The 60,948-nt window shown below is 39.9% G+C and overlaps 1 protein-coding gene across 2 annotated transcripts; it reads left to right on the top strand.

Annotated features, from left to right (window-relative positions):
- The first annotated feature begins 430 nt into the window (after nt 1-430).
- Nucleotides 431-55,374, top strand: LOC127662458 (CREB-regulated transcription coactivator 3-like). 2 transcript variants are annotated; one of them, XM_052153637.1, is made up of 15 exons: nt 431-1,731; nt 20,130-20,240; nt 20,860-20,988; nt 26,370-26,431; nt 35,495-35,557; nt 36,190-36,293; nt 44,937-44,975; nt 45,409-45,494; nt 45,786-45,835; nt 48,210-48,427; nt 49,146-49,411; nt 49,792-50,052; nt 50,890-50,973; nt 51,079-51,271; nt 53,581-55,374. In XM_052153637.1, the coding sequence occupies exons 1-15, from the start codon at nt 1,600-1,602 to the stop codon at nt 53,784-53,786; spliced, it is 2,004 nt and encodes a 667-aa protein (XP_052009597.1). In that variant the 5' UTR covers nt 431-1,599; the 3' UTR covers nt 53,787-55,374. The 2 variants fall into 2 exon arrangements, with proteins under 2 accessions (XP_052009597.1, XP_052009604.1); XM_052153644.1 differs by lacking the exon at nt 35,495-35,557.
- The last annotated feature ends 5,574 nt before the right edge of the window (nt 55,375-60,948 follow it).

The following is a 60,948-nucleotide window of genomic DNA, read 5'->3' as shown; positions in this document are numbered from 1 at the left end:
TTTGTACTTATTTTTATTTGTTTATTATTATCATTATTATTCATTTATTGTATATACATGTTGTTGTTTTTTTTATGTTTGTAATGTGTTTATTACTGCTTTGGCAACATTGTACACTGTATACAGTCATGCCAATAAAGCTCATTTGAATTGAATTGAATTGAATTGAATTGAGAGAGAGAGAGAGAGAGAGAGAGAGAGAGAGAGAGACCTGCGTACACCTAAACCTCATGGGAGAAGAGCCCTTCAATATGTCCTTCTTACTGTTTCAATAAGAAATACATCACAGGAAAAGACAATGGAGTTCATCAATCGATTTCATGGGGTCTTTAAAATAAATTTAATGGCTGTGTGTCCCTTTAAGAGAACGCCACTGCCGCCTCGTGGACACTACTTGAAAAAATTGGCATTCAGTTTTGAGGCAGGCTTTTCCCCCGGCTTGTTTTCACTCGGAGTGAGCGATCGGAGTTGACAAAACAAATGTGTACCGTGGATTGAAGAGTCGGTGTGTCACAGTTCAGGTGGATCTAGATGATGGACACGGAGAAGAGAGTCCAAGGGAATACATGCGGACTACTCGATCAAATTTCACGAATAAGTAATTTCTAAACATTTTCTCAGACTCGTATGACAACAGTGGCCGCTGATTGTCCTCGCGCAGGACATTGAGTGTCTGGTGCCGAGTTGTATTTGCTACCTTGCTGCGAAGTTCGTGTTGCGCTTACTTGATTAAGTGAGTTTTGAACGCGTAATGAGGTTTACATTCGCGAGGCCACTTGTTGAAATCGCACCCAACTAAGTTCAGTATTGTGGTCAATAGCATTGTTTTGACTCATTGAACATTAATTTGGCTGTTCAATGAGTCATTCTGTTGTTTTAATGTTGGATTATGTCACGGCTGACTCTACCTATCTCACCAAGCATTGTCAATCAAGTACACACATTTAGACAGTTAAACGTCGGCCAAGTGTCTACTTCAAATAATAACAATAATGGTAGACAGTTAAAATAGTTCTGTAATCATATAAAAACGAAGTAAACGTTTTTCTTGTCAGATTTACAGTATTTAGCTCGCTAGCTGGAGGACTTGATGGTTTTGTGACTCTAAGCGAAATATTTTAGCTTTTCTGTTTGGGAATTGCACAGTATTCATAATCTTGTCGTTGTTTCTTCCCACGATACAATAATATAACATTTAAAGAGCTGGTTTGATAAAACCAAATAAATCAGTCTTAGCTAAACTCTTGAATATTTAGCGATGTCCAGTTTCCTGACAAACTTTTAGCAAACAGAAAGTCGATATACATACAAACATTGGCGCTTCAGGGAAAAACAGTTTCAGCACACCATCGTTATTTTTCAAATTTGTTCAATTAAGTCAGTTAAGTTGTTAATGCGACTGTTTCACCACGTTTTCCTGCTCATTTACTGTGTGGTAGAGCGCTTGTCATTTAACTGACCTCCTCAAACCCATCTAAAGCATCTGGACTGCGCTCTTACATGCGTTTCAGACATGGGGGGACAATTTAGATACATTTGATTCTCATATCGCGAAAGATCGACACTCATTTCCCTGACAAGTTGATCTGTGGCCCAACTATGTCGGGATCCCCGGGCTCGAGTGGCTCCAACCCGCGGAAGTTCAGCGAGAAGATCGCGCTGCACAACCAGAAACAGGCGGAGGAGACGCGGGCCTTTGAGCAGCTCATGACAGACCTCACCGTCTCAAGGGTAAGCACTGGATCTCACTGTCTCCTTCCCTCGATTTAATAGAGCTAATGCCTACGTTTGTGTTCAAGTTTGTACTCTACGCACTTGAATCAGTGTATGAATGTAAAATCGAGCTCACTAGGAGGGGACGAGTGCTTCAGTGAGTCACTTCACTGCTGTCATTCACAGAATATATCTAATATAATTCCCCAGTTACCACTTTAACCCTTGTGCGACCTTAGGGACATTTTTGTCTTTTAAATTGTTTCGATCATTTTGGCTGTTCATGCCAACGGCATACATTTGGTCAACGGTGTGTATTATTTGGGGAATATTTATATTTCAACATCAGTTCCTATAAAACATCTGTTATACACTGTGTACACAAAATAGTTACACTCTGGACCATAATGACAAAAAAGTCCCCCATTGAAACCTATTAAAACGACACAATTTGAGCCCAGTGTCATTAAAACATAAAATCATGAATTCTATGATATTATGCTTTCATTCTGGAGCCCTGGCTTCCAAATGTAAATTCTAAACATTTTCCACCAGATGGTGCCATTTTTCTCATGCTTAGCCTATGGAGCAAATACATACTTTTTTCCTGTTTGCTGTATTATAGAGCACTGCAGGCCAACTGAATAAATGTAGCTAAAAGTGTGTGGCTGTGTTTGTATGGCTGTCAGAGTGTGTTTTGTATGTGTGTGTGTAAAAAAAAAAAAACAACAGTGGCACTATATAAACAAACTGACATTTAAAGGGTTAAATTCCTGAAAATTAATGACTATTTTGTAGTTATGATCAGGACTGATGTTGGTTAAAAAAAATTTTACTCATTGAAAGTTATATTAATATATAATATTTTTATGGCAGTTTTTGACACACTTTTGTCTGCTAAGGAACTCTGAGTAAATATTTTTATTGATGCACAAGGGTTAATCAATCATTCGGTCTTCGATATAGATGGCAGACATAATTTTGTTCTTTGACTGTAGTTGTTTTTGATAGTCATGCACCTTTACAAATTCACAAAGGCAAACAGAGTTTTAATCAAAATACCATAGTTATTACATTTATTGTTATTACTTCAAAATGGTGTGAACTTCATTCTAGCCACTATTGTCATCAAAAAAAGTAACAAAATGAGAGACTCTGAAAGCATCTTGCAATGTTTCAAGGACATTTCTTATTAATTTGCCAAGTTTTTCCAGTAACAATAATTCAGGTTATTATTGAGAGAGAGCGAGAGAGAGAGAGAGAGAGAGAGATGCCATGCCATTCAGGTAAAGAGCAATAGGGATTTGCCAGATTTAACAGAATGAAAATAATAATAGAGTTGCAACTAGCGATTATTTTGATAATCGATTAGTCTTTGATTATTTCTTCAATTAATCTGATAAATAACTGGAAAATCATTCCTGTATTTTATTAAAATGTGCTTTTTTAAAAGCATAAATGATAAAGGGAGTAAGGATTTGGTTTGATTTGATTTACTATACTGAATTCACATTTCTATACTCTCACAAAACTTTGAACAAAACCTGAATTATGAATAGTTAAGTTTGTATTTCTAATGATACATTTCTAATTATTATGATTACTTTCAGGACATATGCAAAACAGTTCCTTTACTTGTAAAATTTTAAAGTACTGTTCATCAAGAGTAAAATGATTAATCGGGGATGGAGTGGGACAAAAAATCAGCCCAGCAGAGGGAAATAGTGACACCAGAATTGAAATATTAATAATTCTGCCCAGCTGAAAAATCATAATTATGTTATATACATAGACTGATGGCCAAAAGTTTGGAATAATGTACAGATTTTGCTCTTATGGAAAGAAATTGGTAATTTTATTCCCCAAAGTGGCATTCAACTGATCATAATGTATAATCAGGACATTAATTAAGTGAAAAATTACTTTTACAATTTGGAAAAAAATTCAGACCTTCTTAAACTATTTCAAAGAGTTCTCATCAGAAAATCCTCCACGTGCAACAATGACATCTTTGCAGATCCTTTGCATTCTAGCTGTCAGTTTGTCCAGATACTCAGGTGACATTTCACCCCACACTTCCTGTAGCACTTGCCATAGATGTGACTGTCTTGTCAGGAACTTCTCACACACCTCACAGTCTAGCTGATCCCACAAAAGCTCACTGGTGTTAAGATCCATAACACTCTTTTCCAATTATCTGTTTGTCCAATGTCTGTGTTTCTTTGCCCACTCTAAACTTTCTTTTAGTTTTTCTGTTTCAAAAGTGTCTTTTCTTTGCAATTCTTCCCATAAGGCCTGCACCCCTGAGTCTTCTCTTCACTGTTGTACATGAAACTGGTGTTGAGCGGGTAGAATTCAATGAAGCTGTCAGCTGAGGACATGTGAGGCGTCTATTTCTCAAACTATTGACTCTTGTTTAGTTTTACATCTGAACTTCAACATCTCTTTCTGTACTTATTAGAGCCAGTTGTCCTTTTGTCTTTGAAGACTGTAGTGTACACATTTGTATGAAATCTTTTTTGGGGGGGCAATTTCAACCATCGAATAGCCTTCATTCCTTAAAACAATGATTGACTGAGGAGTTTCTAGAGAAAGCGGTTTATTTTTTGCAATTTTTGACCTTAAGACATGCCAGTCTATTTTATACTGTGGCAACTCAAAAACAAACACAAAGACAATGTTAAGCTTCATTTAACAAACCAAATAGCTTTCAACTGTGTTTGATATAATGGCAAGTGATTTTCTTGTACCAAATTAGTAATTTAACATGATTACTCAAGGATAAGGTGTTGGAGTGATGCTGCAGGAAATGGGGCCTGTCTAGATTTGATAAAAAATGACTTTTTTTCAAATAGTGATAATGTCCTGACTCTAATTTGATCAGTTGTGTCACTTTGGTGAATTAAAGTACCAATTTCCTTCAGAAACCGCAAAATCTGTACATTATTCCAAACATTTGGCCGCCAATGTATGTAATCAGTGACAATACTATTTTAAAACTTCCAATATTCATTTAAAATACTTAAAATGCATGTAATCAGTGACCGTGTGCAATCGTGTTTCTAAAGTATTGTTTATTTATTTTTTTATGGTAGTGTATACTTATCCTGTAACCATGTTTGCCATAGTGTATCCTGGTGAAACCACTCTTTACATTTTGCATTATCAGGACTATCAAATATCAGGACCCTAAGCATTATTATACATTTTATTAGGCCTTGTTTAATATAGTACAATCACTTATAAATGCAGTTCAGATTCACTCTGGTGCTGAAAAGACTCATCCTGGCAGCTCGTTGTATTACATGCATTTACATGATGAGAAACCATCTATAACACTTCAAAACTGGGGACATTTTGACCTTGAGATATCAGTGTGACACCCATGAATGTTGCACGATTGAGTACATTGAAATCAAGTATATAAAATCGAGGTATGATGTTACACGAGTTTGATCAAAAATATTATTGTTTATCTTGGCATGGCTGAACTTAGAGTTTGTTGATGTCTATGGAGCTTTTTTAGTTTTTGAAGTATGTTTCAGGCTATAGTTTCGGTCAGGTAGTGATTAACTAGGATTTTCACCAATGGGAAATGTTTTACCAGAAAGTAGAGCCCCACCTCATAGAGCACTCTTGTCTCTGTGAAGTCTGTAGGCGGGAATGAATGAATGAACATGATCAGTTTCATTCATTCAATTCACAATTTGTAAGGCTTTACTTTTAGTGCACAATAACATGTGGTTGTGTCGTAGTAAGTGTCATAGTTTGGAGCCATACTCATCTACAAAGGATCTATGTTACGCTGACTTACCACATCGGCCACTGGATTGAGCCCTGGAGGAAAATGCTTGCATGTAAAGGATGTTAAAACTCTTCTTTCATTTTAGACATTTTATTTGATATTTTAAAGCAATTTTTCAGGTTCAGTACAAGTTATGCTCAATCAACAGCATTTGTGGCATAATGTTGATTACCACAAAAATTTACCTAATTTCGACATGTACTGTGAGGTAATCGCAATGGAAGCGATCGGGGCCAATCTGAAAATGTGTCAAAAGTATAGCTACAAGACGTAAAATTCTAACGTTATGTCCAATTTTACAACTTTGTTGCCATGACAATGATACACTGCAAACCCTACAGTTTAAATACATGAGTTTTAACAGAAGAATTAGTGTTTTTTTTATTTTTTATTATAAGCTTCACATTTCTGCCTTTTTAAACCCTCCAAAATTGGCCACATTCACTTCCAACTGTATCCTCGATTTATGCTTTTTTTAAAGAAAAGGAGGGATGAGTTGAAATTAGTATTAATGTAATTTTCTTTGTGGTAATAAACATTATGCCACCAACACTGTCAATTGAGCTTAATTTGTATTGAACCCGGAATATTCCTATGTGATCTCAGTGATTTCGGCCGCACAGCATGCACAACAGTCTCTAAAGTTTGCTCAGAATGGTGCCAAAAACAAAAACCATTCAGTAAGTGCCAGTTCTGCGGACAAAAACGTCATGTTAATGAGAGAGGTCATGGAGAATGGGCAGACTGGTTCGAGCTGACAGAAAGGCAACAGTAACTCAGATAACCACTCTGTACAATTTTGAATTAATGAGAAGAATAGCGTTTCAGAATGCACATCATGTTGAACCTTGAGGCAGATCTATGGGCTTCAACTAGGGCTGCAACTAACGATTATTTTGATAATCGACTAATCTAACAATTATTAGAGCAATTATTCCACCATTTGTGCGATTATTGCAAGGATTAATCATTAGCTCTTAACCGATTATTCAGCTTATGCCCGACTGAAAAGGTTGTATTAAACGTGTAGGCTAACAATAAAGAGGACAAAATCATCTTTTAAAAATACCTCTAAATAACATTCACTGAAATACTTTTGTTTTATTCAGTAAAAAATTCACTCCAATAAACCCTTTTGTTATCAAGTGCTTTTGTCTAAAAATCCTTAAAACATAATACATTTACTTGAGAAGCAACATACACCGATCAGCCAAAACATTATTAGGCAGGTGGTTTTAATGTTTTGGCTGATCGGTGTATAAGATATTTAGACTTACTGTAAGAGGATTTATCTTAAATATAAGTGTATTTTGTATAGTTGTATTTTTTCCACGTTGTTATACTTCTGCGAGTGCAGTAAAGACCTGTTAAAGATCTGTTCTCTAAAAGCAAGTCTAAACATCTTATATGCTGCTTCTCGGGTGAATGCATCTTTAAAAATTTTTAAAGGATTTTTAGATATTTTACAATATTTGTATCTTTAATATTATATTCAACATTCTCTTGATAGCCATTTTTTCTTCTGCAGTATAGCTGCTAAAGAAAATGTAATTTGTTTTCGATATTTATATTGGAAAACAAGCCAAAACAAATCATAAACGTATTTTGTTGCAGTGAAAGACTTCCCTCTCACCTTTTTGTTTACTTCAGTCTATCCGTAACTCACATAAACACAAACTCCCTCTTATTAATAAAGCTGCATATTGCCAATATTCTTTACGATAAGAAATACACAGTGACGCATTATGATTCAATAAGTAACGCCGGGGTGTTTCCTATAAAGACGCTCGACATGCAAGTTTTGCTTCAGCGGATCGGCTGAAGTATTTACTTAAGTATTTTTGTATAATTCAAATGGATAATCCCTCATATTTTGCGATCAACATCACCTGTAGCTGTTTGGAAAGTTTAAAGTGCATCTGGACTGTGAGCGTTGTTTTCTTCCTCTCCTCTGTCAGGCGTGAACTGCAGCGCTGCTCTCACGCGGTATCAGTCAAGTTTAATGTGATCTCGTGTTATGTTGACCTGTTGATACGCACCACCTTTTTGATTACAAACCATGAAAATGACATACCTGAACTTAAATGGTTGTATTTACTGGACCCTTTGGCGTATGGACACAGTTGTAGTATCTTTTGAAAGAAGACACTTTGCGCTTTATTTCCCAAGTTTCAGAATTAATATATGTTTTTAAAAGTTAGAGAAGCTGAAGTTTATAGTAATGGAAATATTTTGTGATGAACATGTTTTTATAATCTAAAAAACAATAATAAAAGTGCCAAGACAACCCAGAAATACAATGTTCTCAAAACCACAAGTCTAAAGAAGATATGTTTCAAATTTGAAGATCATCTAACAAAAAATGAGGTTCCTCCAAGCTTTTTTCTCTGTAAAATCACTGCCGGTGTACTGAGTAAAATTAAGGCTCCGCCCTTCAAGACGACAGCAAATCTGACTGCACGGCTTTGCTATTATGAATAAAACTACACCCCATTTTTAAAAATAGACTTTGGAGACAGGCTCATTTTGTTTATGAGACTCTAATATACAGTTCTCTTACGAGAGGTTCTCTCGTATTGCGTAAGCTAGCTTACGCTACGGGAAAGATTCATCTTTTCTGAGATATTGAAGCCAAAAAATTATCCTTAATTTTTGTATCCATTGTCAACGCAGTGCGGCAGCTGCAGACCTTGAGCGGGCTAGCTAGCGAGCTCATAGGTTGCTCTGCGGCAACTGCTGCAGCCTATAGACGAGCTTGGGCGAACTCGCATCCAATGAGAGGCGTCCAGCGCTCACTGCATCAAAGCCCGCCAAAAAGGGCGTGACTAGAGTGCATATAAGCGTAGTTCGTAGGCTGGAACCCTGGTTTTCATTTTTCATCTCTTCAGCGAAGCTCTCCGCATCGCTGACCTGGAAGCCGCGTCGCCGTTTGAGGGGCATCTAGCAAGCGTGGACAGCGCTAGAAGAAGCCGGCCGTCTCAGCCACCTTCAGCCATCCTGCGAGCTACGCCATCCGACGACGTATCCTTTTATTAAGCAAGCTAGTTCTCAAGAACTATTCACAAAAGAGTACGAGCGTCTTTTTCAAGATGCCTCGCTCCACTTGCGCCTCATGTCGCGCCCTTCTCAGCACAGGAGACCGCCACATCATCTGCGCTCTCTGCCTGGGACTGGGGCACGCAGAGCTCGCCCTCACTGAGGGCGGATGCGATTTCTGCGAGGAGCTACCGATGTCGACCCTGCGGGCTCGACTCGAAGCGATCAAAGCAGAAACCGCCGCGCCGCCTACCCTCAGCCGCGCAGGAAGAAGCGCCGCTCACAAAGGCTGCCGGAAACTGTGGTTGAAGCGACTGCCTCGCCGGAGCCTCTCCCTCGAGCATCGCTTTCACCCTCCCCGCCCCGGGACGCGCAGTTGCCGCCGGCGGCCGCACTGCTGCCATCTCGGATGACGAGCCGGAGGATAAGGGCTGCTGTTCCATCATGGCTTCGGACAGCGAGGAGTGGACAGGCTCCCAAGCCTCCTCCTCAGCCCAGGAATCCAGCAGGACCAGCGCCCGAGTCGAAGGGGAGTTAACACGCCTCCTCACACAGGCCGTCGACCGCCTCGGGCTCGAGTGGTCACCGCCCCTGAGCAGGCACCCAACAGACTCGGCGGCTGCTTTCTTCAAAGCCATCGCCGCTCTACACCCGCGGCCGGGCCGCTCCCTTCCTGCCGGAATTACATACGGAGCTTGCAAAGTCGTGGAACGCTCCGTTTTCAGCCAGGACCCGTTCACACGTCTCCACCTCTCTCGCGATCGGTGGGCGGCGCCACTGAGAGAGGCTACTCCTCCATCCCCCGGTCGAGGACTTCGGTAGCAGCACACCTTTGTCCGCCCTCCGCGAGATGGCGTTCCAAGCCTGTGCTCCGTCTAAGGCCTGCAGAGCGACTTCCGCCTATGTTGGCCGCGCCTATTCCGCCGCCCGGCCAAGCCGCATCTGCTCTGCACTCAATGGCCGCTTTACAGATCCTACAAGCAGACCTTCTTCGGAGTGGGATGAGAAAGGCAGGCACCCAGAGGCTGTTACTGATCTACTGGCGCGACAGACCTCGCCCTTCGGCTACCAAAGCTGCAGCCCAAGCTTTAGGGAAGTGCATGGCCTCGCTGACTGTGACCGAGAGACACTTATGGCTAACACTAGCCGACATGGGAGAAGCAGAGCGCTCCACGTTCCTCAACGCACCGCTCTCTCCAACCGGTCTCTTCGGCTCCGCGGTGAGTGGCATTGTTGACCGCTTCTCAGAAGTCCAGAAAGCCACCCAAGCCATGAACCTCTTCCTGCGGCGTCGCGCTAGCTCCTCTGCAGGCCGCTCACGTGATCAGCCTCCTGCACGAGCCTCTTCACAGCGCCCAGTTCAACAATCTCAGACTTCTCAGCGTCGACAGGGCGGCCGCCCTCGATCAGGCTCAGACAGTCGCCGCGAGACCGCCTCCCGCGGGCCTCGATCTAAGGTAACGCTGAAACCCGAGCAGCCGAAGTCTTCCTAACTGTGTTGAACAAGCGACGGCTCAGTCCGCCGCGGCCGGACCACTGTCAAAGCTTTACCCCTGTCAGTCCCCTTCTCTCAGGCTACTACAGTGGTGAATTTAGCAGCCAACAAGCCGGTGACACTGCCCGCTTGCCTGCACTCAAACGCCGTTTTCACGGCGACCCAAATAAATCTTGTAAAGAGCAAACATGTCTTATGTGTAGAAAAAGTGCCCACAACCCAGTGTTCAGCCCCTACACACAAGCATAACACATCCCGTGCCCCTATCAGAGCACGCTCTCATAAAGCGATTACTGAACCGCTCGAGCGTCAGAGTCAATGAAGGCGCCCACAAATGCGTCTGTGCGCCCATTCTCTGCCCGCTCTGTCACACGACCAGCCCTATGTGTAGAAAATGTGCCCACAATCCAGTGTTCACTTCTGCACACAAGCACTGCATGTCTCGTGTCCCCACCAGAGCACGCTCACATAAAGCGATTACGAACCGCTCGAGCGCTAGAGTCAATAAATGCGCCCGCAAATGCGTGCGCGCGCCCATTCTCTGCCCGCTCTGTTACACGGCCAGCAACCATTCCTCTGTGTGTAAGTCCCGTGCCCATGACTATGCTTACGCATCACGTAACAGATGTGACTCTTTCCCCATTCATTCCAATCGGAAGTCACTCACAAAACAGCCTGTTCATGCTGTCTGCGAGCAATCATGCATGAACACACTAAACGCGCTCACACATTTTGTTCAGCTCTGTGTGCGGCAATCAGAGCGAATTGGCCATTCACCCTCTAGCGTTACGCTTCAAAGCGTGGGAAGCTATTCCAGGGATATCCAAGTGGGTGTTAAGCACAATACAACAGGGCTATTTGCTACAGTTCGATCGCCGCCCCTCGCTTCAGAGCTGGCTCGAAACCACTGTGAACACGGAAGCAGCGTGCATGCTTCGTTCAGAAATAGCAAGCCTTCTGTGCAAAAGGGCCATAGAAAAGTGCCACCCTCTCTGAGCGAGTCGGGGCTTTACAGCCGTTATTTTCTTGTTCCCAAGAAAGACGGCGGCCTCAGACCCATATTAGATCTCAGGGTTTTGAACAAGGTGCTTGCAAAAGACCGTTCAAAATGCTTACAATCAGGAAACTCCTCGCGCATGTGCGCCAGGGGACTGGTTTATTTCTCTCGATCTGAAAGATGCATACTTTCAGATTCAGATAAATCCCCGTCACAGGCCATTCTTGAGATTCGCCTCGACGGCCAGGTTTATCAATACACCGTCCTTCCGTTCGGCCTGTCCTTAGCACCTCGTACTTTCACGAAGTGCATGGATGCGGCGCTCGCACCCCTCGCGGAGTCAGGGTTTGCGAATTCTGAACTATTTGGACGACTGGCTGATTATGGCTCAGTCACATATGGAGCTTCTGTCTCACAGAGCAGTTCTCCTCAGCCATCTGAACAGTTTGGGTCTTGCAGTCAATTGGACCAAGAGCTCACTACAGCCCAGTCAGACCATTTCCTTCCTGGGAATAGAACTAGACTCCGTGGCAATGACGGCTCGCTTATCTACACAGCGCGCGCGCCGTGTTCAGCGACTAGCCGCATCTTTTCAGATGAACAGCCTCACGCCTCTGAAGAAATTCCAGAGAGTGCTAGGTTACATGGCCTCAGCCGCAGCAGTACTTCAGCTGGGTTTACTGCACATCGCTCGCTTCAGCATTGGCTAAACACCCGCGTCTCGCCGGGCTTGGGCCACAGGCCGCCAGCCCATCAAGGTGACTCAGACCTGCATATCAGCTCTGCAGCCCTGGACAGTGGCCGAATGGTATCAGCGGGGAGTGACAATGGGAGCTGTATCTCGCCGAAAAGTCATCTCGACAGACGCGTCCAACACGGGTTGGGGCGCGGTCTCGCGAGGGCTCTCCGGTTTCGGCCTATGGTCAGTTCAGGAAAAGCTCCTTCACATAAATTGTCTGGAAATGATAGCGGTCGAGTACGCCGCCGTGCGCTTTCTCCCGGTCATTCAGGGTCACCACGTCCTGGTCCGTTCGGACAACAGATCTGTGGTATCCTACCTAAACCGTCAGGGCGGTGTCAGATCCAGGAACCTCTTCCATCTGACAAAACGCATACTGAGTTGGTCCCAGTGCCACCTGCGCTCGCTGAGGGCGACGCGACGTGCCAGGCCACCTGAACGACGGCCCGGACAGACTGTCCAGAGACAATATTCCCCAGGGAATGGTCCCTGCACGCTCAAACAGTCCAGACGTTATGGCACCTATTCGGCAGAGCAGAGATAGACCTCTTTGCGTCCAAAGAGAACTCTCACTGCCCAGTAATTTTCTCGAAGCGAGGACGCCGCTGGCCCAGGACTGGCCCAGACGCCCGCTTTACGCCTTCCCTCCCGTCTCGCTATTGCCACAGGTAATGCAGAGGATCAGGGAAACGCGTCACTCGGTGCTCCTCATAGCCCCGCGTTGGGAGAATCAGACATGGTTCCCGGAGCTTACGCAGCTGTCACTGACAGCGCGTGGCCCATCCCAGTGAGAGCAGATCTCCTCTCTCAAGCTCGCGGCACAATCTGGCATCCCCACCCAGAGCTGGGGCTGCATGCGTGGGTGATCAACGACTACCCGTCGCTCTGCCAGAAGGAGTAATAAACACCATCATACACGCTAGAGCCCCTTCCACGAGAAGACTCTATGCGTCAAAATGGTCTGTGTTCTCAAAATGGTGCACCGACAGAGACCTGGACCCACGGACATGTGGGGTGTCGTCGCTGCTCAGTATTTCTACAAGAGCTGCTGGATGAGGGCAGATCCCCATCCACGCTCAAAGTGTATGTGGCGGCCGTTGCGGCGTTCGCTGAACCCTGCACGGCCAGTCATGGGGTAAAAACGAGCTGGTCATCCGCTTCCTCAGGGGAGCTAGAAGGATGAACCCCCGCGCCTCCATCGGTTCCTATCTGGGATCTTTCTATAGTTCTCGAAACTATGAAAGCCCCCTTTCGAACCACTTCAATCCGTGGATTTGAAATACCTTTCACTCAAAACCGTTTTCTGACTGCCCTGTCATCAGTCAAGCGTGTGGGAGACCTTCACGCGCTGTCTGTCAGCGCTGCGTGTCTTGAGTTTGGACCAAGTGACTCCAAGGTCATTTTAAAGCCTAGACACGGCTATGTTCCCAAGGTGATCGGTACTCCTTTCAGAGCACAGGTCATTTCCTATCGGCGCTGCCAGCACCGGATAGCGAACGCGACGCCAATCTCCTTTGCCCGGTCAGAGCACTGAGATTGTATACTGCACGCTCCGCTGCTTTCAGACGCTCCGAGCAGCTTTTCGTTTCGCTCGGAGGGCGCACCAAAGGTCTCGCCGCCTCGAAACAGACACTATCTAGATGGATAGTGGACGCTATTGCTGCTGCATACGCGTCAAAAGACCTGCCATGCCCGTTGGGCATTAGGGCTCACTCCACTAGAGGCATGGCATCCTCGTGGGCATGGTCCAGCGGAATTTCCATTCACGACATATGTGTGGCAGCGGATGGACTTCCCCTCCACCTTTGTCAGATTTTACAATATGGAAGTGCCCGCTCTGCAGGCAAAACTACTAGCGGTTTAATACGCTACAGCTCCCCTGGTGAGCTGCACTGATGGGACACATTCCACACAGACCGGCACCGCCGCTCTGTCGTTCCCGCCCTACTATGTGCTTATGTATTACACAATCAGTGACCCGCATTCTTGCCGGCCAAATATTATTTCCCCACTCATAAGGGCTCCCCGGTCCCCCTTAATTCCCTGGGGCTTATACAGTGGATGCTTGGCGCGACGGCGTTGACAATGGGTTCCCGTAGCGTAAGCTAGCTTACATAATACGAGAGAACCTCTCGTAAGAGAACGTATCGGTTACCTAACGTAACCTCGGTTCTCTCTAGATGAGGGAACGAGTATTGCGTAGCCGGCCGTGCTTCGCGCCACGCAGCGACTTTTCGCTTCAGTCAATGAAAACCAGGGTTCCAGCCTACTGAACTACGCTTATATGCACTCTAGTCACGCCCTTTTGGCGGGCTTTGATGCAGTGAGCGCGGACGCCTCTCATTGGATGCGAGTTCGCCCAAGCTCGTCTATAGGCTGCAGCAGTTGCCGCAGAGCAACCTATGAGCTCGCTAGCTAGCCCGCTCAAGGTCTGCAGCTGCCGCACTGCGTTGACAATGGATACAAAAATTAAGGATAATTTTTTGGCTTCAATATCTCAGAAAAGATGAATCTTTCCCGTAGCGTAAGCTAGCTTACGCAATACTCGTTCCCTAATCTAGAGAGAACCGAGGTTACGTTAGGTAACCGATACGTTTTACAACATTGATGCTGCTCAGATTGCATAGTTTATTGAACGACGACAACGAAGGGTGATTCTTTCAGGCGAGATCTCATGTAAACAATGAAGAATATATTTCTCAGATTTATAACTTTTTTTGGACAAAAAGTCCCATTGGATGTTTTTCAATGAACGCTTGTCATGGACAATTGACCTAAGTGTGGCGAACTGGATTCATCTGGCGATTATGTTTTTATACAAAAGGTATGAAGTCCCGTTTTGATATTGCGTGTTTTCATTTGTACTCCTGGCACAAATAACTAAATTGCTGTTTCTGGAGCATTGCTATCGTGAAACAGAGATCGGATATCAACGTTGAACCCTTAGACCTTTTGAAAAGATGTATAATTTGTTAACATTAATTACATTTATAGATGTAAACTCTATATTAAATGTAAGCAGAGTAACGTCACTACTGCGTGTGGGCGATTGCGTATCAACAGGTTAAATGACATTAAACGACTATTTGACAGCAAATTATTATTTTATTGTCGATAACGTTGACTAATTGTTTCAGCCCTTGCTACAACAGCAGAAGATCACATCGGGCACTTTATTTGGAACATAGTGTATAAACACCTTGAACCATTAGGAAAATGCACTAGGAAAGCCTCAAATTGCTATTGCATGCATCGTCCATAATTACATATCGTTCCCTATACTTAGATCTGACAGACATCAACTGATTGTGAGAATTGCATTTACCAAGCCCCAGTAGCAATGATGCACAGAGGGTGTGAGAAGCATGGCTGTCTACATGTTGTGTGAATGTCTTCTGCCTGTGTGGCAATTATCCCAAAGTAGCCGTTAAATTTGGCTACCACTTATTGTGAAATGACTTACAATGCCAGTATCATCGCAGTTTGAACTCTTTATGTGTCCAATAATTGAATGATTCATAAGTCAGAATGTTTGGCCTTTCCACAGTTTTCTGTGTATTACTTTGTATTTAGCAGAATTATTAAGAGCTTCCAAAACAGTTAGACCTCTTAGATCTTCTGGTTGTGAACTGCTGGCTGTTCCAAGATCCAGATGAATAACTAAGGGTGTGTTTACACTTGGCAGGTTTGGTTCAATTAAAACTAAATCTGGTGCGATTGCTCTGTTAGTGCGTTTCATTTGAACAAGTGTGAACGCTGCCACCCGAACCTTGGTGCGCACCAAACAAGCGGGCCGAGACCGTCTGAATAATGGGTCTTGGTCCGCTTCCAAACGAACTCTGGTGCGGTTCGATTAGTATATGAACGCAACATGGACCAAAGACATCTAAACAGAACAAAAACGGGAAGTAATTGACCTAATACTGACCTCAAGCATTCCTCGTTTTTCCTTATCATAGGAGCTATGTTGCCTGTTACAGTTCGATACAGGCGTCGGAACCGCCGTCAGCTGTCCTTGCATCATAGTAATTCCTGGCGCTGCTTTGACTCCTTTACACATTTTATTAGCTCTTCGTTTATTCTCAGCAGGTAGAAATACCACCATATACATGTATAAATAAAACGAGTGCATTTCACCCAGCAGCCAGCATTGTTTTGGATGATCGGCAAGTTCCATAAAAAAATACGTCAAAAAATCTGTCCAATCAGGTTGTGACTTTTTCCTGATGCCTTTGTTTTTGTATCGTTCGGTTCGGTTTAAAATGTCATTGTGAACGTTAAGCGAACCAGGACTAAATGTATCATTTTCTTTTTTGGTCTGGACCAAGAGAACCGAAATACAAGTGTGAACACACCCTAAAGGTGATCGAGCTTTTGTTGTGAAGGCCCCACGATTATGCAAAAACATGCTCTGTAATATTAGATCTGCTGAATATGTGTCTGTTATTAAGGCTTGTCTTTAAGGCATATTTGTATAGACTTGCAATTGACCACTATGTGAATATGTTTTGATGTTATGTTTATGAAGAACTTTGTGCTATATTGCTAAACTATGCCTAACAAATAAAATAAATGTGTTATTTGAAAGCTGCAGAGTGTATTATCTTTGCGACTTTTGGCATCAAACAGAATTGCAATAAAAAAGTAATGACTGTATCCAAACATATTCCCTAAAACCTCCCCCGCCTTCCATTGTTCATTCATACAGATAGTCACACCATTGGTTGAGCCAGTCCTTACGTTTACATGCGCAAGTTGTAATCGAGTGGGATTTGGCGGGGTTTTGCATAGTCAAACTGCAGTCTTCATCTAAGTAAACATGACACATTGTACAATTGAATATTTCAAAGAATGATTGCAAATGCACTGAGTTAAATGCACATTGCACATCATTTCTATCTTTGTTTTGAGCATGTGCAGTAGATAGTAGATTTTGCCAATACCGATAACTAAGTTGGTGGAAACGGCAGATAACCGATAAATCGGCCGATAGTTTTTAGTTTTTAGTATGTTACAACATTTTCTTAGTTGGCATAGACATAGAGGCCAGAGTCCAAAATGAGTAAAATCCCAAATATAGTTTATTTTTCAACCAAAATCCCAATAATAATCAGAAAAAAGATTGTGTGCATAATGTGGGAATTTTAACACTAAACTAGCCTGAAACACACCAGGGACTCTTATTTTGAAATTACAGGGACTCAATTAAAATGCTCTATATTTAATATTTACCAAATCAAGCTTTTGATTGCCTATACTGTATATTATTATTTACAAAATATGAATAATAATTATTCACTCCAATATACGTTGGAGACGGGATGTGTTGACAAGGGATGTTTCTATGTAGTAAATTTTTTTTGCATGCCCTCGCGTCACTTTAAAAAACTGAATTATCAGAGGAACTATTGGTATATATTTTTGTTGATAACAGATAGTTCTAAAACGCAGCTTTCGGCACCAATTAATCGTTAAAACCGATATATCAATCTACCTCTAATGTGCAGTGCACAACGTTGAGGCCAGATTTGGTCAGATTAACATACATGCTGGACGAAGCTGAGCTACAATTGCATTATCAAGGTCTGTTAGTCCAACTTTGGAAAAATCAGACATGTACAATTTTAGTTGGACTAAAGCATTTACATGACATTAAAAATACAAATAATTATTTTAGTCCATCAGAAATTGAACTTTTAAAGTGCATGTAAACGTACAGAGTGTCGCTATGTCAGATCAATGTGCCACAGAACAACAAGGTTGCTTGCTTGTATTTATTGTCTATGCACATTAAACTGGGATATATGTACTGTAAGCTTGGAATAAGTATTTTAACATTGAAAATAATACAGGAGTTTTATCGAAAACCAGGGAATCGTTTGACAATTATTGATTTGGCCGAAGATTTGCTCTGGAGATGGCACGACTAGATCAGTTACCTTCCTAAAAACATGACACTAATAGACTTACTACTTCCTTTTGAACTTCTGTGATAAAAACATATTTGAAACAGTAACATTTTCATGGAACTGAGAGTTTTGAGTAAAACTGACAATATATTTTTAGAGCAGTATTAATTCTTGCCATTTTCAGTAGTATGTGAGGAACCGCAATATGAACACACTTGCCTGTGTGCTGTCATAGTACTTGTGAGATGAGCTGGATTGTGTATAAGTCACCTTCTAGCCGACATGTGGGGAGACTTGCAGATGCTGCAGATGTGTTATCTGTTCCTTGGCATGACCATCCTTTGTTTAAGCTTTTTGCACAACCTGAATGCTGTTGTGTATCTAAGTGTGTCTGTTATTTTGGATGTCAGCACAGGTTTTCATGCTTTTACATATTGTAGAATACATTTTACAGATTGAATTTAAAGCAATATTTCAGGTTTGTTACAAGTTAAGCTCAATTGACAGCATTTGTGGTTTAATGTTGATTACCACAAATTAGATTTTTACTTGTCTTACTTTTTATTTTTAAAAAGCAAACATTTAATGAATGTGAAAGGGGCAAATGTTTGGAGGGTTTAAAGTAGAGGTCAACTGAAAGGTTTATTTTTTTTTTTAATGGCCGATGCAGATATCCAGAGAGCAGGGTTCCCAATATAAACCTAATATATCACACAATTTAATAAAATATAAATGGGTCGTTATTGCCATGTAATTTCAAGTGCAGTAATACACTAGGAAGAAGGAATGACAACAGTACACACAGTAGTCCAGCAACCACGTATGGTACGTGCACATTAGCGATCAAATTTATTGATTTAATTATTTATTTATCCCCTTTTCTTTCAATTTTGGAATGCCCAATTCTCACTACTTACTAGGTCCTTGTGGTGGCGCGGTTACTCACCTCAATCCAGGTGGCGGAGGACAAGTCTCAGTTGCCTCCACTTCTGAAACCATCAATCCATGCAATTTATCAAACGACTCATTGTGCATGACACCACGGAGACTCCCAGCATGTGGAGGCTCATGCTACTCTCCACGATCCACGCACAACTTACCACGCACCCCACTGAGAGCAAGAACCACTAATCACTTAACAAACTTTGGAACCTTTTATTGGCCTAGCAGATAAATAAGTCGACCACTACTTTAAAGGTAGAAATGTAAAACTTATAATTGTATAAAAGCACTTACACTTTTTTCTTCTGTTAACTTGTGTATTATTTGAGCTGTAAAATTGTTTAAATAATTGTTTTTGCAGTCTTTTTAGGGTTTTAGTGTTTATGACATTATGTTGTCATGGCAACAAAGTGGTAAAATTGACTATAACTTTACACAAGCCCTTTACACATGTTTACATGCATATTGTTTGTCTTGTGGCTATACTTTTGAAACAGTGAGTATTTTAACATTTACAGATTGATCCCATTCACTTCCATTGTTGGTACCTTACTTTAGCCCAGATTTTTTTTTTTTAAAGAAAAGGAGAGATGAGTGGAAATCAATATTATGCCACAAATGCTGTAGGTTATGCTTAAAAAAAAATCAAATTGTCCATTTAATAAAAAAAGCATTCAACAGGAAAAGAGAACTCTTTTAAGAGCCTCAACCATATCTAGTTAATTTTTAATGGAAAAAGCATGCAAATATTTTTTTTTAGGTCCTGTATGATAGTAATATATATCCCTCTGCAATGTTTGTGATCTTGATGGGGGGAAAAGAATAGCATAAGCTTAAGCAAGCTGCTGCTGGGAAATCCTCTGCTTCATTAAGCGGCTTGGTTCTGCTCCACAGCTGGGGTGTCATTGTTTTGATAAATGCATACATTGAAAGGCTTGAGGTGATCCTCCATGACCCTAGAATGTGTGCTGAGATGGAGGATCTGTGCTTGTTTTTTTAAAAGCCTGTGTTTCTGAGCCGTCTGCCACAGCATTCATTTCAAAAAGTGCATTTTACAACTAAGAAATGTGCAACTAAAGTTTTATGTTTTGGCTCAATAAAATTTCTGTAAAATGTGTGTTTTGATTACAAAAAAGACTTCAGCTTATGTGTAGAAACCCATTGATATCACTAAATGAGGTCAGTCTTTGAGATTCAAATTTTGTCTTTTGGTTAGTGAGAGGAAAGTACGCCTCCTGATTTGCTTATGCCTGATTAGAATTGATAATTTTCATTGTTTACCTTTGCCAAACAACAAAATCCACATCCTCTAGTCCTCCAGCTTGAGTTTGCTTAACACCTAAAACCAAACTAATTTCCAAGAATTTCCATTTCCATCCAAGTCTTTTAAACTAGTCAAATATTTAATAAATATACACCTAATAATACAACCTTTGGCAGACTCTCTTACTCTTCTAGTAAATGCATTCACTGTGTCGTCGTCTTCTTTTTAGGTGCAGTTTCAGAAGATCCAGCAGCTCCGTTTGTCTCAGAACCGGGCACAATACTACGGTGGCTCTCTGCCCAACGTCAACCAGATTGGCAATGCCAGCTCTGATTTCCAGGTACCCGGGTTGCCCTCAATCACTTATCTTGGTCTACTAAGTCAGTCTAGCTAGCCATGTTCATTTAGGAGAAGATAAGCTTCAGCCATATACTCTGCTTTTCTTCCCTCAGATAAACAATGTCAAGAGACGGTAATTGCAAATCTTCCCTTCCCCACAAAGATTGTGTTTGTACCCCTTCTTAGTCTGCCTTTACTCTGCCTGTTCCTTAAGTACAAGGTGATTCCCACAAGAGAACATGATACAGCGGTGAACTCTAAGAGCCAAAGAACTGTATTTGTTTCTATTCCCTATGGAGAATAGTGTTGTATACCTCCAGGTGAAAGTGATCTTGTTGCCATGAATAAAGGTTCTTTGAGACATGGAGCAGTGATCCCTACATTTTGTCCATTATGAGAAACTGAACCTAGAGAGGTAAAAGCCCTTTGGAGTAACGTCAATTCACCTGGGGACACTAGGCTAATGGTTGCACTTTGTTTTGCATGCGTTATCAGTCATTAAATATGGATACACTGGTGTCTGTTTTTGTGCAAGTACTATTAAATTCATGTATGAAAAATGAACATGGCTGTTGTTCATTTGTGAGGAAAATGTTAACCAGGATGAACTTTCTCCACAGGGGACATTTCCCTCTTGCCTGGACTCTGTAAGAGGGACCAGACATCATGGTCTAGTGGAGAGAGTCCATCGAGACCGGAATCGGATCAACGCTCCGCACCGCAGACCCATTGACAAGCACGGACGGCAGATATCCTTTACATTCACTGGTGTAAAGATCTTTGTAAAGAAATAAAGTGCTTTATTTCTTTGGCACAACCACAATTGTGATTCTCACAAAACCTTTCAATACAAATCAATACTACTACTACTTTCGGCTGCTCCTGTTAGAGGTCACCACAGCAGACCATTCATGATCCGCATATTTGACTTGGCACAGGTTTGTCCTGACACAACCCCCAGTGGCTGGGGGACTCTCACTCACACCTATGGGGCAATTTAGAGTCTCCACTTCACTTAGCCTGCATGTTTTTGGACTTGTGGGGGAGTACCCGGAGGAACCCCATGCGAACACAGGGAGAAAATGTCAATACAAATTTAACAAATTAAATTTTATTAACATTTTTATTATTATGACAGTCAATTACAATCTTTAATCGCAATTAATCACATAATTTTTCATAGTTAATCGCGAATAATCGCAGAAGTGATGAAATTTGACTATATGCAGTATTCTACTTTTCCTGTCAAAATGCACTAATTTCTATCTTTTGAAAGAATAAAATACAATATACAACAATAATGCTTTATTAACATTTTCCAAACAAAGCCTTCCACAGGATAAAGATAGAAATGCACCAAAATGGCACCAATTCAAGTAACATTAAACGTCTAATTGGAAGGTTGACTAATTGAAAGAACTATGCAACCATTGCCTGAGTTCATTGAAATGTGCATTAAACTCTCATCCTCCACAGACTGTGGCTTTCTGCTTTGCTACAGCAGTCGTGAAGCCACAGTCACGATTCGCGTCAAGGCATCAATGCCAGTGTCAAGCTCAGCTTTGAACTCCACATGAAAAGCGCTTGCAAGCAATGTCTCGTTCTGCAATTTGGTGATAGTTAAGACTTTCCATGCTTCTATGGTAATAAAATTGCACTTTACAGAGGCTGCAATGTGCTTGATTTCTGTCACAAGTCCCATCTGGGATTGATTTGTACAACAAATAGCGTTAACCGGTCCTTTCCCCAGGAAACGATCAATGATACGGCTTTTGTGTGTGTTTATGGTGTGTGCGTCAGTGTAATGATTCTGGGCAGACACGTTGCAAAGGTTCCACCCTGCTCAGACCAGTGTTTATGCTAGTTTATGATGTATTAACAGCAAATGCGTTAATCACAATGAACAAAAAATATGCGTTAAGCTTTTTAATTAATTGAAAGCATTAGGGTGTTAACTTTGACAGTTCTAGTAATGATATTTTACATTAAAAAAATAGCCTACATTTATAACCATTAGGATTTTTTGCATTGTTTCAGGTCACTTTTAATGTTTAATGAGAATAACCAATCTCTGAGTTTTTTTACTCATTGTGCATGTATGTGTAGAGGCATCATTATTATGAGGGCAGAATGTTGTGTGTGTGGTCATAAATGTTGACCTTTGCTCATGTGGGCAAGCTCTCTCTCTCTCTCTCTCTGTTTTTTTTTTTTTTGAGACTCCAGGCTTAGTGATGATATAGACGGTGTCTTTATATATTGATCTTCCCACTTTACTGTGGGTGTGAATGAGTGGGTAACCTGCTTTTTTTTCTCCCCGCTCGTTTTTTTTTTTTTTTTCTGTTAAGAGATTTGAGCATCAGTACTCTGGTGTCCTCATTTGTGGGTGATTAGCAGAGCTCACCGCTGAAGATTGTACACATTTTGCCACTAGTTCTCTATTCAATCAGCACACGGATTGATGATTTCACTTTTATGGCTATGCCAGCTGGTCTTTTATGCTCCACAGTTGTGTAGTTGATGGATTTCTTTCATTAATTTTTCAGTGGTTGTCAGTAAGCTTAATCGTTTGTGGGCATAAACATAATTTCAATCTTCTGCAGATTTAGCTTAGTGTTAAAGATTAAATGAAAATAAATAAATGCCAAATGCCGTCTAAGTTACTACTCTGTTTTAAAGATGTGTTGCAAGATATGGAGTGCATGAAGAGTCCTCAATTGATTTTGCTTTGATCTAATCTTCAGTCTTTTGAAGCCATGGCGGGTTTTTGGGATTGAATTATCTATAACCAAGTTGGAAGCTTCTCCGTAGTCATTAATATTGTAGTAGTTATGGAACAGTCCACTTGCTCTGATGCCATTGCCATACAGAGAGACAAAAAAGACTGTGAGGGAGACAGAAGAATGTGTTACGAAGAGTCGTGTTACGTAAAAGCTTTGAACGACAAGTTCAAAGTAATTCCGCACGGTGAGCCACAGCTGCCCTTGTTCTTTGAGAGGGAAAAAGCATTTGTGATGGTGAACGCAGTCATGCTAAAAACTGCAAGACCTGTTTGTCAAAACTCTGGCAGCTCTGTGTTATGAATTGAGCCACTCCCTCCCTGAGGGCTGAAGATATTCCAACGTATTTTTATGGTTTTATTTAGTCTCACCTGATTTTTTTTGTTTTGTTTTTTGTATTGTTTGTTTTTGATTGTCAGCATTAATTGCTGACACTTGCTTGTAGTTGTTTTTGTAAGCTGGAAATGTTTGGCTGGGATGCTTTTCCATCTTGAAGGCCGAAACATACTCTACGCAAGTACATAAACTCAGATGTGAGCGCTTGGACACTGCATTGCCAACACATGTTCTGGCTGAACATGCTTATCATGTGTTCTTGCGTTACCGTGGTGGGATCAAACCTCAGCACTCAAGGGGGCAATAGAGTTACCTTCAAATGTCTGTGCCATTAAACTGGATATATTATTATGGTAAGTTGCTGTAAGATTGACTTAAATGTACTTGCTCCTTAATATTTTCTTCAAATTGTTGTTCAACCATGACAGTAGATGAGTTGAAAGAGAAAACTCTCTGTAGAAGCGGACAGTTCACACCAATCTCGCTATAGCGCCCCTTACTGCAATGTTGATAATACAACTCGTAGTTGCGTTGTGTTATGAATTGTGGTCTGACACGTTTCGGAACAATCGTTGAGGTTTTTCACAGGCAAGTACTACTAGTTTTCATTCTCTTAGGCTCCAAACTAAACTACAAACTAATCCTCCAAAGTATTTAATGTTCTTGCTGCTATAATTCTGCTGAGTGAGAGAATATGAGGGATAGGATTCAAAGCCCAAATTTGCTTTCACTCAGATTTTTTTTTTTCACTCTAGTGCCAGATGTCCCACACAGTGTTTTCTCAAAATGATTCGGGCACGTCTGCCAAGATTACGCACTTGCAGTCTTGCAATCCAACCACTGCTAATGCTAATCAAAGTTTTTTTAACTTGTATAGTTGCTTTTAAAACATATTTTTCAATTGTTGACACAATCAACATATCTTACTTAGTTTGTAATACTGGAATGATATCCATTTGGAGGATGAGCAGTGTGGGTCGAATGTGAGATGTCAGAAAGAAAGGTTGGCTCGCCCACGCCTTCCTGGAGCTTCTGAGACAAAGGTGCTGTCAGTGTCTCTGCACTGCTCCAACAGTCATGGGCTAATTAGATTTTAGGATCCTCCCTTGTAATCCAAGCCTGCTATCTTATGTCATTATCTCTGCCACCCCCCCACCCCCCTTCCAGACCGAGTATCAGCTACAGTACTTACTCAAGCTCATGTCATGCCAAGGATATTGTACATATGATACTAATATGTACTTATGCATGTATACTGTTTCAACGGGATGGTCAAAGAGGTTTTCTGTGTACCAGCTTTCACTAGTTGTTGGTTGGTTGTGCTGTGGTGTCATGGCTTGGGTCACAGGGCTGGCAGTTGAAGGGTTGGCATGAAGAGCTCAGTTTCTCATTACTGCAGCAGAACTGATGACTGGGTTTTCGAGGCCCAAGCAGATGTTGAACAGAGAAAGACTCTGTCCTGCTTTCTGTCTCATAAATCCACCCCTCCCCCTGTTTGGATGTGAGGGCTTTGGCACAGACGGTCATGACGAGGCAGCATTGTCAACATCGGTCTGAGCCGAAGAAACAATGTTTACTCAAGGAGTTCTTCAGCTGTTGTGTTCTCTACGAAAGCTTACCTTACTCTCTCATAACTTTTGGAGCTTTTGTTTGAGACTTGAGTGGAATTAGAAAGCAAAAGTAAGATGTTATAAGGGTCATGAGAAACAAAAGTTTATTTGATATTTTGAAATAACCAGTGATGTCAGTCGATTAAAATGTTTTCACATGGTTTTTCATAATTAATTGCTATTAATCCCAGATTTCGAAAGTGCTGACATTTGACACTATATATACTTCTGGACTGTTTCTACTCAGAAGTTTAAACACATAAATATGTCTTTATATTCCTTCAGACTTGAGTTTTAGCAGGTAGAGCCTGTATCTTCTGATCCCCTCACACTTGCTTGTGACATCCTTTTTGACGTTCACATCCACTGTTGTTATTTTCACATTCGTCTCCTGTTGTTTAGTGGCGATTATATCTTCTTGCACTTTGTAAAGGCAACAGCTCATATGTGAGTGTTGCCATACACATTCTGCATGTTCAAATATGCGTGATTAGAAAAATCGGGCTTGTCGCTTTCAATGCTCGAGCATTCTGCTGATTTTGAAATTTGTGTCACGTGTGTCTGACTGAAGTAAACATTTGGCGGGAGGTAAACCAATTGAAATATCTAATCATTAAAGTTTGTGTTTTCATGGCAATGCACATTAAATATCTCATCCTCTACAATATTAATTGTTTCAATCTACTTTGCTATAGCAGTTGTTAAGCTGCATTAATATGTTTCATGTTAACATGAGAAGCACTTGCAGAAAATGTTTGGCTTTTCTTTTAGCACTGGCACTGTCTACATGATATTTAATCAGAATTGTCTGGAACGGGATGTCAGGGAAAAGCTGAGGCTTCACTTGTCTGATTTCGGCTTATGGCAATCGTGCTTAGTCCAATCTGGGTTTGTTTTGTACAAAAATGACGGTTAAGAGGTCCTTTCTCCATCACTTGTTCATTGATATGTAATTGTGTGTTTGTGTGTGGTTCCAAAATGTCTAAAACCACAATGCAAGATCGCATTGCATTCTCAACATTGGTGCTATAGCTAACATTAGTGTGAATTGTCTGCTTTTATGGCACATTTTCTCTTTCAAGCAAACTACTGTCATGGCAGTGCAAAAGTTTGAAGAGAATATTGCTGAGCATTAATTGAAGATATTTATAGCAACTTAACTGAATAAGAACTCATCCAGTTTTCTGGCACAAGCTTGTGAAGTTAGCTCTTTTGCCCTAGAGACGGTGGATAATGGTAATGAAAAACTAAATTATAAGTGGACCTCAGTGGAAACAAATGATGAAAAATGCATGACATGACCCCTTTAACAATGTTTCTGAGACTCACTTATGCTAACAGTATATGTAAACCAGGTTTTAAATGATTGTGAAATTTGTCTGTGGAAGATTTTCTTGACTATACTACGCTGAGAGTTCTCCATATGGAACGATGTACCTTTCTCCTCCCCCAGACAACAGCTGGAGAAGGTGAGTCCTCCACTAGTGCATAGGTGTGAGTCCTGCTCACACCTATGCACCAACAATAAACATGTGTCTGCACACTGTACACTTGAAATATTGTTATCTTGAAATGAAGCCATCATGGTGACATTAAGCAGTGTTGAAATTGAGATCATGTCACATTAGAGGGAGTGTTAATCTGTGTTTGCATTTGCATAGTCTATCCCCACAGATGCCTGAAAAGACAGCAGTAATAACACGTTTGTTTTTTAGCCTGGGGAAAGTCCACATACACTGAGATGACTTTAGGAGATAATGCTGTAGCAAAAGGTTAGATGAAACAAAGGATTAGATGAAAATACATTTTCTTCACATAGTGTTGCACTTCACTGTCAGAGGGATTACAAATCCTCTGAGAATAAACACTCACTTCACGCTACACAAATGTCACTCTTCTAATTTCAGCCCCGGTGAAGTGTAACTGTGACTGTTTTCCTCATTTGTTTACTGAGTAGTGAATTGCAGCTGGTAATAAAAGGCTTAAGGAAGCTTCGTCATAGTAGTGTTTTGAATGTGGGCTTGGCCAACAGCCAGCGCGCCTTTTTTCACTGCCTCAGCCTCTATGTTGAATCTGCGACTTGTAAAACTTTCAGAGTCCACGCCCTGTGTCATTGTTTACACCTGAATATTGGTTGGCCTGATCAGCTTTAGTACAACCTTCTGTTCGCACTTCCGGAACACTGCTGTGACAGCCATATGCTACTGAGCAACTCGCATGGCCAGCTAACACGGCCATTAGCAACACCAAATCAAGGGATTTATCTTATGTACTTTATTGATTTTAGATTTAATTGACAAATAACAATGCATTTGAAAGTGCAAACACTTACTAAATCACATTTTAAATGTAGTTGTTGTGTAAAGAAGCAGGGATGGGGGTTGCAAAGGATAAAACTCTCACATGGAGTTTAGCTGCATATATGATTTTAGGCAAACTTTTAGAGCATCATTATAAATGCATAAACAGTGAGCGGTTCACTCCACATCAAGGGATGTCTCCGAAGCATCTCATGAATTATGAAACATAGGATTCAGTAGATCAAGCAGAGTTAGATCTTCACCACCACTTCATGTATTTTTGAAATGTTATTTGAATGACATTGCCTTTTGTGAAACTTGTTTAAATCATGTCCGTTTTTATATTCTTGCTGCATTCAGAAGTGTTAAAATTATGTTGCTGATTTTTTCTGATGTTTAATTGTGTCCTGGTGAAGGGCCCAACACTAACCAAAGCGTTTCTCTCTGATTCTAACCATCTCTTTTCTTAAGGATAAATGTTCATCTTCCCAGTGTAAACAGCAACTAACAAAACCTGCCAGATCTTTTGCTCGCTACCCTTCAGAGTACCCCCCCCCCCCCTCCTCCTCCTGCTAGAACAGATCGTGAGCTCCGCGTGTTTGTAGGTTCCCTCCCTCTCTGCTCTGGACTGCTGGACCAGACCAGAATCAGCTAAATTTCCTAGTCCAACTCTACATGTTTGGATTTGCTTTATTTCCCGTTATGGCTTCGCCCATTTGGTCTTGCACTGGTGGGTGTGTAGCGGTCGTCTTTTTTCTGTTGGGATTTTGCTCTCTAATGTCACCTTATGCGATTAAATAAAGGGCCAAACAGATGTTTTCTTTCTCCGTGGACATTAGAGCTTAAGCTAGATTTAGGGTGAGTCGGAGAGTTATTGCAAATTATTTTTGACATTTTTCAGAGGCCTGCTGTTTTTGATGTGACAACGTGACGCATCACAAATGATCTACAGTTTTACTCGCATTTGGTTTGTGCTGTTGTAAAATGTTTGTAAGGGATGTTTGCTCCGATGTTTCCAATGCTTCTACCAATGTAAAAATGGGCAATAGGGCATAAGGAACTAGTTAACACTTTGCTCAAGGGGAAAATGCAGGCGAGTTGGCTCCAAATCGGTGATTATGGTGTCAGCTGCAGTGTTAATGAAAGTTCTGTAACTTAATGATTAAGGCCAAAATCCACACTAATACATTTTCATTTGAAAACGCATTCGTTTTGCTATGTTTTAGTCTTCAGTGTACACTGAGGCCAAGTCCAATCTAAATCCCTGTATGCACAACAGTGTTCCCACGCATCCTGGAAAACCTGAAATTTTGCAATGTAGTTTCCAGTCATGGAAAATAAGAAAAATACCTAAATGTCCTGTAAAAGTAATATTTGTGCTGGAATAATTATATATATATATTTTTAAGTATAATAAAAATGTTTGACTGTGGCTAACATGGTTTTTGTTTCATGTACAAAAACTTAATAATGATTGGGACTCGGGATAGGTGTAAAATACACAAATATGTATAGTTTTGTCACTGTTGGCAGCTGCAAATTGTAAAACAAAGTCAATGGTTGACTCATGAACGAAGCCCTGTTACGTTAATTTCCAGCTCACCTGATGTCATCTCTGCTTTGCTCCAACTAAATATTACAAGTATTGATATCATGAAAAATATGAATTTTTTGTTTGTACATTTGCTGTTATGTTAACTACAAAAACATTTGAGTCGTATACCTTAGACAATGGTTGGCGGTCAGATTGATGCATTTTTGAACCCGAGGTGGTAGCATGGCCGTGGCCGTTTATACTGTGGTTACCACACGTAGGGCCTATTATTTCCACACTGTCGGAATCACTGAATCCAGTCATGAAAATGACATTAGCTATTAACTGTGGAATCTCTCGGAATTTGACATATTTAGGTACAAAAAAAAAAGTGTTTGAATGCACATATAATCAAATTAAAATTGTGTTATGTCCTTGTGTGATTATTATGCAAAAATGTGATTTAATTAAATAATATACATAATCTGCATGTGCTGCATGCTTCAAAATGAATGTGTGCAATGAATTCAGAAAAAATAACCAATAACAAAATAATGTACATCAATGACCTCTTGTGTGTTTTTTGCTTTAATATTACACGTTAGAGTAACTGTCACTGGGTTTCACTAGTCTCTGTACTATGAAGTCACTAGTGGGTGTTCCTACCGCTGTCGCTCTAACGTTGTTGGCGGACTTCACATCTGGCCATATCTCGCAGGGGAGAGTATTTTTAAATGAACTGCAGCAGCGCTTAATGCATCATAACGCTAAAAATACAATAAATTTATCAATGTACGAATCAAACTCGCTCAGATTGCCAATAATATTTCCACGCATATTTTTTATTATATCGTGTGGTTACGGACTAATCATAAAGGACAGCGAAACCGCTCACAGAAACTTCTCTGTCTTGCCTGCACTTGCCATTATCTCAATGGAGACGAATGACTTGAGCTTCAGTGACACCCTTTTCCTATTGTTTGTCTTTCCAGAAAGTCACTCCTCATTTGCATAAAGAAACTTTTCTCAACTTTGTCGCTCACCACGGCCACATCTATGGCCAGAGGTCGCTGTCGCTTTTCGTAAGTTACCAGCTCTCATTGAAAATAAATGAGATCTAGGCTGCATTCCACTTCACTTTTAACATCCACTTGCTAACTCCCCTTAGCACTTCCCCTTGGGGGAATACTTGCCTCCATTTTGGAAGTCCGCTCCAGTTCTTTCAGTGAGTGAGGGAAGTTTCTGTTCACAGACCCTCAACCCCTCGATTTTGACCGAGGGAGCAAGCCTACTTTGATCAACTCTGACTTCAGGCAGCTCCATATCCCACAATGCATCTTGATCGTGACATGACAGCAGATTGCACTTCATAAACTCCACCCACACACAACTCTGATGAAAGTGATGTTAGGTCAATTACCGTAATTTCCGGACTATAAGCCGCAACTTTTTTCCCGCACTTTGAACCTCGTGGCTTATACAATGACGCGGCTAATATATGGATTTTTCACCCTTTCAAATTTTATAAAAAAAAAAAAAAACATTCTGTGACGTGCTCAGTTTTTTGGCGGCGTAAAGCTTTCATTAGATCAATGAAATTGCCGAACGGGTTAAGGTCAAAACAATTTTTTTTGTTTACTGTTTAGATTAAATCGAGCGCGCTCAAACTTCCCATCATTCTGATTACGGTAGTAATTTTGTCACCCTCACCATGGCAAAGACATGGAGAAACGCATATGATGCTGCTTTCAAGTTGAAGGCGATTGATCTGGCTGCTGCACGGGAGCTTGGTCTTAATGAGTTGATGATAAGACGTTGGAAACAGCAGCGTGAGGATTTGACTCAGTGCAAAAAGACAACTAAATCTGAGGCTATTCAACTCCGACACCGAAGGAGATGACTTCAGTGGTTTCAGTGCACAGGACGAGGAAGATAGTGACCAATGACTTAATTGGTAGGCTACTGTTTACTGCAAATGTTTTATTACAAGCCGTGTGTGGTAGCGGGGGCGTGGTCAAGCGCCCGTCCGGGAGAGAAAAGCTGTAAGGGCGCTTACACCTGCGTTAAATTATGTCTAACACCGGTGTCTAATTTCAAGTGCCCTGCTTCACGTGTCCTTCTTGGGAAAACTGTCACACGGGCACCAGTGTGACAGTTTTCAGCAGGGCAGTTGACGTTCCAGGTAAGGCTTTTAATGGCCACAGCAATGTTTACAATCAATTTTATAAAGTTTCTCAATTCTTCTATGCGCCAACACTAGACTGACGTGTGTCACTCTCTCAGCTCTGTGGCTGCTGCCTTTTTATGCCGCTCTCCCCATGCTTACTGAAATTAGACACCGGTGTTAGACATAATTTAGCTCAGGTGTAAGCGCCCTTACCGCTTGTCTCTCCTGGACCGGCGCTTGACCACGCCCCCGCTGCCACATCGTGTTTAGTTAAAGCCTGAGTAAAGTTCATTTGTTTCAATGTACCGGTAGGCACCTGCGGCTTATAGACAGGTGCGGCTTATTTATGTTCAAATAAAAATCAGTGGGTGCGGCTTATATTCAGGTGCGCTCAATAGTCCGGAAATTACGGTAAGCAGTTTAGAACAGCATAATTAATACTGTAGCTACATTAAACTGTTTATCACACAGTTAAAGCCTATGTGATTATTTTTTTGAAAATAATAATTTCAATACTTTTTGGATTGCCCGATAACTGTGTCAAATTGGCAGATTAGCAAACAAAAACATTCCTGGCTGAAATTGTAGATTTTTAAAAAATACTTTTTCAGAAGAAAGGTGAACATAATTGATAATGAAAGCCAAAATGTTAAATGTCATATATCAGTATTTACAAAGTAATCATTTATTTTATAGAGGGAGGTCAAAATGGCAATGTTTGCCTATGATTTGGAGTAAAAATACAGATAAAAAAAATTACCTTAGAAAGATAGCAGCGTCATTATTTTATTTATACGCCAATATAGGTGGGTCTATTACTAAAATTATTAGATTTCAGCACCCCTTGTTGCGTTAAGTGCCAATGGTGTGAATCCAAAAATTGAAGAAAAAAACATCATAAATATATATGTAATATGTACCGGCATTGTAGCAGTCGACCATTAGTTCTCTAATTAGGTTAGGACTGCTGGTTCTCTTCAGGGATGCCAGTGGACAGGCTGAACTGTGTGAAGATTTGCATTTGATCAGCAATGGACAAGTGTCCTGCTCCACTCGGGAGCTCATCCTAATGTATGCCTTCAAGGAACGGTTTACAGCTCTCTCCACACATCTGTGATGCATTACCTTCCACATACTGGGTAAGGGTTAATGAGCTGAACAGGGCGTCAACTCTACTCATTAACCTTTTCCATCCCAGTACCTTACAACATGGTCTGACTAGTGCTGATTTCTCTTAAATTTACATGAAAACCTGATTTGCGGGTAGCGGTTTTGTGTTCAGTTCACAGGGCTTCACATCTCCCTCCAGAAAAGGAAATGTATGAAACCATCGGAGACCAGTTGTGACAGGTTGCATGTTGCCAATAAAAATATTTTTTTGGCATTGAAGTGGTAGAGGGAGAGAGAGCGGTTAATACTGTAGCATTAATATTGTGTTTATGCACACTGAATTGATCATCCATTCCTTTTACATTTTTGTTGGCTATTTTTTACCACAATTTATTCTCATGTCTAGATTTTAATGGAGCATGACTTGATCATGTTTGTTACAGTAATAATATAAATGTGGTGTCTAAATGGAGTCGTTTTGTTTTACTGTGCCCCAGAGCTCAGTTGAATCTGTAGGGAGGTCAGTGGTACTGTCAGGCTCAGCTCTCCCTGGGGTACATCTGTCCCTCTGGTGTCTGGGTAAACCGGGCTGGTTCTGAATCCTAGGCAGCGTCCATATTTCGTCCCAATGGAGCTCAACTGGATTGGGTCAGGAGCACGGGTCAGTGCTGTCCACTTAGTCCCACGCTCTCCCATCCTGGATTTGAGGCTCTGCTCTTCCCAGACAAGACTTCCCCTGGGAGGTTTGCAAGAAAAGCATTCACTATGACTCAAGTGAGATCCAACAACGATAATATCCCCGTGTTTGGTGGTCCGCTTGAGTGCCAGATTCAAAACTCTGGTTTTTCATTTTGTCCATTTTGACCAAAGATGCACTGGTCGGCTTTAAATAACCAATAATTGATCACGTTTTTGAACTGTTTATGAAGCCCTCTCTAATGATACTTTTACCAAAAGTGCTTTTGATAGAAGGGTGTTCTTAAATGACCTACCTAGGCCTTTAAACTTCTATTTTGAGTGTTTAATTCACAGATATGTCTTCAGCATGGGTGGTCTGTTGAGCTGATATTAATATTTCCTATGTCATGTGCTACATCAAGTACACTTCAAAGTAGGGACGCAGACCAGCTTTACATGAAAAATGTGAAAGAAAGCCACTCTCCACTGTTTGACGAGTCACAAAGTAACTTTTCTTTCTCTGCACAGACAGGCTGTAGCATATTGGTGGAGCATTACATCACCTTAGTGTGGTCTGGCATACTGTAGCCCCTTCTTACCAGCAGAGCAGGCCACAGGAAATCTGTTTATTATTTATTTTTATTGTCTTGGCGATAGGAGTGTACTAACTCTACTAGTGGGAACAAGGTTTTCACTTCTGGCAGACAGCAGCATGCACAGACTAAATCTGCTGGGCTGCTTGTACATCTGCACAGGCAAATGTCAATATTATCCTCATGACTTTTTCGTGCTCTTTGACACATTTACCGTATGTTATTACATCCAGCGAGTTATATTAATGGCTGGTATGAGAAGTTGTGACCAATGGAAAGGCAGCAATATGTTTGTCAATGTATAATTAGTGGTTATTGCTAACACGCTATTGCTCATATCGCTAAATGTAAGTATTAGTATAACTTTGCATGACTCATCCCTCACCATTTGTGCTATGGACATGAATGATACCTCAAATCGTGTGGTGTGTCAAAGATTGGTGTGCTGTTTCTGTTTCAAGCAATGAGATTTTCGCCTTGTGGATGATAACAATTCCATAGACATTCTCTAAAGGAAGGACCTGCATAAATATCCAAGGACAAGATTATTCTAGATACTTAAGGTTTGGCTCTTTTGACCTAACATTTTCTCAGCATATATAAAACATTTAGTTTCATCCGTTTAGAATTGGTCATATGTAAAGTAGTCGCAGCCTCAAACGGTATGCCAAAAGACCGCCCACAGTTCATGCTCGAACGTCTGATGCTTATAGCACACAAAATTGGAAAACGCTTTCTCGATCAACTCGGTGCAAATCTGATTGGCAAGTTCGATGGAACTTCCACGAGTTCACGGACACAGGACGTTTTATCAGACGGCCTGGAAGCCAAGTTGTGTTCACAAGTTTCCACGTTGATTGAATGAACACTTTAGAGGACGAAATAATCACAGAATTTGCCCAAGTTTACTTTTAACGATATTTAGAGTTTTGTTTGAGGCACGTAGCAGAAAGTAAAGCAGATAACCACGAGCAGAGCTGCATTTTCTGCTTTGTTTACTTGGTTATGTCTTTAAAATTCTCTATAATGAGCTTTTCTGTGCTGAACTTCGACTCTCTTAGACATTTTCTGCTATTCTACCGTGTTTTCTGTGCACTCTTTTTATACAAATATACTTTTATTAGGTATGATACATCTTGGCCCTGCGATGGACTGGCGACCTGTCCAGGGTGCCCCCCGCCTTTCGCCCAATGTTAGCTGGGATAGGCTCCAGCCCCCCGCGACCCTGTACACAGGATAAGCGGTTGACGATGGATGGATGGATGGATGATACATCTTTGACAACCCTGCTCCTAAACCCCTACCCCTTAATGACAAAACTGACTGTGATAGGTCGCTTTTTACATGTCAGTTAGGTGGCTTTTCCTGTCTAAATGGCCGGTTCTTGGCCAATTGAAGCTGCTATTGACCCTAACCTATGCTGCAGTCATAGGTCTGGCTACGTGAGATTGCGAGTACAGGCATGAGCTCCAGCGATTACTTCTTTAAGGTCACAGATGCTTTTTGCCTCCTGAAAGCAGCATCTGTCGTGAATATTACGTTTTTTTAATTTGTGTATATTACTTTAGTGAGTATTGTATAGTGTATTTGTTTATTGGTTCTGTATCCCAATTGGCCAGTGCAGTTGCTCTGCTGCATTGTTGCCTGCGTGTTACTATTGGTTTATTAACTATTGAAGGTTTTATAGTACATTTTCCATTTAATTGAAGCAGTAGATCAGTGCTGCGTACAGTATTGCACTAACATGGGGAAATAGGCTCTGATGTATCCAGCTCTGTTTATGTTTTCCTGAAGGTGTCACAGAGGAATTTTCACCCTGCTCATACTGTTCTGTCCTCTTCTCTCTCTCTCTCTCTCTCTCTCTCTCTCTCTCTCTCTCTCTCTCTCTCTTTTGTTTGCTGGTCCTCCTATACTAACCCCTGAGCCAGGGCTATGCTGCAGTACAAATCCAAAACACAGTAACTACATATTTGGTCAAGTAAGTTATGGCCATCAGGTCTCTTAGACTGTAATCTGTCCTGGTTTAGAAAAGGACAAAAAATGTAAGCATTTTTCTGTCATTGTTTGTGTAGTTACTGCATTTTGGCTTTGTAGGGTAGAACAGGCTCTATACAGTAGTGAGTAACACGTGACTGTTTCCATCTTTAAAGGGAGCAACCTCCATGGACCGAAGAGAAACGACCTGGATTTAGATTAATATCGCAGCTTAACAGGTGACCTTTGACTTTCAAACTCCTCTCTCACAGATCAGCTCCTCAGGACTTGTCTCACTCTCTTTCTCTTCTTGACATACCTCACAGATCTCATCTTGGCTCATTATTCTCCCCATGTGGTTAGATCTTATTAAATCAGTCTTGATCAAATATTAACAGGATGATTTTAAACAAATTGTGAATGTTGTTTCTCCACTCAACTGAGTATCCTGTTCTGTTTCTTGTTTTTTTTCTGTAACTAATATTACAATGTGCCAAACTAATCCAAACCAGGGATCATTGTTTCTACTAATCTGTTTTTCCCACCAACACCACATTCATCATTTTGATTTGATGCAGAGAGACTTCACACTAACTTTTGTTATGCATAAGGCACAAACAGGACTATGTTTTCTACCTGTCAGTCCTGTTAAAGGATGTAATGCAGAAAGAGGCACTGATGCACAGTAAAGTGCTCTTGAGAGTGCTGTCATGTGTAGCTGGTTAATAAATGCAGAGAGTGAGGGCAAAGGGTCATGTGACCTGAGCAAGCCGTGTGGGCTCGGTCTCCTCTGTAATTTTTTTAAAATGATGGTTTACTGACCAAGCTGTTTTCCTCCTCCTCTTGCCCTCTCCCTTACTTTCACCCACAGAACAAACTCTGACTCCGCTCTGCATACCAGTGCCATGAGTCCAAACCCACAGGATCCTTTTGGCATGAACCAGCAGATGGGCAGAGGGCCTCCCCAGCGGAACGGTGAGTTTCCCTCCTCTGCCTTTTTACTGACCTCAGCATCACAGCAGCTCCTGGCTGTATGGAGTGTGGGCCACTTGAGCAGCAAAAACCACTGGCCACTCTTATACCTTGTCCTCAACACATAATTTCTATTTTTCAAGTTGTTTGTCATTTTATAGAAATTGCATTCACAAAAGAGCAATTTTGAGTTAATAATTATTTTTCTTAAAGCTGAGGTTGACTAGAAAAGAGGCTTTTTCATTAATTCTCATGATTATTCTATCATCATTTAAAAATTCCCTGATATTTCAAGGTTTTTCATGAATGTGGGAGCTGTTAACATTACAAGTGCATGACCTGCCAAGCTTCATTAAATATAATGTGAGCTACCTATAAGGTCACTTTTAGAGCCTGTAAAGAAATACTTATCTAGACTCTAGCTATGAAATCCACAGCTAAAGCCAAATGGCCCTTACACATTAAAAGCACGGCAAATGATTGCACATTCACGCCAATAGGTGGCGCTAATCGACAAGAGGCTAATTTTCCCCGGTACGGTAGGTGTCACAAAGCACTTTTCAGCTGGTCTGGTTCACCCATCACAGATGAGAAGAAGAATTGTAAACAACCATGGAATCACAATACATAATACAAGTGAGTTCTGTAGTGAGCCGATCGAAAAAATATCTACTTGCAACTACTCTCTACAAGTTGCAGCAGTGATGATGTGTCTGTTAGTGCTTTCTCAATGAGAAAGAAAACATTCAAGACACTTTCACAAATCATTTCAGTTCACTTGCTGGACAAGTTGACTGACAGTATTATCATGTATGCACATTCTGAGGGGTGATTAGAAAGAATCGACCATGTTAGATATTTAGTCAAAATCCTGCATGTTACGAAATAAACGTGACCACATCCAAATGCTCTAATAGTCTATAAAATCCACTCAATGAAACGCATATTCCAACCATCATCACCATATTTTTGATATATAAAAGCACTTCGATACAAAGACCATGTTTACATGCACTTAGGAAAACCGTTTATTCCAGGGTTGTAAACAAGAATACAGAATTCCTTACACCGCTTAAGGAATTAAGAGAACGTGGTTTAACCCTCTGGGGTCGATGGACGCGCCAGTGAGTCCTAGTGGATTTTTTCATCATTACACCGGAAACAACTTAAAATACTCAGCATTTTGGGGCATAAAGATAAGTGTAAGACATCATTAGAGACTTTAAAGGGTCTACTTTTATTTGTGTACTCTCACAATAACAACAAATCCTTGTGCATTTGTAAAATAAAGAAAATTAAAAAGGGTGAGCTTTCAGCAGTCTCTGTGTGCGCAAGCATATTTCTGAAACACGTCCCAAAATTGAACAAACTCTGCGAATACTTATCACACAAACATGAAACATATTTCAAATCAAATTTAAAACAAACATTCTCCTTCAGTGTAATGTGTATGGAACCAAGCGATGTACAGTTTCCTGGCTCAGCTAATTATCCCTAATGTGATCACACCCACAGGTAGAGGGCGCTATTCATAAGGTAATGTACTGAGGTGAACAATGCAAATGGTAAACGCCCCATGATCGTGCCTTATAAACAAAGTTCATTAACTTTCCTGTGCATTTGGAAGATCGCACGATACACAAGCGAGGAAACTTCTGCTTATAGTTACAATAAAATTGCTGTTTTGGCTAAAGCAGGCATTTCAATTGTATGCTGTATGATATAAATATGATATGTAATATGATATAAAAATAATATGAATGTTTAGATTATATTTTACCTAGTGTTTATGCTTCCTCATTATCATCAACAAAGCTTGTGCTTGCAAATATCTGTTCAAGGTGTAAATGAGTAAAATGCACTTTTAAATATGCCCATATTAGAAAATCAGCAACTTATAATGATTTCTGAAGGATCATGTTACACTGAAGACTGCAGTTATGATGCTGAAAATTCAGCTTTGATCACAAATGGCATTTTACAATATATTCAAATAGAAAACTGTTCTTTTAAATTGTAAAAAAAAAAAAAGAGTTCACAATATCACTGGTTTTACTGTATTTTGGATAAAATAAATGCAGCCTTGGTCAGCAGAAGAGACTTCTTTTAAATGGTAGTGTAGGTCTAAAATGAAGATAGGTCTTTATATAAAGAAAATGTATTGTCTGATTACTTTTAACTTAACTTGATTTTGATCAGTCTCCTCACATTCATTCACTTTGTCACATTCCTCATTGATTGGCCCAGGGGAGGGGTCTTTTGTCTACTCAGGTGGGAATTACAATCAATATTCATTATAGTTCACAACTGCTCACATATGACCTTTCTAACACTAAAAGTGACTTACAAAAGTTAAATGACTAAATTGTTTTGTATAAATGAGTGATCGGGATGGTTTTCACATCATTTTGTAGCAAAAACTCTAGGCTACAAGATCCAGTCCTCAAAAGGCTTGTGGACAAATGTTTAGTATGTGTTATATGGCCTTACTTAAGATTTATTTAAAATTGTATTTTTTTCAAAAAAATGTTGCTCACATATTGTTGTAGCCTTGTATTCTTATTGTTATAAGATTCAGAAACCCTTGTTATTAATGATTCCTGTGGCCTTCAAGTAGCCATTTTTTTGTGTATGTTGACCATAAAACTAAAAAACTAGACTATTTAGTGAAGATGGACCACTTCTGTTAAAATTAATGGGAGAAATTGGAGCACCCGGCAGTCAATGGATGTAGAAAGGAAGATGCTTAAAGCACCCCCCCACCCCACACCTCCAATTTAAAGGCAAATTGAATATGCAGCAATATGGAATATATTATGAAGACAATCCACATAAGATATGGATGATAAATTGTATTGCTTAAATCCACTTTAGTGTAGTGTGTTTGCAAGACACAGCTGTGGGTCACTGTCAGTTTGTTTACCTTGTTGTCTTGGTTACAAACACAGGCATTTTATATGTAATGCTGAAAATGGCTGTTTGTTTTAAGGATGTTCTCTGTAACCTTTATTGTTCAGTGATTTATAGATATTGTAAAGTCACTAGTGGTCTATAGTAGGTCACTTATTTATGATACATGAGCTTTACATATGTTATGTTATTACCCATAATCTCAAAAACAACCAGAACCAGAGATCCTGTTTGCCTCTGTGCTGGGAGAGTGTGTGCTTCAGTAATAACGTTTTAAAGATTATTGGATTATGTCATTGGGTGGGATGTGTTGATCTTCAAGTTCTTTGCTAGCTGTGGAAATCTTTTAAAAGTATTGTGTAAAAACTGCTATCTCTCTTTCCTAAAATAAATAGTTTATGCATTACCGTCATGTTGTTCCAAACCAGTATGACTTTATTTTGAGTGACCAGTGGCTGTCAACTTCAAAAATAAGCAAAATAAATGTAGTCCATTTTAAGAAGCCATACAATAGCTTCGTATATAGGATATATAATATAATATAATATAGGATTTCTTGTGTTTCGTGAATAACGATTGAAATTATGGGTTGTTCCTCACACTAAGCTCTGTCGTATGGCTTCAGAAGACTTGGAATTTTCCACATGAGTCAAATGGACTACGTATTTGTTGCTTTTATGGTACTTTATTTCTCATTTTTTTGGGTGAAAAGAAACTATTCCCGAGACACTATCACACTGACATACACTGGTGGCCAAAAGTTTGGAATAATTTAGAGATTTTGCTGTGTTGGAAGGAAATTGGTACTAATTTTCAAATTAGTGGCATTCAACTTATCTCAAAATATAGTCAGGACATTACTGATGTAAAAAAAAAATATTTGAAAGTCATTTTTTTATCAAATCTAGACAGGCCTCATTTCCAGCAGCAATCACCCCAACACCTTATCCTTGAGTAATCATGATATATTACTAATTTGGTACTAGAAAATCACTTGCCAATATTTAAAATACAGTTGAAAGCTATTTGGTTCATTAAACGAAGCATAACATAGTCTTTGATTTTGAGTTGCCACAGTATGCAATAGACTGATATGTCTTAAGGTCAATATTAGGTCACAAATGGCAAAAAAGAAACCGCTTTCTCTAGAAACTCGTCAGTCAATCATTGTTTTGAGGAATGAAGGTTATACGATGCTTGAAACTTCCAAAAAACTGAAGATTTCATACAAAGATGTACACTACAGTCTTCAAAGACAAAAGGACAACTGACTCTAACAAGGACAGAAAGAGATGTTGAAGTTCAGATGTAAAACTAAACAAGAGGATAAGTACATCAGAGTCTCTAGTTTGAGAAATAGATGCCTCGCATGTCCTCAGCTGACAGCTTCATTGAATTCTACCCGCTCAACACCAGTTTCATGTACAACAGTGAAGAGAAGACTCGGGTGCAGATCATATGGAAAGAAAAAGCCACTTTTGAAACAGAAAAACAAAAAGAAAAGGTTACAGTGGGCAAAGAAACACAGACATTGGACAACAGATAATTGGAAAAGAGTGTTATGGATCTTAACCCCATTGAGCTTTTGTGGGATCAGCTAGACTGTGAGGTGTGTGAGAATTGCTCGACAAGACAGTCACATCTATGGCAAGTGCTACAGGAAATGTGGGGTGAAATGTCACCTGAGTATCTGGACAAACTGACAGCTAGAATGCAAAGGATCTGCAAAGATGTCATTGTTGCACGTGGAGGATTTTCTGATGAGAACTCGTTGAAGATAACATTTTTCAAATTGTAATAGTCATGTTTCACGTTATTAATGTCCTGACTATACATTGTGAGCAGTTGAATGCCACTTTGGTGAATAAAAGTACCAATTCCTTTCCATAAGAGCAAAATTTGTACATTATTCCAAACTTTTGTCCGCCAGTATATAAATGTACATCAGTGGAGTTGCCAATGCTGGTTCAATCACATCTGCCCTGGGTGGGAAAGATAAAAGTACAGTTATGTTATGGTCACCCTGTTAAGTCAATAGGCTCATACAGGATATTTGGTAAAGATATTTTGCAACTATGACACTTCAGACTGATTAGAAATAGCTGCACATAACGACATGACAGACAGCAAAGATTAAATCTCTGTCTGGCAGCTCGTCAGCACTTTACTCAGTTATGCACACAGTTGGCACTGTGCGGAGGTGTGCAGACAGGCTCTCGTGATCTGAACAGGTACAAACCAGTTACAATCGCTTCGGATTGAAATATGTCTCGCATTCACTATCACAGTAGTCTCATCCTGAACCTGCTAGCCAACTTGGCTGTGTGATGTAACAATGCCATTCATGCGTGGAGCTCCTGAATGCAGTTATACCGTATCACACTGTGTGCCAAGTTCAGGAAATGACGCATGTGGACATTTGGACATGATAAATGCTGTTTCTAATGCTATCGAGCTGTATGGATTATTCTAGAACAACTGTAATTGTAAATAATAATCACATTCTGAGTCCACAACGGAGTTATATATATTTTTTCTAGTTGTCTTTATGTCCCAGTCAAGGCGTTGTATGAGACTCTCAGCTGGTTTCTGTTGGGGGAAATGAGGTGTCTCCGTACTTTTTGTTTGACTCATTGTGCGTCGCAGTTGGGCGCCTGAGACAGGCAGCTTTGCTGAAGTGCTGGGGCTGGTCGATCTGGCTTTGGGCCCACGCAGCAGTGATGCTGGGCCAGCATTGCCAGAGGAAGCAGAAAGGAGGTTTGTTTCCACAGGATCTCTGTGGTGTGTGCAAAACAATGCCTCTCCATTGATTCACTGTGCGCTGGTGGTCGCACATTCTTTCCCTCTTTCCTCAAAGCAGTGGCTATCAGGAAGGTTTCCTTAAAGCCTAGGGCACACTATACTATTCAAACTCCTGCGACACGCCCTGACAAGTCGTAGACGTTACAACCGATTTAAAACCAACTTGAATAACTTGTCGTCAGGTGTGCACACTCTCCAGTCAAGTGAGAGCCACAGCCAATGAAATATAGAAAGAGCACAAGAGCAGAGAAAGGTGTTGGGAAGCAGGAGACAAAAAATTATTAGAAAATAAAGACATCACCCACATCTCCCTATGTCTAATTAATTTTCAGCTGTTTTTTACTTTTTTTGTCTTTGTAAATAAGCGCTTTCATGTTTGTTGATGTTAGCAGTAATAAAATGTACGAGTTTGTGAATTAATTTAGCTATTGTCATTTTTAGATACATTTTGGGCAATCCATTTGAAACCGAACAAGGCTATAGATTGCTGTAACGGACGTTTTTTTGCCAGTTACGGGCAGTTTTTGAAATTTTGAAAACGCGAATGCATGAACATGCACAATAGGGACACGGATAGGATCAGCACACACATTAGAATCTCAATTTGGTACTCCATTAAAATAACTCTAATCTGTCCTAAACTTCATATTCGTATAATAAGAGGAACTGTGCGCCTGTTTTTAGCACTTTCTTTTTTCTTTTACTTTTTTGCACTTCATTATCTTTAAGCAATACACAGACATAATGATTGATGTATGGTCTCATGAAATCAGAGAGACTCTCCCTCGAAATTCGAACTTAAGTGGTCAAAAGTGACGACCAGGTGTAACGGTGATGTCTCCCTTGTTCACTTGTGATCAGATCACCCAAAATTCATGTTAATACCAGGTGTACACATGGCCTCAGTTGGAGACGAATTGTCATGTAGTTGATACACCCAGCCTGCAATCAGTTGTGTGGCACGACGGAAAACAAGATTTTGATTTGCAGGTCCTCGACTGCAGATCGTGTACACTTGGTTTTAGAGACCGTGCACACTAAAAGGCCATTTTCAAATCACCTTTATGAGTTTGTGCTTTTATCCAAAGCGACTTACACTGCACTTATTACAGGAACAATCCCCCCGAAGCAAGTTAAGTGCCTTGCTCAAGGACACAATGGTGGTGGCTGTGGGGATCAAACCAGTGACCTTCTGATTACCAGATATGTGTTTTAGCCCACTACACCACCACCACTCCACCTTGCTTGAGGCTACGGCTGAACGATTAACCAAAATAAAATAGAATTCGTGATCTGACCTAGTGCGATTTTCAAACCACGAGAGCTGCGATTTAATTAAATAAATAAATGGTCTCAACGTGCTGCCCAATGTGCTGGGCCTATGTGCATGGCTGTTTTGTCTGTAGTGTGTTGTACTTTCTTAAATGCATGTAAATGGTATCATTGTATTATACATGTGGTTTCAGAGTGGTTCTGTGCTCCATACACACAAACACTATCTATCTGGTGCCCTGCGTGACAGGTGTGCTTTCAGTTATGTGTGCATTGAGTGCATTATCTAAAGGGCCCAGATTTACTTTAATTGCACTTTTGCATAATTCCACATACCTCTATATTTGGATGCTTCTATATTTACTAGACAAATTGTAAATAACCCTGTGAGAGCTGGTTTTGTTGACAGCAAAGCAGATGAGAGCATTTCACTGCATTGAAAGGCTGTCGTCATCTCGACATCAAACAACATAAACTTTTGTCCCTTCAGTTTTCAAAATAAAAGCTTGCACTGAAATGAAGGCTTTAGGGTTTACCGGGACTGCATAGTAAGTTAAGAAATTATTGAAGAAATAAATTACTATTAAATAATAAATTATTATAGTAATAATGATCATTATTACTATACAAATATAATATATTTCTATAAACGTTTTTAAATGTATTATTATTATAGCCATAATATAAAATTAAAGTTGACTGGGTTTCAAAAAAATAATGATGAAAAGTGATTGTGATTCTTTTCTCCCCTTCGGTTTCACTGTTTTATTTATTTATTTATTTTTGAGGACTCAAGTGTGAACAGTACTTCTGGTTGGCAGGAAAGCATGGGCAAAACATGGTTTAATTTTGGTTAAAAGGAATCACACATGTTTTATGTTCATCATATTGCAGTACAAATCGCATTTGCAAATAAAGAAAATTATTTATTTATTGCAATTTTAATTTTTGTCCAAATCGTTCAGCCCTACTTGAGGCTGTTTCTTCTTAACAACTCCGCACGGCTCTGTATGTGAGATCAGGGAGTAATTAAGTACTTTTCAAATGCTTAAGAACCAGTGATTCATTTGACAAAGGGATGTTCAACACTGGATCATTTCAGCGTCTGGTGTACATGAAAGCTTGCATGTTGTCTGTTACTTTAGAAGTGGTTCAGTTAGATATATTTGTCAAAATGCTGAAAGAAATGTAACATATGTGAGTCATGGATCAGCAGTAGCTCACATGCTCCTGACACAATAGAGTTATCCCCCCACACCCTCTCTCCAAATTCTTTCCTGTCTTACTCCACTGTCCTGGGTCCAGATACACGAAACATTCTAAAGAAAAAAGATTCTTAACTACAATTTTCATCTTATTGTCTTAAGAAGCTTGATGTTCCGCACTGATGTTTTCATTTGATGCTACGTTTATGCCTCACATCCACACTAGAACGGTGTTTTCCTCCACGGAAACAAAGGGTTTCATAAACATTTCCATTTCTGCATACTTTGGACAATGAGGACATTAAGAAAATGAAAATGGATTTGTGTGGATGTGGGTTTTTTTTTCCTCACGAAGAATATACAAATAAAGGACATTTGTAAATGCAGAAGTGTTGACGGCTCTTAAATGTATTTGGCTTTTGTCTTTCTCTCTTTGCTTGTGGTGTTCGACGTGCAGCGAGCATGAATGAAGCAGAGGTCGAGAATACTGGAGATGGTAAGTGTACAGTATGTGTTTACGTGTTTGTCTGTTGACCATCTATTAAGTGTTTAGCCCACCAAAAGAAGATTCTTTATATATGCAAAATCAAGGTCCTGCCATTCAGATTATGCTTTGTAAGAGGCAGCGCCTCTTTAATGACAGCATCTTCCCTCAAATGGACGTCCCACATCTCTTCTCCTCAGCTGTGATTTAGTGTAGTGGGTTGATAAATGCTTTTGCAGACTAGTTGGTGTACCCTGCTGGCATGTCCAGCCATAGGTTCTGTTGGAGTATTGGATTCTTGGTTACTTTCGAGTTATTATTTTGAAGCTGCCTATCAAAGACATAATCAGTTAGTGAAGATGAGCAGTTGTGCATGAATGTGAGTGGATTTGAATGACAACAGGGATTATCTATATCATGTAATGAAGACTATAATTTTTTGCAGTGTTCTCATTTCCTGGTGTCACTAATGAGGAGAATATGCTTGGTGTGAATAAGCCACTGCCCAGACAGTTGTGGGAGGCCAAAAAGGTGAACAGTTGAGATTATTTCATGAAATTAAGTTGTATGGTATTTATTTGTTTAATTTTTCACCCAGAAATGTCTTTAATTATTGTCTGGCTTTGGTTGACTTCTGTATGGGAATTAACCTGATCAGATTTTTTTTTTTACTGTTGATTACAGAATAAGTGTTGTTGATATGCATATAATGCTATTTTATCTGAATAGGTAAAACTACTAATTCGTTATTTTAAGGTAACGGGCTGATAAATGTTTATTTTGTAGGTGTGGCACTTTTAACACATTTAACACACATTGCAGGTGCAGTCTCTGTCCTCCCGGCCAAAGTCCTGTGAAGTGCCTGGAATCAAGTAAGTGAAATTGGTGTGCGTGTGCGCGTGCGCGTGTGCGTGCGTGCTTGCGCGTGTGCGCGCATTTGTGTATTTCCCTAATTATAAGATGTAAGTCCCGACGACAAGATACTACTTGCTTAGGATTTTAGTGATTCAATATTTGAAGATATCTCTACATTTTGGTTTGGGGCAATTCCACGGAAATGTCAACCTAGTTTTAAGCAAAGGAACAAAACCCCTTATAAGTGGTTCATTTAAGTCTAATCAAACAGCCATATTTCATTTTCACTTTAACAATAATCATAATTTTCCTGAAAGAACAGGAAATGTCTGATAAATATATGCACTTTGTCATTACAGTGCTTCTTTTTGAAATTCTAAGACGCACATTTATGAAGTCGCTGCATTTCAAGTGCTTTGTCATATATGTTTTTTCAGAGGTTAATTTTATATCACTCAAACAATATTATATGCTTTCTGTATGAAGCTTATTTATGTACATTTTATGCATGACAGACAAATGGCCTCACTTTACTTTAAACACTCGTAATAATGTGTTATGAACGTGGCAGTTACGAACTTCATATCAAATCATAAGGAAACATCCCCGCTCATTAATTTACCATAATGATTCTGATAGATCACTGACTCTTGCTTTGATCTGTGACGTGTTTCAAGCTTTCTGTGTCTAAAGCTAACATTTAATAATGGATCATTTTGACAAACTTTGCAATTTGAGTTGAGCCTTTTGTGGTTTAGTAATCGTGCAAGGCCATGTGGATACTTCAATCTCATTTTTATTGATTATGCAGCCTTGATTGATATCATACCGATGTCTCAGAGGTCAAAGCCCGCCGTTTCCAAAGCATTTTGAATGGTTTTCCCTCATCATGAAAGTGCTGCTTTTACAACTGTCATGTCCGTAATGGAGAAATGTCACCGATGTAACTCAACAATAAATAAAAATAAATATTACATTTTCTTAGTTAGGACTGCTAGCCTTTGTACATTCTGTGGATATTTCTCAGTTGTACATTTCAATTAAATTGGATATACTGGCAATGATAACTGTAAGGGAAAATACATGGCTAGGTTTGCGTTAAAAAAAATGTAATGCACAAGTTGGAGGCAAAGAACTTCTCGACGCGAAGAGAATGTTGCCTTCGAAGTTAATTAAAATAGTTGAATGCACACCTAGCCATGGATTTTTCAGTTTATGTCCAGTGCTGGGTAGGAAAAGATTACATGTAATCAGATTACAAATTAATTTTCAAATCAGATTCAATAATATTTAAAAATAAGATTATATTATTATGTAAATATGGATTACATGATTGCAAATTAATCAGTCGAAGGCAGGAAATGTTGATTATTTATGGATCACTAGTTCTTTTTAAATATTTTATATGTATCATTCTAAAATCAGCCTACAGCTGTTATACTTTCGATAAATCTTTTGGAAGAATTTCAGAAGTGGGGTGTAGGGGTTGGGTGTGGAATTGCACATACAGACCTGATACTATCCATAGCCATAATTACACTGAAGATGGAACGGTTTTCTACACATAAATGTAGACCCGATTGCATTATCGCTGTAAAGTTTTGTGGCATTGATTTTCAGATACAACTGGTCTGATCTGTTACCACACGTTAACAGATGTGATTGCGTTAGTAATGCCAAAATTGCAGTGTATGAACAGTTGAAGTACCTTTTCTATTTAACTCCGACAAATAATGAGTAAAACACACTCAAAGTCAGTTCAATTTTCATATTTTAATCCACTATGTTTTCTGTTTTTTTTGCTTTATATTTAAGCAACATTATGTCAAAATGGTACAATCTTATTCTAGTCAAATGCATGTAAACAAGAATTAGATCAGAAGTAATGCAAAGTTATCAAAAAGCAATCATTTTAGATTACTTTAAATATAAAATCCACTTTGTAAATGTTACTGAATACAATTTTAGTCATGTTATTTATAATCATTACCAGATTACAATTCAGAAGTAATTTCAACTGGAAGAATAAAAATAAAGTAGACACCGGGATAAAGTAGTGCACAAAGATTATTTATTTGAATGAATTAAATAAAACGCTGTACAAGTCATTGAAAAGTGATGTGATGGTTAATCTTGGCTGTGAGAGTGCTAAAACTATCGCAGTGACTCATTACTCAGGACAGCAGAGTAGGCGTATTAATATAGAATGGTGATTAAAATGGAACTAACCTGTTCATTAAACAGTTTAACACACGTTCCAGCCAATCAGAATTGAGTATTAAAATAGAACATGGTATAAATGAAGTAAAATTTCACATTTTTACTGCAAATCTCACATCCAAATGCTGGAATTTGATTGTATTGAAATTGTCCATTTTTATTTCTCTACAGTATATTCCCCTCTCCAGAGCAGAATGCGGGTCTGTCTCACTACCAGGGCACGTTAAACACTGGTGGCTCTTTGCCTGATCTTAGTAACCTGCATTTCCCCTCTCCGCTCCCCAATCCGCTGGACCCCGATGATGCCGGATATCCCAACCTGAGCGGAGGCAGCAGCACCGGTAACCTCCCTGCAGCCATGATGCACCTGGGCATTGGAAACTCTCATGGTCAGTGGTTTAACTATATGCAACTTAAACCCTCCTTCAGACAGATTAATATGTAGTGTTGTTGTTGTTTTTGACAAGACTCATTTCTTGTACAAACAGTCTAAACAAACCAAAGACCTGCTAATCTACTGTTCACTGTGCCCTAGCTCTGTTTGTGACTAAATCATTATTCAAAGAGGCTGTGTAAAGCATCTCCTGGCTGAACACTCTCCTCTTTGTTTAATGGCACACTGTAGGCGCTTTCTGTGGAATGAATGCCATGTGTTTTCTAAAGGGCCACATCCATGCATAAGACCACAACTCTCCTCCTCTTCCCCCCTTTTTAAGTCCATCCGCCATCTGATCGCTCTCTTTGACTTTCATTCTCTTGAGCTTTATTCTTTCCATTCGCTCTCATGTCTGGGAATAGTTGTGCTGGGATGTTTTTGCTGCCCATTTCAGCAGTGCTGTTTGTTGATTGGCTGATCCCCAAAGACACAAGTGATCTTTAACCTCTGAATTGGCTGCTCATAAACCGCTCTCTTCTCTCTCACTCTCACTGGTCCAGTAACCTGCAAACAATTGCTCAGTGTCTTTTCTAAGGAGTTGACATCAGGACAGGAATATCCCTGTATGCAGCCAGTTTTTCTGGCTGTTCATTTAACTATGGCAGTTTGAGGAGAACTTTTGACCTCATGGTGGTCTGAATCTGATTATATCATGTTTGTTGTTCTCTCAGGGCTGTCATCCTCCCTAAGCAACCCTTCCATCCAGGCGTCACTCAGCAACTCTCAGCTGCACTCATCTCTCAGCAATCCATCCATCCATACATCTTTGCGTCTCTCCTCGCTGCCCAACCCTCCTCCGACGGGCATGGCGAGTTCACCCAGGAGGCGGCCGACCCCCATTAGTCCTCTGACACTCTCACCAGGGGGTGATCAGCGGCGAAGCCTGAGCAAGCAGCTCTCGCCGACAATGTCACCCTCTCTATCTCTGATTACACAGGTAAGAAGGTGATCGTTAAATCCTCTCAACCAGTGTCTCGGATTCACCTGTGATACATTCAATAGAGGTGTGAGGAGTAGAAAAGTCTGCTGGCTTCTTGGAAAGGTTATATAAATGGCTTAGTTGAAATGTGGCACCTGGTTCATTGTTCAGAAAGTCATGGCATGGACAGTGTTTTGCCATGTACTGTAGAGAAGCTTGCAGTTAAAGGGATAGTTCACCAAAACTCATCATTTACCCTCATTGTGCTAATCCCTTATGACTTTCTTTTTTCCATATAACATCCTAAAGTAGATGTTAGGCAGAATGTTATTTGACTGACAGCCTCAGTCACCATTCACTTTCATTGTGTTATTTTGTAACATCTCTGCTTTCTTTAGGGGGTTGCCTTGGACACCATCAACTTGCAGATGGAGCCACCACCTCCATACCCCCTTTACCAGCAATCCCAGCAGCCCCTGCAGCAGCAGCAACAGCCTCCCCAGTCCCATCTGTCTATGCAGCAGAGTTCCCAGCATCAAGTGGTGCAGCAACGACAGCCTCAAGGCAACCGCCAGCACCAGCAGCAACAACAGCACCAACAACAGCACCAGCCTGTGTCACCTCTGCAGAATGTCCAACTCGACTTTAATTCCAGTGCTGTGAGTTCCCATTGGATAGAACTGTTAGAAGAGACAGGGCTATAGGGGGAAGGCTATGATGTTCAATTCTTGTTTTTGATGTGTTATACTTTTACAGTTGTATTTGCCAGAGGATGCAATCCAGGCAACATTTAATCAAGTTATAGAATAGAAATGGCCATAAAGCTAAAGTACAAGGAGTTTCTTGGCTCAAATTACCATTTTAAGGCCATGTGCTGTGATGCCATGCCTTGCTTTTATATACTCACTGAGCACTTATTCATGCAATTATGTAATCAGCCAATTGTGTGGCAGCAGTGCAATCCATAAAATCATTCGTATATGGGTCAGGAGCTTCAGTTAATGTTCACATCAACCATCAGAATGGGGAAATAAATGTGATCTCATTGATTTCAACCGTGGCATGATTATTGGTGCCAGATGGGCTGGTTTGAGTATTTCTGTAACAGCTGATCTCTTGGGATTTTCACACGCAAGAGTCTCTATTGAGTGTATAGAGAATGGTGGGAAAAACAAAAAACAACCAATGAGCAGCAGTTCTGTGGACGGAAAGCCATGTTGATGAGATAGGTCAGTGGAGAATAGCTAGACTGTTTTGAGCTGACAGAAAGGCTATAGTAACTCAGATAACCACTCTGTATGCTTGTAGTGAGCAGAAAAGCATCTCAGAATGCACAACGCGTCAAACCTTGAAGCGAATGGGCTACAGCAGCAGAAGACAAAATTATTAGGACCATAGTGTTGCCAATTAAGTGCTCAGTGAGTGTATATTGAGACAAATACAGTATACTGTTAGTCATATTTAGAATAACTCCTCCTTGCTTTTTTTCCTCAAAGCACAACAGCATGGGAGCATTCTTTAATGATCCCTTAATGGAAGCACAGTTCTCTGGACGTCAGTCCAAGTGTTCATCCTATCAGGTAAAGATGTAAGGTCCTATTCTGCAATGTATTCTTTGTTTCTGGTTCCTTCATTGTTCACTTTTGGGCTTTGGTGCAACATGTGTTTTGTGTGTGTTTAAACAGCAGGATCAATATAATATGTTGGAGAATGCCATGAGCTGTGTGGCAGGTGGATTTGACCCTTCCTACTACTTCTCCCAGGCAGCCCTCATGGGCTTGAGCGATAGCCATGGCAATCTGCAAGACCATCTTCAGATGAGGCCCAACATGCTCTACTCTAATTTTGGAGGAGGAGTGCCCAACATTATCCTTACCGGTATGGATGATAAGACAGTAAGCCATTGTGTAGGCTTTTTGAGACTTTCACCCATACGTTTCCATCAACAGACCTGTATTTCTTTCGAAGCACAAGTCCCTAATTCTTAAAATTAGTCTTGCAGATCGTACACCTTGGCACCGAGTAAATGGCTGTAGGCCGTAGAGTCTCTGTGCTGTTTGGTGCTAGTAGGCGTTCCCACTCTGTATCAACCTTATCACGCGGTGGATCAGTGTCTGCACTTCAGTTGGTAGTCACCAATCATCTCTAAAAAAAATATATATATTTTCTGTGGTCGCTCATGTTGCTGGAAATCGATAACCCTTTCTATTGTGCTGTTAATGTCAGTTGGTTACTGATATAACTGAGAACCAATACTGGCCTGGTTTCTACTGACTTAAAAAATGAATGATAATCTAACTGACAACTTCAATACATAACCAGCATACCAATGCACACACCACATAAGTCATTGCTTACGACGAGGCTGGAGGCATTGTGCAAGTCAACATGCTAGAAAAATGCTAGAAACAAATGGTCAGACGTGCATATACTAAAGCCAAGCGCACACTACAGATCTGATCGCAGATGTGGTGTCAATCACATGATCATCGTCCCCGACTGAAACTACAATCCCGAAATTACTTCTCAAACTCCAGCACATAGCAACAGGAGAGTTTATTCTTGAATACATGTCACAAACAACATGAAAGACGTGCCCGTTATTGCACTGATTTGCACAGAAATGGAAAAAACTGCTGAAAATAATGAGACAGTGGTTCAGGAGGTGTGGGTGATGTTTTATTCTTTTAATAATGTTTGGCTCCTGATACCCAATGCCTTTCTCTCCAATTGAACAGTGGCTGTTGCCTATTGCCAATCTCTTCGAAATAGTGCGCATATGAGATGCTTGATTGATTTCTTAAGATGCAGGCTTGCTATTAATGTCACTTTACTATCACCTGAGGTGTGGAATAAAGAAGCTGACATCTGCACTCTTACAGAAGCAAATATCTCATGGAGCTATTCTGGACCAGCAACCAAAAAAAAATGTATTGAGGTTATACAGTTGAAATCAGACGTTTACATACACTTAGGTTGAAGTCATTAAAACTAATTTTTAACCACTCAACAGATTTCATATAAGCAAACTAATCAAGTCGTTTAGGACATCTACTTTGTGCATGACACAAGTCATTTTTCCAACAATTATTTACAGACCGGTTGTTTCACTTTTAATTGACTATATCACAAATCCAGTTCAGAAGTTTACATACACCAAGTTAAATGTGCCTTTAAGCAGCTTTAAAAATTCCAGATAATTATGTCAAGCCTTTAGACAATTAGCCAATTAGCTTCTGATAGACTAATTGGAGTCAATTTGAGATGTACCTGTGCATACATTTTTAAGGCCTACCTTCAAACTCAGTGCCTCTTTGCTTGACATCAAGCTTCAGTTAATGTTCACATCAACCATCAGAATGGGGAAATAAATGTGATCTCAGTGATTTAGACCGTTGCTTGATTGTTGGTGCCAGACAGGCTGGATTGAGTATTTCTGTAACTGCTGATCTCCTGGGATTTTCACAGTCTCTAGAATTTACGCTGAATAGTGCCAAAAACAAAAAAAAACATCCAGTGAGCGGCAGTTCTGTTTGGAAATGTCTTGTTGATGAGAGAGGCCAACAGAGAATGGCCAGATGGTTCAAACTGACAAAGTCTACAGCAACTCAGATAACCGCTCTGTACAATTGTGGTGAGAAGAATAGTGTTGCCGAGTGCTATTTTGAGATGCGGGTTGGAGCTGATTTAGCAGCTCGAGGGGGGCCTACTGTACACAATATTAGGCAGGTGGTTTTAATGTGGCTGATCGGTGTGCATATATATATATATATATATAATGCAACAAGACAAAATAATAACAATTTACACATCATCCTGTTCAAAGGTTTTTCCATCCTCTTGGTTCTTAACATAGTGTGTTGTCTTATAGAGCATCAATAAATGTTTTTTGAACAGGATCGTTTGTGTAAATTCAGTAATTTTTTTGTCTTGTGGAATATATGTAAATACAATATCTGTTGTGTCAAATAGAATCATCAGGGCTTACTAAATAAAAAAACAAAATTCAATTTTATGATCCCCTTTTTTTTTTAATGATTAACAACTTGTAGATTCTGCAAAAGGGGAAGTATAGAATATAATTGTCAATTTCAAACCTATCTAGTGTCTTACAGGTTTAGGTATTGTTTAAGGCTGTATTACAGCCCACTAGTTCGCTCAATTAACTAGGTCTCTCTTTCTCTTAGATGACTCCAATCCCAACCTGTCTAAGGACATCAGCAGCGTGTTATCAGCCGTGCCCGAGTGTTTAGACTCCGAAGGAATTTTTCCATTGGAGGATGAACTTCGTATCGAGCCACTCAGCCTTGATGGACTGAGCATGCTCAGTGACCCAGATATGGTCCTGCCTGACCCCTCCGTAGAGGACAGCTTCCGCAGCGACAGACTTTGAAAAACCACACGCATGTATACACACGTAAATACAAAGTCCATGAAGACTAAAGCACAGAACCTATAGCACTCACATGTTCTATACAAATACAAAAAGATGAACATGTCTTGTCATTTTTTACATTTCCTCAAACCAAGCGCATGCATAAACACTACATGTTGATATAAAGTGAAACATCAAACATGCATGACTCATTGGCCATTCTCGCTCGGCATGTTCCATCTGCCTCCTAATACACCGTTCATCACTCATCAGATGTGTGAAACAAATCTGGGTGCTTCACACGTGCTATGACCTGTGAAGAAAACGAACCAAACATGCAAGCTTGGACACATTTAACCCACATTTATACTGTGTAATCTATTAATTGTGCAGAGTGACAATCAGAACACTGAAGCCCTAGCAATGCTAAACAGAGACCACCATTCTAACAGTGATGGCTGGTTTGGGCCCTTGAACTGCTGGTCTTATTGTAAGCCATGTAACCAAAATGAATGTGTTTGTTTTACACATTTGCTTCTGCATGTTATCAGAAGGTCACACCAGCTTTCAGTCACACTTTCCAAAAGGATGGGAAGCCTCCCTGGACAATCCTCTCTTTAGGCTGTGAATGTGAAGACAGTGCGATGACGACAATATGATGTGTTATGGAACAGAAGGAGTCGACAGCCGGCCTAATACCAGCCCATATTGATGCACCAAATGCTGTGATACGAGACACCAGCAAGATTGTCTGAGCCTTGCCCTCTCCACCCTACCCTACCTATGTTTTAGTACCAGGACCAGAACATGCATGGTGTGAGGTCCTCTGTTGAACTGCTTCTACTCGCCAACAGCCACATGTAACGCCTCCCGCAGTGCATGTTGTTGTTTATAGCATGTGCTGAGCTAATTGGGTAATATTGCTGTGTAACAGGTTCTCTGGCCAATCAGTTGTCATCTTGTTTGCAACTTGTCCGTCCGTCCGTCCTATCACATACTCCGAATGTGGCCAGTCCCCTCAGTCAAATGATAGAAGAGAATTCAAAAGACTTACGCCTCTACTCAGCACAGTCATACTTTATAAAAAGAAGAGTAATCTAGCGGTGTATAGAGCATTATTTTGAAAATTCTTAACATGTTTGTTTTTGTAAAAATAGATTTGCCACAGATATATATATATATATATGCCTCATAATTTTCTGTCTTACTAGAATGTATTTTTGAAACAGAAAAAGGGGCAAACTGTTTACAAAGAACTATGAATAATAAATGTGAGTAGGCGCTGAAATTTGTATGATTTTGGTATAATTCTGATATCAAATCATCCGCAGTCAGTAAATAGAAGCTTTGGCTATGCAGAACTTTAGCACAGATGGCTAACCCTAGACCATAAAAAGTATCTATTTTACTTGTATATTTACTATATCTGTGTGCTTATTTCAGATTTTATACAGACTTGTAATGCAGCTTATAATGTCAATTGTATTTGTATTCGTTCATCATGTTTTTTCCCTTTTGAACTTTCGTTGTGGACGTCTACTTTTGTGAACGTTTCTTGTGATGGTGTTTTTCAGCATGGGCCTTCTCTCTCTCTCTCTCTCTCTCTCTCTGCTCTCTCTCTCTCTCTCTCTCTCTCTCTGCTCTCTCTCTCTCTCTCTCTCTCTCTCTCTGCCTCTCTCTCTCTGCCTCTCTCTCTCTCTCTCTCTCTCTCTCTCTCTCTCTGCCTCTCTCTCTCTCTCTGCCTCTCTGCCTCTCTCTGCGCAGCTTTGATTCTTGTCAGGGGTTTTTCCAAAAAGAAAAATAGTGCAATTCCAAATTTTAAAACCAAGTCTAATTTGTGGACGTGGAACACCTGTGTCATTGTTATTGCTCGTTTTGCACTGATAATCCGAACAAATCAGGCCTTGGCTTTTAAGAAGCGTTTATTTTGGCTAAGATGATATTTCCAATGAAGCAAAGTTACCTGTTTAGAAGGCTTTTTCATTGAAAGCACTTTCGAATAAAAGCGGTGTATTTTGTGAATGAATGGATTTGAATGACCAAATATTTTAAGATGAAGAAAGATGTTTAATTGTCATGAATGTATTTTTATTTTTTACTATATCAGAAGTATTTCCAGAGCTGCCCCAGACTACCAGATCCAAAAAACGACAACAAACAGAACACTCTTCTATCCACTATCCATGTTGTTATCTGTGTAGCTTTCTCTTCCCAAGTTTGAGTTCTAGAGTTGGTAATGGAAAGCAATAGCAATGTGATTTGTGTGCCATGTCCACATTCTTTTCACATTCATCCAGGTCGTCAAAAGCTCCTTGACTTGGTTTATTCAGAATGTTTCACCACTTTGCTTCGTGCAAAACAAATGGATGAACCAATGAAGATGTTTTGATTAAAAATCTTGCTCATTGTTCAGTGTGCTCGAAGAGAGGACAATTGACAAGCAGAGATGGGGCAGTATTTACAAAAACCTTTATGCTTTGATAAATCTGGCCTTGTGGTTATCGCAGGCATTGTATCCACAGGCAAAAATACATTTGACTTTCATCCCTGCAGCTGCCGTTTTTTTTTAATTCTTCAAGATGTCTTATTAGCATCTGTCATAACAATGACATGATCTTATGCAGCTGTATGCTTTGGGTTCTAGAGCTTGTTTTGATGCTGCCTCTTTCTGCTAAAAAAGTGTGCATCTCTTGATACATCCTTTTTATTGTCTCTTAACGTGTCACTATCTATCTATCCAGTTAAATGAATATTAACAGTGGCACCATGTTTTCAGGGATGAGTGAAACAAGCTTCAGTAGTTCTGTTGGATTGCAGTGGTGTCTCTCATGTGTCTATGAGGGTTTGTTGGTGCCGCATATAATAGAAGAGTACTGGGGTACTGCATGAGTGGATGAGTCTGTTTCCATCCTTCACTCTCACTCTCTGGGAGGGCTTGTTGTCTTCTCCTGCCTTATTCTTGCTGATATTTGACCACTTGCTGTCCCTCTGAGTGTACTGTGATATTTTTTGGGGGGGTTTTCTAGGCCCTGTGTTCTAATGGCAAAAAAAAAAAAAAGTGTTTGTGGCTCTTCTTTTTTTAATACACAGACTTCATAACAGATATTCGTTTTATTTTTTCTTCTGTTTATAGAAGGAATTCATTTTTTCCATTTTTTTTTTTTTTTTTTTTTTTTTAATTGTACAGTTATATTATTTAAAGATTATTTTCATGTTCACTAGTGTTACTACTTTTTTGTAATATGCCATATTAAAGTCTTTCCTTTTCAGATATTACAATTTTACTACAGCACAAGGCTTTTGGTTTGTGAAGTATGTTATAGTGTTTTCCTTTGATTTAATATAAACAAATAAAACGCTTTCATGTCTAGCAGACATCTACAGTGAGTTTTTTTTTTTCATTTGTGTGATATCTTTCTGGTGTCAGCCATTTTCTTGTACACATTTCATGCTTCACCACTAGATGGAGGCAGTGAGACATTTCTGACCTCTGAAATTGCATTCAAAAGGATGATGGAAAATATATATATATATTTTTTTTAAAACCCTTGCAAATATTACCATACTAATTTAATTAGTAAGTATTGCTTTAATTAAATTCTTGAAATAAAAATTTATAAAAATAAATAAATAAAAAGGGATAGTTCACCAAAAATTCTCTAATTTGTCACCATCATGCTATCCCAGATGTGTATGACTTTGTTCTTCTGGAACACAAATTAATATTTTAGAACAATATTTAATCTCTGTAGGTCCATATTTGAATGGTGACCAAACTTTGAAGCTCCAAAAAGCACATAAAGGCAGTACAAAAGTTACCCAAACAACTCCAGTGGTTTAATCCATGTTTTCTGAAACTATCCAAATTATTTTGGGTGAGCAGACCAAATTATAACTTCTTTTTCACTATACGTCTTCAGCAGCCTCCTTGACGATCATGATTTCAAGTTTGATTACACTTCCTTGTGCCATCTAGTGCTCTGCACATGCACCAAGAACTAGGAAGTGTAATCGAGCTTGAAATCATGATCGCTCCAAGAGACTGCAAATATAAGATGTAGAGAGTTATATTTTGGTCTGTTCTTGCAGAAAACCATTTGGATTGCTTCAGAAGACATGGATTGAACCACTGGCGTTTTATGGATTACTTTTATGCTGACTTTATGTGCTTTCTATAGCTTCAAATCCTGGCTACCATTCACTTGTATTATATGAACCTAAAGAGATTAGATATTCCTCTAAAAATCTTAATTTGTGTTCAGCAGAAGAAAGTCATACACATCTGGGATGACATGAGGGTGAATAAATGCTAAAAGTTTTGGATGAACTTTTAACCCAAAATGAAAATTCTGTCATATTTAAATTACCCTTGTTTTGTTGTTCTTGTTTCAAAGAACAGAAAAGGAGATGTTGGGCTGAATGTTAGGGACTTACAGCCTCAGTCCCCATTCACTTTCATTTTATGGAAAAGAGCAGTGCCAACATTTTCTCTTCTTGTGTTCCACATAAAAAAGTGAAGTTACATTGGTTTAGGTTACATGAGGATGAGTAAATGATGACAGAATTTTCACTTTTGGGTGAACAAACGTTTTAAATTGAGTTAAATAGGCCTGTACCCACTTAATATACAGTAGACTGCATTGTTCTTATGCTGTAAAAATGTATAATAAACAGTTTGAGTAGAAAATGTTCTCAAATTCCGGTGCATCCAGATGAAATCCCATCTGCTTTGATCTCTTTGATCTACTGTCATCTGCCATCTGCTGTGGTGGACACCAAGGGATTACAACATTAATAATGTTTAGTGCTGGTGTAGTACAAACCAATGTGAATTGGTTCTGAAGATGCTTTTATAAGGTGAAAACACTCTGTCTGGTTCAATTGCAGCAAACCGTGTAACATACCTCAAAAAGGTGGAAAGATGCCCTGGCGAGCCTTTCATCACCTGTGCGATACAGCACTTGCGATAATGGATTTTAAAACACAGGTAGTGTAGTAATAACATGTTTCTCGGCAGTGAGAGGAAGAACATGATAAGAGCATACTAATCTCCTTCACCCGCGGAATTCCCATAAACTTAAAAAGGCCCATCTCGAAACTGGCTTTTGCTTGCCCTCCACCTCCATTTACTTCAGTTGAAAGTTGAACTTTCTTATAAGAGTTAATTAAGCCAAGAGTGAAAATTCTGTCATCATTTACTCAGCATTATGCTATTCCAAACTTGGATGGCTTTCTCTCTTCATTGTAACACAAAAGGAGAGGGCAGAACATTAGCCTCAATCACCATTCATTTTCATTGTATGGAAAAAAGATGCAATGCAAGTAAATGGTACTACTTAACATCTGCTTTTGTGTTCCATGGAAGTAAATTAGCCATACGTGTTCAGAAAAACATGAGGGTGAGTAAATAATAAAAGACAAAAAATATTTTTGGGTACACTATCCCTTTAATTAATCCCTTGTCCCTTGTACTGGGTCAAAACTGGAAGGAGAAAAACAGTGCAAAAATAAATCTTTGGCTGAACTTGATTCAGACAGTGGTTCCATTTATTTGAAATTAGTTATCTTAATCTAAAATAACCATGTCATTTCAGCATGAATACTACAAGAGAGAAAACCGAACTGAATCAAGTACACCCAACAAGATTTTAAATGTCAATATAATATATAATATAATATTTCAAATGAAACTCTTTTTTTGATATGCTAGCTTGTGACAAGAAATGTTAGCATGCTAAATACATGCTGGTGGGAAGCACTACTGAGTGCAACAGATAAATCTCAACATAACAAAACAATAAACACTAACAAGTCTCCCCATTTATATTCATCTTGCACAGACACATAAAATATCACTTCATTTTGACATTTACTCTCCCTGTTGAGTCCCATGCAAAACATGCTGGGAACTAGAAATCCTCTGACCAGTCTCATTTAACCAAACAAGAAATATTCATGTTGTCCCAACGCAAATGGATTAAGAAAAGCTGATGAGACACTTTTTTAGTTGAACCAACTGAGTTAAAAAGTTAATAAAAGTACAATTTAATTATTTTGAGTGTACCAGTAAGCATTTAAAAGTTTGTGTATAAGGCTGCGTGCTACATGCTACGTGCTACATGCTACATGCTACGTGCTAGATCTTATTTCAGATTTGTTTTTATTATTATTTAGTCAGTACATGTTATTCCCTTAGCTTGCTGAAGTTCAGAACTGATGTTAATTGGCTTTTAGGTAGCCATTATAATAGCAAAAATGTGTTGTGTTTATGTTTTCTTTCAGTAATCAGAGAGGAGTGAGATAATTATGATTAATCATTGTAATTACCATAATTATGATTATCAGTTGCAGGCCACTGTGCAGATCCCATGAGTGCTTTGTTCCATCACTTCAAAACAACCTTCCTCTCTGAATTTCCCTCTCTCTAAAACTCCTTTTGGTATAACTGGATTAAGAGACGAGATATGGGACAGTCCCCAGTCAAGCTCTTTCTGCATCCAGGGTGCTTTTAGTCATGTCTGCCAACCGTAAAACTTAATAGTGCTTTCAATTAACTAAAGAATGGATATTTTAAATGATCACTGTATCATTATCACTGGTGTGTGCTAGAGAGCTGACCCTCATAAGAGTAAAACTCTCAAAATGAGTTGGCGTGACTGACAATGACTTGATTTTGGGAGGTTAGTGTGCATTTTGTAGTGGCATATTAGGTGAGTGAACATTTATAAGCAGATAATAGAATACAGTGCTAATGTACAGTACAACCAGTGATTGATTTAAAATACGGCATTGTTGCATTGCTGCGGCATGTGCGCTCTTCTATTAAATACATGTATTATGATGACATGAACGCATAACAACTCTTGTTCAAGCATTAATAGCCTAGGTGCATGCTTTGGCAACATGAACTCCCAATCTTAGCTGCAGCTCAGACAAAATGCCATTCAAATTTTAAGAATAAGTTTTTCTAAATTACTAATTGACATAACAATACATGGTTAAAGGGGATTGAGAAGGGGGACTGACAGATTTACAAAGGGAATTTTTTACAAAGGCAAGCATTTATATTCCATAATGCGTAAGTAGTTCTTGTGGCTCGTGCATCATGTTCCAAGTCTTCTGAAGGCATACAATATGTTTTGACGATAAACAAGAAATAGCAAATTCTCGCTTGAACAAG

The sequence above is a fragment of the Xyrauchen texanus genome, chromosome 2, assembly GCF_025860055.1.
Source record: "Xyrauchen texanus isolate HMW12.3.18 chromosome 2, RBS_HiC_50CHRs, whole genome shotgun sequence".
Taxonomy (NCBI): Eukaryota; Metazoa; Chordata; class Actinopteri; order Cypriniformes; family Catostomidae; genus Xyrauchen; species Xyrauchen texanus.
The sequence above is the reverse complement of the archived record's forward strand: the minus strand, read 5'-3'. Positions and strand labels throughout refer to the sequence as shown.

Coding starts and splice junctions, on each gene's coding strand:
- LOC127662458 (XM_052153637.1), top strand. CDS start 1,600: ATGTCGGGATCCCCGGGCTCGAGTGGCTCCAACCCGCGGAAGTTCAGC. Junction 36,294..44,936: donor AGGGCCTCCCCAGCGGAACG/GTGAGTTTCCCT, acceptor TTCGACGTGCAG/CGAGCATGAATGAAGCAGAG. Junction 50,053..50,889: donor TCGACTTTAATTCCAGTGCT/GTGAGTTCCCAT, acceptor TTTTCCTCAAAG/CACAACAGCATGGGAGCATT.